The sequence below is a fragment of the Stegostoma tigrinum genome, chromosome 44 (genome assembly GCF_030684315.1).
Source record: "Stegostoma tigrinum isolate sSteTig4 chromosome 44, sSteTig4.hap1, whole genome shotgun sequence".
Lineage (NCBI taxonomy): Eukaryota > Metazoa > Chordata > Chondrichthyes > Orectolobiformes > Stegostomatidae > Stegostoma > Stegostoma tigrinum.
Genome location: NC_081397.1, coordinates 15475374 through 15546182, shown reverse-complemented (window position 1 = coordinate 15546182; position 70809 = coordinate 15475374). Strand labels below are relative to the sequence as shown.

Here is a 70809-nt window from a genome sequence, read left to right as displayed (position 1 = left end):
TTTACAGGGAATCCCTAGGGAGCATGTTGATATTTACAGGGTGTCCCTAGGGAGCATGTTGATGTTGACTGGGAATCCCTAGGGAGCGCGTTAATATTTACAGGGTGTTCCTGGGGAGCGTGTTGATATTTTCAGGGTGTCCCTAGGGAGCGTGTTGATATTTACAGGGTGTCCATAGGGAGCGTGTTGATATTTACAGGGTGTCCCTAGTGAGCATGGTGATGTTTACTGGGAATCCCTAGGGAGCGTGTTGATATTTACAGGGTGTCCATAGGGATCGTGTTGATATTTACAGGGAATCCCGAGGGAGCGTGTTGATATTTACAGGGTGACCCTAAGGAGCGTGTTGATATTTACAGGGAATTCCTAGGGAGCGTGTTGATATTTACAGGGAATCCCTAGGCAGCGTGTTGGTATTTACAGGGTGTCCCTAGGGAGCGTGTTAATATTTACAGGGAATCCCTAGGGAGCGTGTTGATATTTTCAGGGTGTCCCTGGGGAGCGTGTTGATATTTACAGGGTGTCCCCAGGGAGCGTGTTGATATTTGCAGGGTGTCCCTCGGGAGCATGTTGATATTTACAGGGAGTCTCGAGGGAGCGTGTTGATATTTACAGGGTGTCCCTAGGGAGCGTGTTGATGTTTACAGGGAATCCCTAGGGAGCGTGTTGATATTTACAGGGTGTCCCTAGGGAGCGTGTTGATATTTACAGTGAATCCCTAGGGAGCGTGTTGATATTTACAGGGTGTCCCTAGGGAGCGTGTTGATATTTACAGGGTGTCCCTAGGGAGCGTGCTGATATTTACAGTGAATCCCTAGGGAGTGTGTTGATATTTACAGGGTGTCCCGAGGGAGCGTGTTGATATTTACAGGGAATCCCTAGGGAGCGTGTTGATATTTACAGGGAGACCCTAGGGAGCGCATTAATATTTACAGGGTGTCCCTGGGGAATGTGTTGATATTTACAGTGAATCCCTAGGGAGCGTTTTGATATTTACATGGAATCCCTAGGGAGCGTGTTGATATTTACAGGGAATCCCGAGGGAGTTTGTTGATATTTACAGTGAATCCCTAGGGAGCGTGTTCATATTTACAGGGTGTCCCTAGGGAGCGCGTTGAATTTTACAGGGAATCCCTAGGGAGCGTGTTGATATTTACAGGGAATCCCTAGGGAGCGTGTTGATATGTACAGGGAATCCCCAGGCAGCGTGTTAATATTTACAGGGTGTCCCTGGGGAGCGTGTTGATATTTACTGGGAATCCCTCAGGAGCGTGTTGACATTTACCGGGAATCCCGAGGGAGCGTTTTGATATTTACAGTGAATCCCTAGGGAGCGTGTTGATATTTACAGGGTGTCCGTATGGAGCGTGATAATATTTACAGGGTGTCCATAGGGAGCGTGTTGATATTTACAGGGTGTCCCTAGGGAGCGTGTTGATGTTTACAGGGAATCCCTCGGGACCGTGTTAATATTTACAGGGTGTCCATAGGGAGCGTGTTGATATTAGCAGGGTGTCCCTGGGGAGCGTATCAATATTTACAGGGTGTCCCCAGGGAGCGTGTTACTACTTCTTGGGAATCCCTAGGGAGCGTGTTGATATTTACCGGGAATCCCGAGGGACCGTGTTGATGTTTACAGGGAATTCCTAGGGAGCGTGTTGATATTTATAGTGTGTCCCTAGGGAGCGTGTTGATATTTACAGGGTGTCCGTAGGGAGCGTGTTGATATTTACAGGGAAACCCTAGGGAGCGTGTTGATATTTCCACGGAAACCCTAGGGAGCGTGTTGATATTTACAGTGAATCCCTAGGGAGCGTGTTGATATTTACAGGGTGTCCCTAGGGAGCGTGTTGATATTTACAGGGAATCCCTAGGGTGCGTGTTGATATTTACAGGGTGTCCCTCAGCAGCGTGTTGATATTTACAGTGAATCCCTAGGGAGCGTGTTGATATTTACAGGGTGTCCCTGGGGAGCGTGTTGATATTGACAGGGAATCCCTGGGGAGCGTGTTGATATTTACAGTGAATCCCTAGGGAGCGTGTTGATATTTACAGGGTGTCCCTAGGGAGCGTGTTGATATTTACAGTGAATCCCTAGGGAGCGTGTTGATATTTACAGGGTGTCCCTAGGGAGCGTGTTGATATTTACAGGGAATCTCTAGGGAGCGTGTTGATATTTACAGGGTGTCCCTAGGGACCGTGTTGATATTTACAGGGTGTCCCTTGGGAGCGTGTTGATATTTACAGGGTGTCCCTCGGCAGCGTGTTGATATTTACAGTGAATCCCTAGGGAGCGTGTTGATATTTACAGGGTGTCCCTGGGGAGCGTGTTGATATTGACAGGGAATCCCTGGGGAGCGTGTTGATATTTACAGGGAATCCCTCAGCAGCGTGTTGATATTTACAGGGTGTCCCTAGGGAGCGTGTTGATATTTACAGGGAATCCCTAGGGAGCGTGTTGATATTTACAGGGTGTCCCTCGGCAGCGTGTTGATATTTACAGGGAATCCCTAGGGAGCGTGTTGATATTTACAGTGAATCCCCAGGGAGCGTGTTGATATTTACAGGGTGTCCCTGGGGAGCGTGTTGATATTTACAGTGTGTCCCTATGGAGCGTGTTGATATTGACAGGGAATCCCTGGGGAGCGTGTTGATATTTACAGGGAATCCCTAGGGAGCGTGTTGATATTTACAGGGAATCCCTAGGGAGCGTTTTGATATTTACAGGGTGTCCCTCGGGATCCTGTTGATGTCTACAGTGAATCCCTAGGGAGCGTGTTGATATTTACAGGGAATCCCTAGGGAGCGTGTTGATATTTACAAGGAATCCCTAGGGAGCGTGTTGATATTTACAGTGAATCCCCAGGGAGCGTGTTGATATTTACAGGGTGTCCCTGGGGAGCGTGTTGATATTTACAGTGTGTCCCTATGGAGCGTGTTGATATTGACAGGGAATCCCTGGGGAGCGTGTTGATATTTGCAGGGAATCCCTAGGGAGCGTGTTGATATTTACAGGGAATCCCTAGGGAGCGTTTTGATATTTACAGGGTGTCCCTCGGGATCGTGTTGATGTCTACAGTGAATCCCTAGTGAGCGTGTTGATATTTACAGGGAATCCCTAGGGAGCGTGTTGATATTTACAAGGAATCCCTAGGGAGCGTGTTGATATTTACAGTGTGTCCCTATGGAGCGTGTTGATATTTACAGGGAATCTCTAGGGAGCGTGTTGATATTTACAGGGTGTCCCTAGGGAGCGTGTTGATATTTACAGGGTGTCCCTTGTGAGCATGGTGATGTTTATTGGGAATCCCTAGGGAGCGTGTTGATATTTACAGGGTGTCCCTATTGAGCGTGTTGATATTTACAGGGAAACCCTAGGGAGCGTGTTGATATTTACAGGGTGTCCCTAGGGAGCGTGTTGATATTTACAGGGAATCCCTGGGGAGCGTGTTGATATTTACAGGGTGTCCCGAGGGAGCGTATTAATATTTACAGTGTCTCCCTGGGGAATGTATTCATGTTTACAGGGAGTCCATAGGGAGCGTGTTGATATTTACAGGGTGTCCCTGGGGTGCGTCTTAATATTTGCAGGGAATCCCTAGGGAGCGTGTTGATATTTTCAGGGTGTCCCTGGGGAGCGTGTTGATATTTACAGGGTGTCCCCAGGGAGCGTGTTGATATTTACAGGGAGTCTCGAGGGAGCGTGTTGATATTTACAGGGTGTCCCTAGGGAGCGTGTTGATATGTACAGGGAATCCCCAGGCAGCGTGTTAATATTTACAGGGTGTCCCTCGGGAGCGTGTTAATATTTACAGAGAATCCCTAGGGAGCGTGTTAATATTTACAGAGTGTCCCTGGGGAGCGTGTTGATATTTACTGGGAATCCCTCAGGAGCGTGTTGACATTTACCGGGAATCCCGAGGGAGCTTTTTGATATTTACAGGGAATCCCTAAGGAGCGTGTTGATAATTACGGTGTCCCGAGGGAGCGTGTTGATATTTACAGTGAATCCCTAGGGAGCGTGCTGATTTTTACAGGGTGTCCCTAGGGAGCGTGTTGATATTTATAGGGAATCCCGAGGGAGCGTGTTGATATTTACAGGGTGTCCCTAGGGACCGTGTTGATATTTACAGGGAATTCATAGGGAGCGTGTTGATATTTACAGGGTGTCCGTAGAGAATTTGTTAATGTTTACAGGAAATCCCTGGGGAGCGTGTTGATATTTACAGGGTGTCCCTAGGGAGCGTGTTGATATTTACAGGGTGTCTCTGGGGAGCGTGTTGATATTTACAGTGAATCCCTGGGGAGCGTGTTGATATTTACAGGGTGTCTCTGGGGAGCGTGTTGATATTTACAGTGAATCCCTGGGGAGCGTGTTGATATTTACAGGGAATCCCTAGGGAATGTGTTAATATTTACAGTGTGTCCCTGGGGAATGTGTTCATGTTTACAGGGAGTCCATAGGGAGCGTGTTGATATTTACAGGGTGTCCCTGGGGTGCGTCTTAATATTTGCAGGGAATCCCTAGGGAGCGTGTTGATATTTTCAGGGTGTCCCTGGGGAGCGTGTTGATATTTACAGGGTGTCCCCAGGGAGCGTGTTGATATTTACAGGGAGTCTCGAGGGAGCGTGTTGATATTTACAGGGTGTCCCTAGGGAGCGTGTTGATATGTACAGGGAATCCCCAGGCAGCGTGTTAATATTTACAGGGTGTCCCTGGGGAGCGTGTTGATATTTACTGGGAATCCCGAGGGAGCTTTTTGATATTTACAGGGAATCCCTAAGGAGCGTGTTGATAATTACGGTGTCCCGAGGGAGTGTGTTGATATTTACAGTGAATCCCTAGGGAGCGTGTTGATATTTACAGTGAATCCCCAGGGAGCGTGTTGATATTTACAGGGTGTCCCTGGGGAGCGTGTTGATATTTACAGTGTGTCCCTATGGAGCGTGTTGATATTGACAGGGAATCCCTGGGGAGCGTGTTGATATTTACAGGGAATCCCTAGGGAGCGTGTTGATATTTACAGGGAATCCCTAGGGAGCGTTTTGATATTTACAGGGTGTCCCTCGGGATCGTGTTGATGTCTACAGTGAATCCCTAGTGAGCGTGTTGATATTTACAGGGAATCCCTAGGGAGCGTGTTGATATTTACAAGGAATCCCTAGGGAGCGTGTTGATATTTACAGTGTGTCCCTATGGAGCGTGTTGATATTTACAGGGAATCTCTAGGGAGCGTGTTGATATTTACAGGGTGTCCCTAGGGAGCGTGTTGATATTTACAGGGTGTCCCTTGTGAGCATGGTGATGTTTATTGGGAATCCCTAGGGAGCGTGTTGATATTTACAGGGTGTCCCTATTGAGCGTGTTGATATTTACAGGGAAACCCTAGGGAGCGTGTTGATATTTACAGGGTGTCCCTAGGGAGCGTGTTGATATTTACAGGGAATCCCTGGGGAGCGTGTTGATATTTACAGGGTGTCCCGAGGGAGCGTATTAATATTTACAGTGTGTCCCTGGGGAATGTGTTCATGTTTACAGGGAGTCCATAGGGAGCGTGTTGATATTTACAGGGTGTCCCTGGGGTGCGTCTTAATATTTGCAGGGAATCCCTAGGGAGCGTGTTGATATTTTCAGGGTGTCCCTGGGGAGCGTGTTGATATTTACAGGGTGTCCCCAGGGAGCGTGGTGATATTTACAGGGAGTCTCGAGGGAGCGTGTTGATATTTACAGGGTGTCCCTAGGGAGCGTGTTGATATGTACAGGGAATCCCCAGGCAGCGTGTTAATATTTACAGGGTGTCCCTCGGGAGCGTGTTAATATTTACAGAGAATCCCTAGGGAGCGTGTTAATATTTACAGGGTGTCCCTGGGGAGCGTGTTGATATTTACTGGGAATCCCTCAGGAGCGTGTTGACATTTACCGGGAATCCCTCAGGAGCGTGTTGACATTTACCGGGAATCCCGAGGGAGCTTTTTGATATTTACAGGGAATCCCTAAGGAGCGTGTTGATAATTACGGTGTCCCGAGGGAGCGTGTTGATATTTACAGTGAATCCCTAGGGAGCGTGCTGATTTTTACAGGGTGTCCCTAGGGAGCGTGTTGATATTTATAGGGAATCCCGAGGGAGCGTGTTGATATTTACAGGGTGTCCCTAGGGACCGTGTTGATATTTACAGGGAATTCATAGGGAGCGTGTTGATATTTACAGGGTGTCCGTAGAGAATTTGTTAATGTTTACAGGAAATCCCTGGGGAGCGTGTTGATATTTACAGGGTGTCCCTAGGGAGCGTGTTGATATTTACAGGGTGTCTCTGGGGAGCGTGTTGATATTTACAGTGAATCCCTGGGGAGCGTGTTGATATTTACAGGGTGTCTCTGGGGAGCGTGTTGATATTTACAGTGAATCCCTGGGGAGCGTGTTGATATTTACAGGGAATCCCTAGGGAATGTGTTAATATTTACAGTGTGTCCCTGGGGAATGTGTTCATGTTTACAGGGAGTCCATAGGGAGCGTGTTGATATTTACAGGGTGTCCCTGGGGTGCGTCTTAATATTTGCAGGGAATCCCTAGGGAGCGTGTTGATATTTTCAGGGTGTCCCTGGGGAGCGTGTTGATATTTACAGGGTGTCCCCAGGGAGCGTGTTGATATTTACAGGGAGTCTCGAGGGAGCGTGTTGATATTTACAGGGTGTCCCTAGGGAGCGTGTTGATATGTACAGGGAATCCCCAGGCAGCGTGTTAATATTTACAGGGTGTCCCTGGGGAGCGTGTTGATATTTACTGGGAATCCCTCAGGAGCGTGTTGACATTTACCGGGAATCCCGAGGGAGCTTTTTGATATTTACAGGGAATCCCTAAGGAGCGTGTTGATAATTACGGTGTCCCGAGGGAGTGTGTTGATATTTACAGTGAATCCCTAGGGAGCGTGCTGATTTTTACAGGGTGTCCCTAGGGAGCGTGTTGATATTTATAGGGAATCCCGAGGGAGCGTGTTGATATTTACAGGGTGTCCCTAGGGACCGTGTTGATATTTACAGGGAATTCATAGGGAGCGTGTTGATATTTACAGGGTGTCCGTAGAGAATTTGTTAATGTTTACAGGAAATCCCTGGGGAGCGTGTTGATATTTACAGGGTGTCCCTAGGGAGCGTGTTGATATTTACAGTGAATCCCTATGAAGCGTGTTGATATTTACAGGGAATCCCTAGGGAGCGTGTTGACATTTACATGGAGTCCCTAGGGAGCCTGTTAATGTTTTCAGAGAATCCCTAGGGAGCGTGTTGATATTTACAGGGTGTCTCTGGGGAGCGTGTTGATATTTACAGGGTGTCTCTGGGGAGCGTGTTGATCTTTACAGTGAATCCCTATGAAGCGTGTTGATATTTACAGGGAATCCCTAGGGAATGTGTTAATGTTTACAGGGAATCCCTGAGGAGCGTGTTGATATTTACAGGGTGTCCCTAGGGAGCGTGTTGATATTTACAGTGAATCCCTAGGGAGCGTGTTGGTATTTACAGGGAGTCCCTGGGGAGCGTGTTGATATTTACCGGGTGTCCCTAGGGAGCGTGTTGACATTTACATGGAGTCCCTAGGGAGCCTGTTATTGTTTTCAGAGAATCCCTAGGGAGCGTGTTGATATTTACAGGGTGTCTCTGGGGAGCGTGTTGATATTTACAGGGTGTCTCTGGGGAGTGTGTTGATATTTACAGGGAATCCCGAGGGAGCGTGTTGATATTTACCGGGTGTCCCTAGGGAGCGTGTTGATATTTACATGGAGTCCCTAGGGAGCCTGTTAATGTTTTCAGACAATCCCTAGGGAGCGTGGTGATATTTACAGGGTGTCCCTGGGGAGCGTGTTGATATTTACAGGGTGTCCCTAGGGAGCGTGTTGGTATTTGCCGGGTGTCCCTGGGGAGTGTGTTGACATTTACAGGCTGTCCCTAGGGAGCGTGTTGATATTTACATGGAATTCCTAGGGAGCGTGTTGATATTTACACGGTGTCCCTCGGGAGCGTGTTAATATTTACAGAGAATCCCTAGGGAGCGTGTTGATATTTTCAGGGTGTCCCTGGGGAGCGTGTTGATATTTACAGGGTGTCCCCAGGGAGCGTGTTGATATTTGCAGGGTGTCCCTCGGGAGCATGTTGATAATTACAGGGAGTCTCGAGGGAGCGTGTTGATATTTACAGGGTGTCCCTAGGGAGCGTGTTGATGTTTACAGGGAATCCCTAGGGACCGTGTTGATATTTACAGGGTGTCCCTAGGGAGCGTGTTGCTATTTACAGTGAATCCCTAGGGAGCGTGTTGATATTTACAGGGTGTCCCTAGGGAGCGTGTTGATATTTACAGTGAATCCCTAGGGAGCGTGTTGATATTTACAGGGTGTCCCTGGGGAGCGTGCTGATATTTACAGGGAACCCTTGGGGAGCGTGTTGATATTTACAGTGAATCCCTAGGGAGCGTGTTGATATTTACAGGGAATCCCTAGGGAGCGTGTTGATATTTACAGGGAGACCCTAGGGAGCGTATTAATATTTACAGGGTGTCCCTGGGGAATGTGTTCATGTTTACAGGGAATCCCTAGGGAGCGTGTTGATATTTACAGGGAATCCCTAGGGAGCGTTTTGATATTTACATGGAATCCCTAGGGAGCGTGTTGATATTTACAGGGAATCCCTAGGGAGCGTGTTGATATTTACAGTGAATCCCTAGGGAGCGTGTTCATATTTACCGGGTGTCCCTAGGGAGCGCGTTGAATCTTATAGGGAATCCCTAGGGAGCGTGTTGATATTTACAGGGAATCCCTAGGGAGCGTGTTGATATGTACAGGGAATCCCCAGGCAGCGTGTTAATATTTACAGGGTGTCCCTGGGGAGCGTGTTGATATTTACTGGGAATCCCTCAGGAGCGTGTTGTCATTTACCGGGAATCCCGAGGGAGCGTTTTGATATTTACAGGGAATCCCTAAGGAGCGTGTTGATAATTACGGTGTCCCGAGGGAGTGTGTTGATATTTACAGGGAGTCCCTAGGGAGCGTGTTGATATTTACAGTGAATCCCTAGGGAGCGTGTTGATATTTACAGGGTGTCCGTATGGAGCGTGATAATATTTACAGGGTGTCCATAGGGAGCGTGTTGATATTTACACTGTGTCCCTAGGGAGCGTGTTGATATTTACAGGGAGTCCCTAGGGAGCGTATCAATATTAACAGGGTGTCCCCAGGGAGCGTGCTCCTACTTCTTGTGAATCCCTCGGGAGCGTGTTGATATTTACCGGGAATCCCGAGGGACCGTGTTGATGTTTACAGGGAATTCCTAGGGTGCGTGTTGATATTTATAGGGTGTCCCTAGGGAGCGTGTTGATATTTACAGGGAATCCCTAGGGAGCGTCTTGATATTTATAGGGTGTCCCTAGGGAGCGTGTTGATATTTACAGGGAAACCCTAGGGAGCGTGTTGATATTTACAGGGTGTCCCTAGGGAGCGTGTTGATATTTACAGGGAATCCCTAGGGAGCGTGTTGATATTTACAGGGTGTCCCTGGGGAGCGTGTTGATATTGACAGGGAATCCCTGGGGAGTGTGTTGATATTTACAGTGAATCCCTAGGGAGCGTGTTGATATTTACAGGGAATTCATAGGGAGCGTGTTGATATTTACAGGGTGTCCCTAGGGACCATGTTGATATTTACAGGGAATCCCTAGGGAGCGTTTTGATATTTACAGGGTGTCCCTCGGGATCGTGTTGATGTCTACAGTGAATCCCTAGGGAGCGTGTTGATATTTACAGGGAATCCCTAGGGAGCGTGTTGATATTTACAGGGTGTCCCTATGGAGCGTGTTGATATTTACAGGGAATCTCTAGGGAGTGTGTTGATATTTACAGGGTGTCCCTAGGGAGCGTGTTGATATTTACAGGGTGTCCCTAGGGAGCATGTTGATATTTACAGGGAAACCCGAGGGAGCGTGTTGGTATTTACAGGGTGTCCCTTGGGAGCGTGTTGATATTTACAGGGAATCCCTGGGGAGCGTGTTGATATTTACAGTGAATCCCTAGGGAGCGTGTTGATATTTACAGGGTGTCCCGAGGGAGCGTTTTGATATTTACAGGGAATCCCTAGGGAGCGTGTTGATATTTACAGGGTGTCCCTGGGGAGCGTGTTAATATTTACAGGGAATCCCTAGGGAGCGTGTTGATATTTTCAGGGTGTCCCTGGGGAGCGTGTTGATATTTACAGGGTGTCCCTGGGGAGCGTGTTAATATTTACAGGCAATCCCTAGGGAGCGTGTTGATATTTTCAGGGTGTCCCTGGGGAGCGTGTTGATATTTACAGGGAGTCTCGAGGGAGCGTGTGGATATTTACAGGGTGTCCCTAGGGAGCGTGTTGATATGTACAGGGAATCCCCAGGGAGCGTGTTAATATTTACAGGGTGTCCCTGGGGAGCGTGTTGATATTTACTGGGAATCCCTCAGGAGCGTGTTGACATTTACCGGGAATCCCGAGGGAGCGTTTTGATATTTACAGGGAATCCCTAAGGAGCGTGTTGATAATTACAGTGAGTCCCTAGGGAGCGTGTTGATATTTACCGGGAATGCCTAGGGACCGTGTTAATGTTTACTGGGAATTCCTAGGGAGCGTGTTGATATTTATAGGGTGTCCCTAGGGAGCGTGTTGATATTTACAGGGAATCCCTAGGGAGCGTCTTGATATTTATAGGGTGTCCCTCGGGAGCGTGTTGATATTTACAGGGAGTCTCTAGGGAGCGTGTTGATATTTACAGTGAATCCCTAGGGACCGTGTTGATATTTACAGGGTGTCCGTATGGAGCGTGATAATATTTACAGGGTGTCCATAGGGAGCGTGTTGATATTTACAGTGAATCCCTAGGGAGCGTGTTGATATTTACAGGGAATCCCTTGGGAGCGTGTTGATATTTACATGGTGTCCCGAGGGAGCGTGTTGTTATTTACAGGGAGTCCCTAGGGAGCATATCAATATTAACAGGGTGTCCGCAGTGAGCGTGCTACTACTTCTTGGGAATCCCTAGGGAGTGTGTTGATATTTACCGGTAATCCCTAGGGACCGTGTTAATATTTACAGGGTGTCCATAGGGAGCGTGTTGATATTTGCAGGGTGTCCCTAGGGAGCGTATCAATATTTACAGGGTGTCCCCCGGGAGCGTGTTACTACTTCTTGGGAATCCCAAGGGAGCGTGTTGATATTTACCGGGAATCCCGAGGGACCGTGTTGATGTTTACAGGGAGTCCCTAGGGAGCGTGTTGATATTTACAGGATGTCCCTAGGGAGCGTGTTGATATTTACAGGGTGTCTCTAGGGAGCATGTTGATATTTACAGGGAATCCCTGGGGTGCGTGTTGATATTTGCAGCAAATCTCTAGGGAGCGTGTTGATATTTGCAGGGTGTCCCATGGAGCGTGTTGATATATACAGGGAATCCCTAGGGATCGTGTTAATATTTACAGGGAATCACTCAGGAGCGTGTTGATATTTACAGGGAATCCCCAGGGAGCGTGTTGATATTTTCAGGGAATCTCCAGGGAGTGTGTTGATATATACAGGGAATCCCTAGGGAGCGTGTTGATATTTACAGGGAATCCCTAGGGAGTGTGTTGATATATACAGGGAATCCCTAGGGAGCGTGTTGATATATACAGGGAATCCCTAGGGAGCGTGTTGATATTTACAGGGAATCCCTGGGGAGTGTGTTAATATTTACAGGGTGTCTCTAGGGAGCGTGTTGATATTTACAGTGTTTCCCAAGGGAGCGTGTCGATATTTACAGGGAATCCCTCGGGAGCGTGTTGATATTTACAGTGAATCCCTAGGGAGCGTGTTGATATTTACAGGGAATCCCTAGGGAGCGTGTTGATATTAACAGGGTGTCCCTAGGGAACGTGTTGATATTAACAGGGTGTCCCTAGGGAGCGCGTTGATATTTACAGGGAATCCCTAGGGAGCGTGTTGATATTTACAGGGAATCCCTAGGGAGCGTGTTAACATTTACAGGGAATCCCTAGGGAACGCGTTGATATTTACAGGGAATCCCTAGGGAGCGTGTTGATATTTACAAGGAATCCCTAGGGAGCGTGTTGATATTTACAGGGAATCCCTAGGGAGCGCGTTGATATTTACAGGGAATCCCTAGGGAGCGTGTTGATATTTACAGGGCTTTGATGTCACACGTCTATTACAGTCTAATACGGCGGCAGTAGCGGGAGCTTGGAGCAGGGGCCTGTCGGGAAGCCGGTGAAGCCACACAAATGCATTACCTCCCTCCCGGCACCTGGCCCGCGTTGGCTCCTGCGCGGTGGCCGCTCCGGCTATTCCCGAGGGAAGCGTTTTAACGGCACGAACACTGCGACTCACCGGCTTCCCAACAGGCCCCTGCTCCAAGCTCCCGCTACTGCAGCAACCACATTTGACAGTACTCGACATGTCACATCAAAGCCCTGTAAATATCAACACGCTCCCTTGGGATTCCCTGTAAATATCAACGCACTCCCGAGGGATTCCCTGTAAATATCAACACACTCCCTAGGGACTCCCTGTAAATAACAACACACTCCCTAGGGACTCCCTGTAAATAACAACACGCTCCCTAGGGACTCCCTGTAAATAACAACACGCTCCCTAGGGACTCCCTGTAAATAACAACACGCTCCCTAGGGACTCCCTGTAAATAACAACACACTCCCTAGGGACTGCCTGTAAATAACAACACACTCCCTAGGGACTCCCTGTAAATAACAACACGCTCCCTAGGCATTCCCTGTAAATATCAACACGCTCCCTAGGGACACCCTGTAAATATCAACACGCTCCATAGGGACACCCTGTAAATATCAACACGCTCCCTAGGGACACCCTGTAAATATCAACACACTCCCTAGGGACTCCCTGTAAATAACAACACACTCCCTAGGGACTCCCTGTAAATAACAACACGCTCCCTAGGGATTCCCTGTAAATATCAACACGATCCCTAGGGACACCCTGTAAATATCAACACGCTCCCTAGGGATTCCGTGTAAATATCAACACGCTCCCCAGGGACACACTGTAAATATCAACACGCTCCCGAGGGATTCCCTGTAAATATCAACACGCTCCTCAGGGACACCCTGTAAATATTAACACGCTCCTCAGGGACACCCTGTAAATATCAACACGCTCCCTAGGGATTCCGTGTAAATATCAACACGCTCCCTAGGGATTCCCTGTAAATATCAACACGCTCCTCAGGGACACCCTGTAAATATTAACACGCTCCCTAGGGACACCCTGTAAATATTAACACGCTCGCTAGGGACTCCCTGTAAATATCAACACGCTCCCTAGGGACACCCTGTAAATATCAACACGCTCCTCAGGGATTCCCTGTAAATATCAACTCGATCCCTAGGGACACCCTGTAAATATCAACACGCTCCCTAGGGATTCGCTGTAAATATGAACACGCTCCCTCGGGACACCCTGTAAATATCAACACGCTCCCCAGGGACACCTTGTACATATTAACATTAAATATTAACACCTGGTGCTGGAGCTGGATGAACTTCGGATCATTCGGGAGGCAGAGGGGGTTATTGAGAGGATTTCCAGGAAGGTAGTCTCTCCTCAGGTACAAGAAAAAGGCAGATGGGTTACGGTCAGGGGCTGGAAAGGGAACCGGCAGGCAGAGCAGGGATCCCCTGTGGCCATTCCCCTCAACAATAAGTATACCGTTTTGGATACTGTTGGGGGGGACGACTTACCAGGGGAAAGCAGTGGGGCACAGGTCTCTGGCACAGAGTCTGTCCCTGCTGCTCAGAAGGGAAGGGGGAAGAGGAGCAGAGCAGTAGTCATTGGGGACTCCATAGTTAGGGGGACAGATTGGAGGTTCTGTGGGGACGAGAGAGACTCACGGTTGGTGTGTTGCCTCCCAGGTGCCAGGGTGCGTGATGTCTCTGATCGTGTTTCTGGGATCCTTAAGGGGGAGGGGGAGCAGCCCCAAGTCGTGGCCCACATTGGCACCAACGACATAGGTAGGAAGAGAGACGGGGATTTAAGGCAGAAATTCAGGGAGCGAGGATGGAAGCTGAGAGCTAGGACGAACAGAGCTGTTGTCTCTGGTTTGTTGCCCGTGCCACGTGCTAGTGAGGCGAGGAATAGGGAGAGAGAGGAGTTGAACATGTGGCTACAGGGATGGTGCAGGAGGGAGGGTTTTGGATTCTTGGATAATTGGGGCTCTTTCTGGGGTAGGTGGGACCTCTACAAGCAAGATGGACTTCACCTGAACCAGAAGGGTACTGATATCCTGGGGGGGGAAATTCACTAAGGCTATTCGGGCAGGTTTAGACTAATTCAGCAGGGGGATGTGCACCAAAATTGCAGTTCGAGTATAGAAAAGGTTGAGAGTAGGGTGGTCCAAAATAAAGTTTCAGAGACGCAAGATGGCACCGACAAGCAAGAAGTTGGTTTGAAGTGTGTCTACTTCAATGCCAGGAGTGTCTGGAATAAGGTGGGTGAACTTGCAACATGGGTTAGTACCTGGGACTTCGATGTTGTGGCCATTTCGGAGACATGGATAGAGCAGGGACAGGAATGGTTGTTGCAGGTTCCGGGATTTAGATGTTTCAGTAAGAACAGAGAAGATGGTAAAAGGGGTGGAGGTGTGGCATTGTTGGTCAAGGACAGTATTACAGTTGCAGAAAGGATGTTTGGGGACTCGTCAACTGAGGTAGTATGGGCTGAGGTTAGAAACAGGAAAGGAGAGGTCACCCTGTTGGGGGTTTTCTATAGGCCTCCGAATAGTTCCAGAGATATAGAGGAAAGGATAGCAAAGATGATTCTCGATTAGGAGTGAGAGAGACAGGGTAGTTGTCATGGGGGACTTCAACTTTCCAAATATTGACTGGGAACACTATAGTTCGAGTACTATAGATGGGTCAGTTTTTGTCCAGAGTGTGCAGGAGGGCTTCCTGACACAGTATGTAGACAGGCCAACAAGGGGCGAAGCCACATTAGATTTGGTACTGGGTAATGAGCCCGGCCAGGTGTTAGATTTGGAAGTAGGTGAGCATTTTGGTGAGAGCGATCACAATTCTGTTAATGTTTACTTTAGTGATGGAAAGGGATAGGTGTTTACCACTGGGCAAGAGTTATAGCTGGTGGAAAGGCAATTACGATGAGATTATGCAAGATTTAGGGAGCATAGGATGGGGAAGGAAACTGCAGGGGATGGGCACATTAGAAATGTGGAGCTTATTCAAGGAAAAGCTCCTGTGTGTCCTCGATAAGTATGTACCTGTCAGGCAGGAAGGAAGCTGTAGAGTGCGGGAGCCATGGTTTACGAAGGAGGTGGAATCTCTGGTCAAGAGGAAGAAGAAGGCTTATGTTAGGATGAGATGTGAAGGCTCAGTTAGGGCGCTTGAGGGCTACGAGGTAGCCAGGAAAGACCTAAAGAGAGAGCTCAGAAGAGCCAGGAGGAGACATGAGAAGTTGTTGGCGGATAGGATCAGGGTAAACCCTAAGGCTTTCTATAGGTATTTAAGGAATAAAAGAATGACGAAAGTAAGATTAGGCCCAATCAAGGATAGTGGTGGGAAGTTGTGTGTGGAGTCAGATGAGATAGGGGAAGCGCTAAATGAATATTTTTCAACAGTATTCACTCTAGAAAATGACAATGTTGTCGAGGTGAATACTGAGACACAGGCTACTAGACTCGGTGGGGTTGAGGTTCACAAGGAAGAGATATTAGAAATCCTACAGAAGGTGAAGATAGATAAGTCCCCTGGGCAGGATGGGATTTATCCTCGGATCCTCTGGGAAGCCAGGGAGGAGATTGCTGAGCCTTTGGCATTGATCTTTAACTCGTCATTGTCTACAGGAATAGTGCCAGATGACTGGAGGATAGCAAATGTGGTTCCCCTGTTCAAGAAGGGGAGTAGAGTCAACCCTGGTAATTATAGACCAGTGAGCCTTACCTCAGTTGTTGGTAAAGTGTTGGAAAAGGTTATAAGGGATAGGATTTATAATCATCTAGAAAAGAATAAATTGATCAGGGATAGTCAGCATGGTTTTGTGAAGAGAAGGTCGTGCCTCACAAACCTTATTGAGTTCTTTGAGCAGGTGACCAAACAGGTAGATGAGAGTAAACCGGTTGATGTGGTGTATGTGGATTTGAGCAAGGCGTTCGATAAGGTTCCCCACAGTAGGCTATTGTACAAAGTGCGGAGGAATGGGATTGTGGGAAATATAGCAGTTTGGATCAGAAATTGGCTTGCTGAAAGAAGACAGAGGGTGGTAGTTGATGGGAAATGTTCATCCTGGAGACCAGTTACTAATGGTGTACCGCAAGGGTCGATGTTGGGTCCACTGCTGTTTGTCATTTTTATAAATGACCTGGATGAGGGTGTAGAAGGATGGGTTAGTAAATTTGCAGACGACACTAACGTCGGTGGAGTTGTGGATAGTGACGAAGGATGCTGTAGGTTGCAGAGCTGGTCTGAGAGGTGGCAAATGGAGTTTAATGCAGACAAGTGTGAGGTGATGAGTAACCGGAAGGCAAAGTACTGGGCTAATGGTAAGATTTTAAGCAGTGTAGATGAGCGGAGAGATCTCTGTGTCCATGTACACAGATCCTTGAAAGTTGCCACCCAGGGTGACAGGGCTGTTAAGAAGGCATACAGTGTTTTAGCTTTTATTAATAGAGGGATCGTGTTCCGGAACCAAGAGGTTATGGTGAAGCTGTACAAAACTCTGGTGCGGCCGCACTTGGAGTATTGTGTACAGTTCTGGTCACCGCATTATAAGAAGGATGTGGAAGCTTTGGAAAGGGTGCAGAGGAGATTTACTAGGATGTTGCCTGGTATGGAGGGAAGGTCTTACGAGGAAAGGCTGAGGGACTTGAGGCTGTTTTCATTAGAGAGAAGAAGGTTGAGAGGTGACTTAATTGAAACATATAAAATAATCAGAGGGTTGGATAGGGTGGATAGGGAGAGCCTTTTTCCTAGGATGGTGACTGCGAGCATGAGGGGGCATAGCTTTAAATTGAGGGGTGAAAGATACAGGACAGATTTCTGAGGTAGTTACTTTACTCAGAGAGTAGTAAGGGAATGGAACGCTTTGCCTGCAACGGTAGTAGATTCGCCAACTTTAGGTACATTTAAGTCGTCATTGGACAAGCATATGGACGCACATGGAATAGTGTAGGTTAGATGGGCTTGAGATTGGTATGACAGGTCGGCACAAGATCGAGGGCCGAAGGGCCTGTACTGTGCTGTAATGTTCTATGTACAGCGGAAAGCTATGTCCTGTACAGGCTGGCCTTAACAACAGAGTGCATTAGGGCAACAGAACAGACCGAAGAACACAATGCTACAGCTGCAGAGCAGTTGCACAGAGAGCAAGACACACGTTAAATTTAACATTTGGGAGGATCATTAGGTAGTCTGATAACAGCAGGCGAAATGTGTCTCTTGAATCTCTTAACGCTTCTGTATCTTCTGGCTGGTGGAAGAGATTATTCCTGGGGCATGAGGGGTCTTTGCTGATGTAGGTCAGCGAGAAGGAGCCGCAGAGACCATGAATGGAAGGATCATTTGCCTGACGGACCCAACCCTCTGCGGTTCCTCACAGCCCTGGGAACAGCAGTTGCCGTGCCCAGCTGCAGTGCATCCGGATAGAATGCTTTATGTGACATCTGTATTAAAAACTGGTGAGGGTCCTCGCGGACCTGCCGAATTTCCTCAGCTCTCTGCGGAAGTAGAGGCATTGCTGGGCCTCCTTGACTGTCGCATCAACGCAGAAGGACCAGGGCGGTTCATTGGTGATCCTCACTCCCAGGAACTTGACGCTCCCGACCATCTCCACCACAGGTCCATTGATTCCAGCCAGGTGTGACCCTTCTTCCTGGCCTCCTGAGCTCGATGACTGAGCTCTTTTGTCTTGGTGACACTGTAGAGGGAGCACAACATGTTGTTGCTTACACAGCCTTGGCATGGGTGGGTTGGGAGCATGGAGCACTGGCATTGAGGGTTATCGTGAAGGAAGTCATGTTACCTATTCTCACTGTTTGCGCTCTGTGGGTCATGAAGTGGAGGGTCTAGCTATCAGATGGCAGAGCAGAGACCCCTATGTTTTCAAGTCAAGGTCTACCCCCTCCCCCTCTCATAACTAACACCGAAACACCCAGGGAGGTGTGCCTTGCCCGGTAATCTGTTAAAAAGATTCCCCAATCTGTTGTAAAGGAGGAGTTAAATAAAAATAAATCCCTGACATTTGCTTTACAATCAACAAGTAACCATTTAAATATTCCCGTCTAAAATGAGCTTCTAAAGGTATGCTATTCCAATGAATACAAGTCCTACTTATAGAAAGAGAAATCATTTTTAAAAATTGGAATTTAGTCCCTCAAAATTAGAGTCTTCTGGAATGTTCAGTGCCTTCTCCATTGAATTTTTCTGCCAGGAATGCCTTCTCTGGTGAATTTGTTTGTCAGGAACATTAACTAGTTGTGACCTAATTCAGATGGAGCTTGCTCTCAGTCTTTGAGAATTCTGTCAGAGCCTGTGATTCTTTCTTTTTGAGCCGAGAGCTGTTTTCTTGGCAGACGGCAGTTGGCTCTCTCTCCCCATTTTCCAATTGCCCCCTTCTTTTATACCCATTATGACCTACCAATTTCTTACAATAGGATTGGTCCTATGTTGTCAAAACCATCAGACATAAATCTAATTGGTTTTCAGCATCTAAGTGCCTGATTCAAATTGTCTCTTTGGCCTGGCTAAAGCTGGTTCAGTGCTTTTAAATTCTCAAATGCCTCCTGGCATTCTTCTGTCCGCATGAAATTTTGTGTGTTTATTTTAACCAAATCTGGCAACTGTGCCACCACACTACTAACGTTTGGTACAAATTTCCTGCAGAGTCTGCTCAGACTTAAAAATCGTGGCAGTTCCTTCTTCGAGGGTGGTCTTGGGAAATTCTCACTGGCCTTGGTCATCACCTTTCTTGGTGCCCGTCCTTCAGTGTCTGAAGTCGTGCTCTAAGACTGTCACTTCTGCCTTCATGAATTCTGTTTTTGCCAAGTTTATGACCGGCTTTGCCTTCCATAGTCTCTCGGAGAGCTCTGCCAAAGGCGCCGTGTGATCTTTCCCATCAATGAGCCATTTCTGCCACAACTCTATTCATGAGTCTTTGAAAAGCGGCCGGTGTGTTTTTCACCCCAAAAGGCGTGACTTAAAATTGATAACAGCCCATTTGGGATCACCAAAGAAGAAACTCTATTGCTCTCTCCAACAAAGGTATGACTTGCCAGTAACTGCAAAGAAGTCTAACTTTGTGATGTTAAGTGGCTCATCCAATTTTTTCCACACAGTCCTCCAGCCTTGGAGTTGGGTACGAGTCTGATTTTGTCACAGCGTTGACCTTGTGATAATCTGTACAGAATCGTTGAATACCATCAGGTCTGAGAGCCAACATGATCGGTGCACTCCACCAGCTTTGACTCGAATCTTAGATATCTTCTAGGAGCATCGCTTCCACTTCCTTTTAAGCCTGTGCTGCTTTGAGAGGATTAAGCCTGTGGGGGTGTTGTTTTATTGGAACAGCATCAACCTCATGTGCGAAGGTATTAGTCATCCCCATTCTATTTCTACATATATCCTTATAGCACTGTAAGAAGTCTTTCACTTCAGTTCTCTGTTCCTGGGACAGATAGCTCACTACCCTATCCCATTCTTTAATGATTTCCTCATTGTTCAGCTTAGGGTGAGGCACATTAAAATCCACAGCGATTCCTCACTCTGAGTAGCAGTAACTAATGTCCATTTCTTCAGTTCCCTTTCCGTGCAATATTAGGTTTCAGCATGTTCACATGACATACCCAATTTTGTTTTCCTATCTGGCATCTTCACCTGACTTAATTTTCCAATTTGACAGAAGACGTGAAACCTTGCTTTGAAGGGATCTCCTACCGCTGTTAAAAACACCAAACTTTAACCCCATGGGCATATGTACAAATTTCAGATTTCTTAGACCATAAGACATAGGATTGGAAGTAAGGCCATACGGCCCATCGAGTCCACTCCGCCATTTAATCATGGCTGATGGGCATTTCAACACCACTTCCCCGCACTCTCCCCGTGGCCCTTAATTCCTTGCGAGATCAAGAATTTGTCGATCTCTGCCTTGAAGGCATCCAGCGTCCCGGCCTCCACTGCGCTCTGCGGCAATCCCACCACTCTCTGGCTGAAGAAATGTCTCCTGATTTCCGTTTTAAATTAACCCTTTCAAATTTTAAGGCTGTGCCCACGGGTCCTAGTCTCCCTGCCTAATGGAAACAACTTCCCAGCGTCCACCCTTCCTAAGCCATGCTTTATCTTGTAAGTTTCTATTAGATCACCCCTCAACCTTCTAAACTCTAATGAGTACAATCTCAGGATCCTTAGCCGTTCATCGTACGCTAAACCTACCATTCCAGGGATCATCTGTGTGAATGTCCGCTGGACACGCTCCAGGGCCAGTATGTCCTTCCTGAGGTGTGGGGCCCAAAATTGGACACCGTATTCTAAATGGGGCCTAACTAGAGCCTTATAAAGCCTCAGAAGCACATCGCTGCTTTTATATTCCAACCCTCTTGAGATAAACGACAACATTACGTTCACTTTCTTAATTACGGACTCTACCTGCAAGTTAACCTTTAGAGAATCCTGGACTAGCACTCCGGGATCCCTTTGCACTTCTTGCTTCATTAGATGCTGTGCCACCTTCGAATGTTGTCGAGCCAACTCAGCTCCCCTGTTTAACACTTCTTTCACCTCAATACGATTTACAACTGTGAGATCTCTGATTTTGGACCAGTCAACTTGTCTTTAATTAATTTTAATGGCCCTCTTACTCTGTGTCCGAATATGAACTCAAATTGGAGCACCTCTGACAGGAAATACTGTAAATGGGATACCTTTACCCCAATCATTTGGGTAATCCTGGTAATAAGCCCCCTCAACATTGTATTTAGAGTCTGATACCACCTTTCCGATTCCTCCTGGGATTCAGGATGGTACACACTTGATTTTAAGTGTTGGATGCCTCAACGTCCCATGGCAATTTGGCAGTAAAATTGGGCCCTTAGTCCGAATGAGTCTCCCCAGGTAGTCCGTAACAGGTAAGAATAGCAAGCAACTCCTCCCTCAACCCTTTCTTGCTGTAGCGTTCCTCAATGGGGTTGCGTCCGGAAACCCGGTAGACGTGCCCGTTGTGGTCAGCGAGCGCTGGTTTTAGGGAGGGGACCTACACAATCAATCATAACACACGTTCGATCGCCGGAGTTGGCCTCAAAGTTGCTGGTTGCATTACTGCTTCTGGCTTTTCTACCAGCTGACGCGTGAGACAGGTGCGGCAAACTTCAGCCACATCCTTATGCAATCCAGGCCAATAGAAATGCCTCGGCGACTGAGCCTGAGTCTTCCTTGCCCCTGGGTGACCTCCTACAGGTCATGTGTGAGCTACCCCCCCCCACGCAATGCGTCCTGTCTGTATTCCACTGGTGACATAATCGGGTGAACTTCCACCCATTTTTCATCTGCACCAACCTGCCATGTTCTCCATTTCTACCTTAAGATCTAATCCTGAAGGTAATGACATTCTGCAATCCATTCTGATTCCTTTTCCGAGCAAGATTTATGATACAAATCCTTTGTTGTCTTGTCTTTTGTATCTCCGTTTAGTCTTTCAGAACTAAACACCTCTGCCTGATCCTCTACCTGTTCAGGTTCGTCCTTTACCATCTCATCAGGCTGTCAGCTAACTGGTCCTTGACTCCATCTTTCTCTTTTGTTTTATTCTCCTTCTTGTTTTAACTCACGACTCTGGGATCTTGTCACCACACAGTCTGAGAAAAATACCAGGGTATTTTCCTATTAACTCCTCAGTTCCCTTCTTTTCTTCTGGCTTCTCTGCTCCAATGGACATTCATCCCACCTTTGATCTGGCTGTATCATTTCCAAGAACAAACTGTATTCCTGGAATAGCTGATCTCTCAGTCACTCCCACTGTCACTTCCCTGGTCTTGATTGGATTTTTACAGCCTTATCTTACACAGGGGAACATTACAGTAGATTCCCTACAGTGTGGAAACAGGCCCTTCGGCCCAGCAAGTCCGCACCACCCCTTGGAGCATCCCACCCAGGGCCATCCCCCTATAACCCACACACCCCTGAACACTACGGGCAATTTAGCATGGCCGATCCACCTAGCGTGCACATCTTTGGACTGTGGGAGGAAACCGGAGCACCCGGAGGAAACCCACGCAGACACGGGGAGAACGTGCAAACTCCACACACACGGTCGCCCGCGGAGGGGATCGAACCCGGGTCCCTGGTGCTGTGAGGCCGCAGTGCGAACCACTGAGCCACCGTGCCACTCCAATGAATTCTCTCTCCGTTCATTCCACAGATTATCTGTCTCTTGGGCAATATTTCAGAAGGAGTACAAATATTGTCATCTCTTCCTATTAGAGACTGACCAGCTCCCGTATCTCTGAATGTGTTAGCTTCTTTACCGACTCTTCTGTTCTACCTGAATAAACCTTACCCACACAGCTGAAGGCTTTGAAAAGATCAGGCGTGATCCTGCTCTCCTGAAGCTCCTTGATTTCTCTTGGGATTTCCATCATTACCTCAACTAATCTTTAACACACGCTATTGCCCACTTCCTTTCTGAAACCACCCGCAGCATGACTTTGCAGTGGAAACACAAGAGCTCTTTCAACTATTTTCCACCCTCTAGGGCATCATTTCTCACCCGTGGTAAGCTGTTCCCGGCATGACCTCCTTCTTGTTTTTCATCGAAGGATCCCCCTCTTCCCCAGTTTCTATCCCTCGTGGAATGAAACTGCTGTCAGAATCCAGATTTCAATTTGCACACGAATGCATATTCATCTGCCAGCTCTGCAGCTCTCCTCGCTGTTTTAACTTTCTGTTCCTCAACACGAGTTCTGGTCACTTCCCGGGGGTGAGTTTTTAAACTCCTCCACCAGAATAATCTCTCCTAAGCTCCTCATGCATCTTTTCTATCCTGCATGCCACCATCCATCTATCGAAGTTGCTCTGTTGAATTCTTTCAAACTCGATGTAAGTCTGACCTGGTTTTCTCCTTATATTTCTGAACCGTGGCCCATATCCTTCCGGTACCAATTTGTCGGCACTCAAAATAGCCTCCTTCATTCCTGACACCTTGCTGACTGCTCTACAAACAGTTCACCAGCCTTGCTGAATCAACATGACCTACACAGACTGTGACCAGTTCTCGAAGGAAACGGGAAAGGCCCCTAGATCTTTTCCATCATTGGTAATGTTTTGACATATTTGTACATATCCCTACCAGGCCTTTGGCTATGAGGTATTGGCAAATCGTCACTCTTCTCCTCACTCAGCCTACTTTCTCCCTTCATCTCCGACCTTTTAAACTCACTTTACTATCTAATTGTAAATTTCTAACTTTATTTTTAGCTTAGCAAAGATCCTTCTTTCTCTTCCTTTACATGGCTGTTTCTTTCTCTTCATTTCTCCTCGTCCTCTAACTCCTGCCTTATACGTTAAGCTTTCTCACTTCAGTTGACTTATTTGCAACTTTATCTCTTCTAACTTCACTGCACTTCACAGCTTCTCTGGTCTACCTAAATCCTTCAAGAACTCTTGTTACGATTTCAGCTTTCCTCATATTCCCAGTAAAACCCCAATCCCGGCCTGTTGGCTGATTCTAAAATTGGCTCCTTTCTCTACCTGTCTTGGCAAATTTGGAAAGCATCGCTGAGCCCCAAAATCCTGGACGGGCATGTTATTAGCTGTTTCCCACTTGGGATTTAACCAGCAAGCAACAAGCAAATGAAACAGACTTTCCACTTTTCACCTAAGTTTTATTGAAAGGTCTCGGACACAAATCCCCAAGTCTGTTTAAACCTGCTGGGATCTTCCTTCCGTAAATCTGTTGGAACCTGCCCAAATGCCGGACCTGATCAGCGTGAACCTGTCCAAATCCCGGACCTGATCCGTGAGAACCTGTACAAATCCCGGACGTGATCCGTGTGAACCTGCCCAAATCCCGGACCTGATCCGTATGAACATGTACAAATCCCGGACCTGATCTGTGTGAACCTGTCCAAATCCCGGACCTGATCTGTGTGAACCCGTACAGATCCCGGACCTAATCTGTATGAACCTGTCGAAATCCGGGACCTGATCTGTATGAACCTGTACAAATCCCGGACCTGATCCGTGTGAACCTGTACAAATCCCGGACCTGATCTGTGTGAACCTGACCAAATCCCGGCCCTGACCCGTGTCAACCTGTCCAAATCCCGGACCTGATCTGTGTGAACCCGTACAGATCCCGGACCTAATCTGTATGAACCTGTCGAAATCCGGGACCTGATCTGTATGAACCTGTACAAATCCCGGACCTGATCCGTGTGAACCTGTACAAATCCCGGACCTGATCTGTGTGAACCTGACCAAATCCCGGACCTGATCTGCGTGAACCTGTACAAATCCCGGACCTGATCCGTGTGAACCTGTACAAATCCCGGACCTGATCTGTGTGAACCTGACCAAATCCCGGACATCATCTGTATGAACCTGTACAAATCCCGGAACTGATCCGTGTGAACCTGTCCAAATCCCGGACCTGATCTGCGTGAACCCGTACAGATCCCGGACCTAATCTGTATGAACCTGTCGAAATCCGGGACCTGATCTGTATGAACCTGTACAAATCCCGGACCTGATCCGTATGAACCTGTACAAATCCCGGACCTGATCCGTGTGAACCTGTACAAATCCCGGACCTGATCTGCGTGAACCTGTACAGATCCCGGAACAGATCTGTGTGAACCTGTCCAAATCCCAGACCTGATCTGTATGAATCTGTCCAATTCCTGGACCTGATCCGTGTGAACCTGTACAAAACCCGGACTTGATCCATATGAACCTGTCCAAATCCCGGACCTGATCCGTGTGAACCTGTCCAAATCCCGGACCTGATCCACGTGATCCTGTACATATCCTGGACCTGATCCGTGTGAACCTGCCCAAATCCCGGACCTGATCCGTATGAACATGTACAAATCCCGGACCTGATCCGTGTGAACCTGTCCAAATCCCGGACCTGATCTGTGTGAACCCGTACAGATCCCGGACCTAATCTGTATGAACCTGTCGAAATCCGGGACCTGATCTGTATGAACCTGTACAAATCCCGGACCTGATCCGTGTGAACCTGTACAAATCCCGGACCTGATCTGTGTGAACCTGACCAAATCCCGGACATCATCTGTATGAACCTGTACAAATCCCGGACCTGATCCGTGTGAAGCTGTACAAATCCCGGAACTGATCCGTGTGAACCTGTCCAAATCCCGGACCTGATCTGTGTGAACCCGTACAGATCCCGGACCTAATCTGTATGAACCTGTCGAAATCCGGGACCTGATCTGTATGAACCTGTACAAATCCCGGACCTGATCCGTATGAACCTGTACAAATCCCGGACCTGATCCGTGTGAACCTGTACAAATCCCGGACCTGATCTGCGTGAACCTGTACAGATCCCGGAACAGATCTGTGTGAACCTGTCCAAATCCCAGACCTGATCTGTATGAATCTGTCCAATTCCTGGACCTGATCCGTGTGAACCTGTACAAAACCCGGACTTGATCCATATGAACCTGTCCAAATCCCGGACCTGATCCGTGTGAACCTGTCCAAATCCCGGACCTGATCCACGTGATCCTGTACATATCCTGGACCTGATCCGTGTGAACCTGTACAGGTCCCGGACCTGATCCGCGTGAACCCGTACAGGTCCTGGACCTGATCTGTATGAACCTGTCGAAATCCGGGACCTGATCTGTATGAACCTGTACAAATCCCGGACCTGATCCGTGTGAACCCGTACAGGTCCTGGACCTGATCTGTATGAACCTGTCGAAATCTGGGACCTAATCTGTATGAACCTGTACAAATCCCGGTCCTGATCCGTGTGAAGCTGTACAAATCCCGGACCTGATCCATGTGAACCCGTACAGATCCCGGACCTAATCTATATGAACCTGTCGAAATCCGGGACCTGATCTGTATGAACCTGTACAAATCCCGGACCTGATCTGTGCGAAGCTGTACAAATCCCGGACCTGATCCGTGTGAACCTGACCAAATCCCGGACCTCATCTGTATGAACCTGTCCAAATCCCGGACCTGATCCGTGTGAACCTGTACAAATCCCGGTCCTGATCCGTGTAAACCTGTCCAAATCCCGGACCTGATCTGTGTGAACCTGTACACATCCCGGACCTGATCTGTGTGAACCTGTACAAATCCCGGAGCTGATCTGTGTGAACCTGTTCAAATCCCGGACCTGATCTGCGTGAACCTGTACAGATCCCGGAACAGATCTGTGTGAACCTGTCCAAATCCCGGACCTGATCTGTGTGAGCCTGTACAAATCCCGGAGCTGATCCGTGTGAACATGTACAAATCCCGGATCTGATCTGTGTGAACCTGTGCTAATCCCGGACCTGATCTGCGTGAACCTGTCCAAATCCTGGACTGATTCATGTGAACCAGTATAGATCCCGGACCTGATCCGTGTGAACCTGTACAGATCCCATACCTGATCTGTGGGAACGTGTACAGATCCTGGACCTGATATGTGTGAACCTGTCCAAATGCCGGCCCTGACCCGTGTCAACGTGTACAGACCCTGGACCTGATCTGTGTGAACCTGTCCAAATCCTGGACCTGATCCTTGGGAACATGTACAGATCCCGGATCTGATCCATGTGAACCTGTACAAATCCCGGACCTGATCCGTGTGATCCTGTACAGATCGTGGACCTGATCCGTGTGATCCTGTACAGATCCGTGACCTGATCTGCATGAACCTGTCCAAGTCCCAGACCTGATCTGCGTGAACCTGTACAAATCTCGGACCGGATCCGTGTGAACCTGTACAAATCCCGGACCTGATCTGCGTGAACCTGTACAGATCCCGGAACAGATCTGTGTGAACCTGTCCAAATCCCAGACCTGATCTGTATGAATCTGTCCAATTCCTGGACCTGATCTGTGTGAACTTGTACAAATCCCGGACTTGATCCATATGAACCTGTCCAAATCCCGGACCTGATCCGTGTGAACCTGTCCAAATCCCGGACCTGATCCACGTGATCCTGTACAGATCCTGGACCTGATCCGTGTGAACCTGTACAGGTCCTGGACCTGATCCGCGTGAACCCGTACAGGTCCTGGACCTGATCTGTATGAACCTGTCGAAATCTGGCACCTAATCTGTATGAACCTGTACAAATCCCGGACCTGATCCGTGTGAAGCTGTACAAATCCCAGACCTGATCCATGTGAACCCGTACAGATCCCGGACCTAATCTGTATGAACCTGTCGAAATCCGGGACCTGATCTGTATGAACCTGTACAAATCCCGGACCTGATCTGTGTGAAGCTGTCCAAATCCCGGACCTGATCTGCGTGAACCTGACCAAATCCCGGACCTCATCTGTATGAACCTGTCCAAATCCCGGACCTGATCCGTGTGAACCTGTACAAATCCCGGTCCTGATCCGTGTAAACCTGTCCAAATCCCGGACCTGATCTGTGTGAACCTGTACACATCCCGGACCTGATCTGTGTGAACCTGTACAAATCCCGGAGCTGATCTGTGTGAACCTGTTCAAATCCCGGACCTGATCTGCGTGAACCTGTACAGATCCCGGAACAGATCTGTATGAACCTGTACAGATCCCAGACCTGATCTGTATGAATCTGTCCAATTCCTGGACCTGATCTGTGTGAACCTGTACAAATCCCGGACCTGATCTGCGTGAACCTGTCCAAATCCCGGCCCTGATCCGTGGGAACGTGTACGTATCCCTGACCTGATCTGTGTGAACCTGTCCAAATCCCGGACCTGATCAGCGTGAACCTGTCCAAATCCCAGACCTGATCTGTATGAACCTGTTGAAATCCCAGACCTGATCTGTATGTGCCTGTCCAAATCCCGGAGCTGATCCGTGTGAACATGTACAAATCCCGGACCTGATCTGTATGAACCTGTCCAAATACCGGACCTGATCTGTGTGAACCTGTACAGTTCCCGGACCTGATCCGTGTGAACCTGTACAAATCCCGGACCTGATCTGTATGAACCTGTACAAATCCCGGACCTGATCTGTGTGAGCCTGTACAAATCCCAGAGCTGATCCGTGTGAGCCTGTCCAAATCCAGGACCTGATCTGTATGAATCTGTCCAAATCCTGGACCAGATCTGTGTGAACCTGTACAAATCCCGGCCCTGACCCGTGTCAACCTGTACAGACCCTGGACCTGATCTGTGTGAACCTGTTCAAATCCTGGACCTGATCCTTGGGAACATGTGCAGATCCCGGACGTGATCCGTGTGAACCTGTACAAATCTCGGACCTGAGCTGTGTGAACCTGTCCAAATCCCACACCTGATCTGTGTGAACCTGTCCAAAACCCGGACCTGATCCGTGTGAACGTGTACAAATCCCGGACCTCATCTGTATGAACCTGTCCAAATCCCGGACCTGATCCGCGTGAACCTGTACAAATCCCGGACGTGATCCGTGTGAACCTGTACAAATCTCGGACCTGAGCTGTGTGAACCTGTCCAAATCCCGGACCTGATCCGTGTGAACCTGTACAAATCCCGGACGTGATCCGTGTGAACCTGTCCAAATCCCGGACCTGATCCGCGTGATCCTGTACAGATCTGTGACCTGATCTGCATGAACCTGTCCAAGTCCCAGACCTGATCTGCGTGAACCTGTACAAATCCCGGACCTGATCTGTGTGAACCTGTCCAAATCTTGGACCTAATCCGTGTGAACCTGTACAAATCCCGGACCATATCCGTGTGAACCTGTCCAAATCCCGGACCTGATCCGCGTGATCCTGTACAGATTCTGGACCTGATCCGCGTGAACCCGTACAGGTCCTGGACCTGATCTGTATGAACCTGTCGAAATCTGGGACCTAATCTGTATGAACCTGTACAAATCCCGGCCCTGATCCGTGTGAAGCTGTACAAATCCCGGACCTGATCCGTGTGAACCCGTACAGATCCCGGACCTAATTTGTATGAACCTGTCGAAATCCGGGACCTGATCTGTATGAACCTGTACAAATCCCAGACCTGATCTGTGTGAAGCTGTACAAATCCCGGACCTGATCCGTGTGAACCTGTACAAATCCCGGTCCTGATCCGTGTGAACCTGTCCAAATCACGGACCTGATCTGTGTGAACCTGTACACATCCCGGACCTGATCTGTGTGAACCTGTACAAATCCCGGAGCTGATCTGTGTGAACCTGTTCAAATCCCGGACCTGATCTGCGTGAAACTGTACAGATCCCGGAACAGATCTGTGTGAACCTGTACAGATCCCAGACCTGATCTGTATGAATCTGTCCAATTCCCGGACCTGATCTGCGTGAACCTGTCCAAATCCCGGCCCTGATCCGTGGGAACGTGTACAGATCCCTGACCTGATCTGTGTGAACCTGTCCAAATCCCAGACCTGATCTGCGTGAACCTGTCCAAATCCCAGACCTGATCCTTGGGAACATGTACAGATCCCGGACCAGATCTGTGTGAACCAGTCCAAATACCGGACCTGATCTGTGTGAACCTGTACAGATCCCGTACCTGATCTGTGGGAACGTGTACAGATCCTGGACCTGATATGTGTGAACCTGTCCAAATCCCGGACCAGATCTGTGTGAACCTGTACAAATCCCGGCCCTGACCCGTGTCAACGTGTACAGACCCTGGACCTGATCTGTGTGAACCTGTCCAAATCCTGGACCTGATCCTTGGGAACATGTACAGATCCCGGACCTGATCCGTGTGAACCTGTACAGATCCTGTACCTGATCTGTGTGAGCCTGTATAAATCCCGGAGCTGATCCGTGTGAACATGTACAAATCCCAGATCTGATCTGTGTGAACCTGTGCAAATCCCAGACCTGATCCGTGTGAACCTGTCCAAATCCTGGACCTCATCTGTATGAACCTGTACAAATCCCGGAGCTGATCCTTGGGAACATGTACAGATCCCGGACCAGATCTGTGTGAACCTGTTCAAATACCGGACCTGATCCGTGTGAACCTGTCCAAATCCCGGACTGATTCGTGTGAACCAGCATAGATCCCGGACCTGATCCGTGTGAACCTGTACAGATCCTGTACCTGATCTGTGTGAACCTGTACAGATCCTGGACCTGATATGTGTGAACCTGTCCAAATCCCGGACCAGATCTGTGTGAACCTGTACAAATCCCGGCCCTGACCCGTGTCAACGTGTACAGACCCTGGACCTGATCTGTGTGAACCTGTCCAAATCCTGGACCTGATCCTTGGGAACATGTACAGATCCCGGACCTGATCCGTGTGAACCTGTACAGATCCTGTACCTGATCTGTGGGAACGTGTACAGATCCTGGACCTGATATGTGTGAACCTGTCCAAATCCCGGACCAGATCTGTGTGAACCTGTACAAATCCCGGCCCTGACCCGTGTCAACGTGTACAGACCCTGGACCTGATCTGTGTGAACCTGTCCAAATCCTGGACCTGATCCTTGGGAACATGTACAGATTCCGGATCTGATCTGTGTGAACCTCTCCAAATCCCGGACCAGATCTGTGTGAACCTGTCCAAATCCCACACCTGATCAGTGTGAACCTGTCCAAATCCCGGATCTGATCTGTGTGAACCTCTCCAAATCCCGGACCAGATCTGTGTGAACCTGTCCAAATCCCACACCTGATCAGTGTGAACCTGTCCAAATCCCAGACCTGATCTGTGTGAACCTGTCCAAATCCCGGACCTGATCTGCGTTAACCTGTACAAATTACGGACCTGATCTGCGTCAACCTGTCCAAATCCCGGACCTGATCTGTGTGAACCTGTCCAAATCCCGGACCTGATCTGTGTGAGCCTGTACAAATCCCGGAGCTGATCCGTGTGAACATGTACAAATCCCAGATCTGATCTGTGTGAACCTGTGCAAATCCCAGACCTGATCCGTGTGAACCTGTCCAAATCCTGGACCTCATCTGTATGAACCTGTCCAAATCCCGGACCTGATCTGTGTGAACCTGTCCAAATCCCGGACCTGATCCTTGGGAACATGTACAGATCCCGGACCAGATCTGTGTGAACCTGTTCAAATACCGGACCTGATCCGTGTGAACCTGTCCAAATCCCGGACTGATTCGTGTGAACCAGCATAGATCCCGGACCTGATCCGTGTGAACCTGTACAGATCCTGTACCTGATCTGTATGAACCTGTACAAATCCCAGACCTGATCTGTGTGAAGCTGTACAAATCCCGGACCTGATCCGTGTGAACCTGTACAAATCCCGGTCCTGATCCGTGTGAACCTGTCCAAATCACGGACCTGATCTGTGTGAACCTGTACACATCCCGGACCTGATCTGTGTGAACCTGTACAAATCCCGGAGCTGATCTGTGTGAACCTGTTCAAATCCCGGACCTGATCTGCGTGAAACTGTACAGATCCCGGAACAGATCTGTGTGAACCTGTACAGATCCCAGACCTGATCTGTATGAATCTGTCCAATTCCCGGACCTGATCTGCGTGAACCTGTCCAAATCCCGGCCCTGATCCGTGGGAACGTGTACAGATCCCTGACCTGATCTGTGTGAACCTGTCCAAATCCCAGACCTGATCTGCGTGAACCTGTCCAAATCCCAGACCTGATCCTTGGGAACATGTACAGATCCCGGACCAGATCTGTGTGAACCAGTCCAAATACCGGACCTGATCTGTGTGAACCTGTACAGATCCCGTACCTGATCTGTGGGAACGTGTACAGATCCTGGACCTGATATGTGTGAACCTGTCCAAATCCCGGACCAGATCTGTGTGAACCTGTACAAATCCTGGCCCTGACCCGTGTCAACGTGTACAGACCCTGGACCTGATCTGTGTGAACCTGTCCAAATCCTGGACCTGATCCTTGGGAACATGTACAGATCCCGGATCTGATCTGTGTGAACCTCTCCAAATCCCGGACCAGATCTGTGTGAACCTGTCCAAATCCCACACCTGATCAGTGTGAACCTGTCCAAATCCCAGACCTGATCTGTGTGAACCTGTCCAAATGCCGGACCTGATCTGCGTTAACCTGTACAAATTACGGACCTGATCTGCGTCAACCTGTCCAAATCCCGGACCTGATCTGTGTGAACCTGTCCAAATCCCGGACCTGATCTGTGTGAGCCTGTACAAATCCCGGAGCTGATCCGTGTGAACATGTACAAATCCCAGATCTGATCTGTGTGAACCTGTGCAAATCCCAGACCTGATCCGTGTGAACCTGTCCAAATCCTGGACCTCATCTGTATGAACCTGTCCAAATCCCGGACCTGATCTGTGTGAACCTGTCCAAATCCCGGACCTGATCCTTGGGAACATGTACAGATCCCGGACCAGATCTGTGTGAACCTGTTCAAATACCGGACCTGATCCGTGTGAACCTGTCCAAATCCCGGACTGATTCGTGTGAACCAGCATAGATCCCGGACCTGATCCGTGTGAACCTGTACAGATCCTGTACCTGATCTGTGGGAACGTGTACAGATCCTGGACCTGATATGTGTGAACCTGTCCAAATCCCGGACCAGATCTGTGTGAACCTGTACAAATCCCGGCCCTGACCCGTGTCAACGTGTACAGACCCTGGACCTGATCTGTGTGAACCTGTCCAAATCCTGGACCTGATCCTTGGGAACATGTACAGATCCCGGATCTGATCTGTGTGAACCTCTCCAAATCCCGGACCAGATCTGTGTGAACCTGTCCAAATCCCACACCTGATCAGTGTGAACCTGTCCAAATCCCAGACCTGATCTGTGTGAACCTGTCCAAATCCCGGACCTGATCTGCGTTAACCTGTACAAATTACGGACCTGATCTGCGTCAACCTGTCCAAATCCCGGACCTGATCTGTGTGAACCTGTCCAAATCCCGGACCTGATCTGTGTGAGCCTGTACAAATCCCGGAGCTGATCCGTGTGAACATGTACAAATCCCAGATCTGATCTGTGTGAACCTGTGCAAATCCCAGACCTGATCCGTGTGAACCTGTCCAAATCCTGGACCTCATCTGTATGAACCTGTCCAAATCCCGGACCTGATCTGTGTGAACCTGTCCAAATCCCGGACCTGATCCTTGGGAACATGTACAGATCCCGGACCAGATCTGTGTGAACCTGTTCAAATACCGGACCTGATCCGTGTGAACCTGTCCAAATCCCGGACTGATTCGTGTGAACCAGCATAGATCCCGGACCTGATCCGTGTGAACCTGTACAGATCCTGTACCTGATCTGTGGGAACGTGTACAGATCCTGGACCTGATATGTGTGAACCTGTCCAAATCCCGGACCAGATCTGTGTGAACCTGTACAAATCCCGGCCCTGACCCGTGTCAACGTGTACAGACCCTGGACCTGATCCTTGGGAACATGTACAGATCCCGGATCTGATCTGTGTGAACCTCTCCAAATCCCGGACCAGATCTGTGTGAACCTGTCCAAATCCCACACCTGATCAGTGTGAACCTGTCCAAATCCCAGACCTGATCTGTGTGAACCTGTCCAAATCCCGGACCTGATCTGCGTTAACCTGTACAAATTACGGACCTGATCTGCGTCAACCTGTCCAAATCCCGGACCTGATCTGTGTGAACCTGTCCAAATCCCGGACCTGATCTGTGTGAGCCTGTACAAATCCCGGAGCTGATCCGTGTGAACATGTACAAATCCCAGATCTGATCTGTGTGAACCTGTGCAAATCCCAGACCTGATCCGTGTGAACCTGTCCAAATCCTGGACCTCATCTGTATGAACCTGTCCAAATCCCGGACCTGATCTGTGTGAACCTGTCCAAATCCCGGACCTGATCCTTGGGAACATGTACAGATCCCGGACCAGATCTGTGTGAACCTGTTCAAATACCGGACCTGATCCGTGTGAACCTGTCCAAATCCCGGACTGATTCGTGTGAACCAGCATAGATCCCGGACCTGATCCGTGTGAACCTGTACAGATCCTGTACCTGATCTGTATGAACCTGTACAAATCCCAGACCTGATCTGTGTGAAGCTGTACAAATCCCGGACCAGATCTGTGTGAACCTGTACAAATCCCGGCCCCGACCCGTGTCAACGTGTACAGACCCTGGACCTGATCTGTGTGAACCTGTCCAAATCCTGGACCTGATCCTTGGGAACATGTACAGATCCCGGATCTGATCTGTGTGAACCTCTCCAAATCCCGGACCAGATCTGTGTGAACCTGTCCAAATCCCACACCTGATCAGTGTGAACCTGTCCAAATCCCAGACCTGATCTGTGTGAACCTGTCCAAATCCCGGACCTGATCTGCGTTAACCTGTACAAATTACGGACCTGATCTGCGTCAACCTGTCCAAATCCCGGACCTGATCTGTGTGAACCTGTCCAAATCCCGGACCTGATCTGTGTGAGCCTGTACAAATCCCGGAGCTGATCCGTGTGAACATGTACAAATCCCAGATCTGATCTGTGTGAACCTGTGCAAATCCCAGACCTGATCCGTGTGAACCTGTCCAAATCCTGGACCTCATCTGTATGAACCTGTCCAAATCCCGGACCTGATCTGTGTGAACCTGTCCAAATCCCGGACCTGATCCTTGGGAACATGTACAGATCCCGGACCAGATCTGTGTGAACCTGTTCAAATACCGGACCTGATCCGTGTGAACCTGTCCAAATCCCGGACTGATTCGTGTGAACCAGCATAGATCCCGGACCTGATCCGTGTGAACCTGTACAGATCCTGTACCTGATCTGTGGGAACGTGTACAGATCCTGGACCTGATATGTGTGAACCTGTCCAAATCCCGGACCAGATCTGTGTGAACCTGTACAAATCCCGGCCCTGACCCGTGTCAACGTGTACAGACCCTGGACCTGATCTGTGTGAACCTGTCCAAATCCTGGACCTGATCCTTGGGAACATGTACAGATCCCGGATCTGATCTGTGTGAACCTCTCCAAATCCCGGACCAGATCTGTGTGAACCTGTCCAAATCCCACACCTGATCAGTGTGAACCTGTCCAAATCCCAGACCTGATCTGTGTGAACCTGTCCAAATCCCGGACCTGATCTGCGTTAACCTGTACAAATTACGGACCTGATCTGCGTCAACCTGTCCAAATCCCGGACCTGATCTGTGTGAACCTGTCCAAATCCCGGACCTGATCTGTGTGAGCCTGTACAAATCCCGGAGCTGATCCGTGTGAACATGTACAAATCCCAGATCTGATCTGTGTGAACCTGTGCAAATCCCAGACCTGATCCGTGTGAACCTGTCCAAATCCTGGACCTCATCTGTATGAACCTGTCCAAATCCCGGACCTGATCTGTGTGAACCTGTCCAAATCCCGGACCTGATCCTTGGGAACATGTACAGATCCCGGACCAGATCTGTGTGAACCTGTTCAAATACCGGACCTGATCCGTGTGAACCTGTCCAAATCCCGGACTGATTCGTGTGAACCAGCATAGATCCCGGACCTGATCCGTGTGAACCTGTACAGATCCTGTACCTGATCTGTGTGAACCTGTACAAATCCCGGCCCTGACCCGTGTCAACGTGTACAGACCCTGGACCTGATCTGTGTGAACCTGTCCAAATCCTGGACCTGATCCTTGGGAACATGTACAGATCCCGGACCTGATCCGTGTGAACCTGTACAGATCCTGTACCTGATCTGTGGGAACGTGTACAGATCCTGGACCTGATATGTGTGAACCTGTCCAAATCCCGGACCAGATCTGTGTGAACCTGTACAAATCCCGGCCCTGACCCGTGTCAACGTGTACAGACCCTGGACCTGATCTGTGTGAACCTGTCCAAATCCTGGACCTGATCCTTGGGAACATGTACAGATCCCGGATCTGATCTGTGTGAACCTCTCCAAATCCCGGACCAGATCTGTGTGAACCTGTCCAAATCCCACACCTGATCAGTGTGAACCTGTCCAAATCCCAGACCTGATCTGTGTGAACCTGTCCAAATCCCGGACCTGATCTGCGTTAACCTGTACAAATTACGGACCTGATCTGCGTCAACCTGTCCAAATCCCGGACCTGATCTGTGTGAACCTGTCCAAATCCCGGACCTGATCTGTGTGAGCCTGTACAAATCCCGGAGCTGATCCGTGTGAACATGTACAAATCCCAGATCTGATCTGTGTGAACCTGTGCAAATCCCAGACCTGATCCGTGTGAACCTGTCCAAATCCTGGACCTCATCTGTATGAACCTGTCCAAATCCCGGACCTGATCTGTGTGAACCTGTCCAAATCCCGGACCTGATCCTTGGGAACATGTACAGATCCCGGACCAGATCTGTGTGAACCTGTTCAAATACCGGACCTGATCCGTGTGAACCTGTCCAAATCCCGGACTGATTCGTGTGAACCAGCATAGATCCCGGACCTGATCCGTGTGAACCTGTACAGATCCTGTACCTGATCTGTGGGAACGTGTACAGATCCTGGACCTGATATGTGTGAACCTGTCCAAATCCCGGACCAGATCTGTGTGAACCTGTACAAATCCCGGCCCTGACCCGTGTCAACGTGTACAGACCCTGGACCTGATCTGTGTGAACCTGTCCAAATCCTGGACCTGATCCTTGGGAACATGTACAGATCCCGGATCTGATCTGTGTGAACCTCTCCAAATCCCGGACCAGATCTGTGTGAACCTGTCCAAATCCCACACCTGATCAGTGTGAACCTGTCCAAATCCCAGACCTGATCTGTGTGAACCTGTCCAAATCCCGGACCTGATCTGCGTTAACCTGTACAAATTACGGACCTGATCTGCGTCAACCTGTCCAAATCCCGGACCTGATCTGTGTGAACCTGTCCAAATCCCGGACCTGATCTGTGTGAGCCTGTACAAATCCCGGAGCTGATCCGTGTGAACATGTACAAATCCCAGATCTGATCTGTGTGAACCTGTGCAAATCCCAGACCTGATCCGTGTGAACCTGTCCAAATCCTGGACCTCATCTGTATGAACCTGTCCAAATCCCGGACCTGATCTGTGTGAACCTGTCCAAATCCCGGACCTGATCCTTGGGAACATGTACAGATCCCGGACCAGATCTGTGTGAACCTGTTCAAATACCGGACCTGATCCGTGTGAACCTGTCCAAATCCCGGACTGATTCGTGTGAACCAGCATAGATCCCGGACCTGATCCGTGTGAACCTGTACAGATCCTGTACCTGATCTGTGGGAACGTGTACAGATCCTGGACCTGATCCGTGTGAACCTGTCCAAATCCCGGACCAGATCTGTGTGAACCTGTACAAATCCCGGCCCTGACCCGTGTCAACCTGTACAGATCCTGGACCTGATCTGTGTGAACTTGTCCAAATCCTGGACCTGATCCTTGGGAACGTGTACAGATCCCGGACCTGATCTGTGTGAACCTGTCCAAATCCCGGACCAGATCTGTGTGAACCTGTCCAAATCCCAGACCTAGATAATAAAATGTGAGGCTGGATGAACACAGCAGGCCAAGCAGCATCTCAGGAGCACAAAAGCTGACGTTTCGGGCCTAGACCCTTCATCAGAGAGGGGGATGGGGGGAGGGAACTGGAATAAATAGGGAGAGAGGGGGAGGGGGACCGAAGATCGAGAGTAAAGAAGATAGGTGGAGAGGGTGTAGGTGGGGAGGTAGGGAGGGGATAGGTCAGTCCAGGGAGGTGGGATGAGGTTAGTAGGCAGCTGGGGGTGCGGCTTGGGGTGGGAGGAAGGGATGGGTGAGAGGAAGAACAGGTTAGGGAGGCAGAGACAGGTTGGACTGGTTTTGGGATGCAGTGGGTGGGGGGGAAGAGCTGGGCTGGTTGTGTGGTGCAGTGGGGGGAGGGGGCGAACTGGGCTGGTTTAGGGATGCAGTAGGGGAAGGGGAGATTTTGAAGCTGGTGAAGTCCACATTGATACCATTGGGCTGCAGGGTTCCCAGGCGGAATATGAGTTGCTGTTCCTGCAACCTTCGGGTGGCATCATTGTGGCACTGCAGGAGGCCCAGGATGGACATGTCATCAAGAGAATGGGAGGGGGAGTGGAAATGGTTTGCGACTGGGAGGTGCCGTTGTTTATTGCGAACTGAGCGGAGGTGTTCTGCCAAGCGGTCCCCAAGCCTCCGCTTGGTTTCCCCAATGTAGAGGAAGCCGCACCGGGTACAGTGGATGCAGTAGCTGCTTGATACGCTGTTAATGACACCTTCCCATCATTTTCTTGATGATCGAGAGTGGACTGATGGGGCAGCAATCGGCGAAGTTGGATTTTGCTAGCTTTTTGATCAATTTTCCACATTGTCAGGTGGATGCCAGTGTTGGAACTGTACTGGAACAGTTTGGCGAGGTGGGAGGACATTCTGGGACACGAGCCTTCAGTACTATTGCCAGGATGTTGTCAGGGCCTGCAGCCTTTGCAGTATCCAGTGTCTCCAACCGTTTCTTAATATCACGTGGAGTGAATCGAATTGGCTGAAGGCTGGTATCTGCGACGCCGGGGATGTATCATCCACTCAGCACTTCTGGCTGGAGATTGGCGCAAAAGCTTCAGCCTTATCCTTTGCACTGATGTGCTGGGCTCTTCCATCATTGAGGATGGGGCTATCTGTGGAGCCTCCTCCTCTAGTGAGTTGTTTAATTGCCCACCACCATTCACAACTGGTTGTGGCAGGACTGCAGAGCTCAGATCTGATCCGTTGGTTGTGGGATCGCTCAGCTCTGTCTATCACTTGCTGCTTTCGCCATTTGGTGTGCAAGTAGTCCTGTTCGGGGGCTTCACCAGGTCGACACCTCACCTTCAGGTATGCCGGGTGCTGCTCCTGGCATGCCCACTTGCCGCTCTCCATGGAACCAGGGTTGATCCCCTGCCCTGGCTTGATGGCAGTGGTTGAGTGGGAGATAATCCACGACATGGTGTTACAGATTGTGCTGGAGGACAATTCTGCTGCTGTTGATGGCCCACAGCGCCTCATAGCTGCCCGAACGTATAGAAGACAGAAGGCATAATGACTATCAAGTGTTCTTTTGTTTAAAATGATTTTTTTAATGATATTGTTTTCACAAGGAAGGAATCAGACAAACAAAATGCCACATACAGGTTGTGGGAAAGACAGTCAAACATTTTCCAATTACTAACTAACAGGGAACGCAACGTGAGGATATAGACTTTTATTAAATAGAGATTGCAAGTGAACCAGCTCTCTCACTGTTAGGATCCAACATCTAGGGCCGCATATAACAGGGACCCCTCTATCTCTCCATCTCTCGCCCACCTTCACCGCCGCTTGATCTGATGCACCGCACTGTTGGAGGGCCAGTGCTGAGCTGTTGCAAGGTCAGTGTTGAGCTGTTGGTGAGTCAGGGCTGAAGGAGTGCCGCACTGTCAGAGGGTCAGTGCTGAGGGAGTGCTGCACTGTTGGAGGGTTAGTATTGAGGGATTGCCACACTGTTGGAGGTTGGGTGCAGAGGGAGTGGGCACTGTCAGGAGGACAGTACTGAGGGAGTGATGCCCTATTAGAGGGTCAATATTGAGGGAGTGCACACTGTCAGAGGGTCCATACTGAGGGAGTGGGCACTGTTGGAGGGTCAGCCTTGAGGGAGCGCCGTAGTGTCAGGGTGTCAGCAATGAGGGAGTGGGCACTGTCGGACGGTCAGTGCTGTTGGAGGGTCAATGCTGAGTGGTGCCACACTGTCGGAGGGTCATTACTGAAGAAGTGGGGCACAGTCGGAGGGTCAGTACTGCGGGAGCGGGCACTGTCGGAGGGTCAGTACTGAGGGAGCGCGCACTGTCGGAGGGTCAGTACTGAGGGAGCGCGCACTGTGGGAGGGTCAGCGCTGAGGGAGCGGGCACAGTCGGAGGGTCAGTGCTGAGGGAGCGGGCACTGTCGGAGGGTCAGTGCTGAGGGAGTGGGCACTGTGGGAGGGTCAGCACTGAGGGAGCGGGCACTGTCGGAGGGTCAGTGCTGAGGGAGCAGGCACTGTCGGAGGGTCAGTGCTGAGGGAGTGGGCACTGTCGGGGGGGGTCAGTGCTGAGGCAGTGGGCACTGTCGGAGGGTCAGTGCTGAGGGAGCTGGGCACAGAGGGAGGGTCGTTGCTGAAGGAGTGCCAGACTGTCAGAAGGTTGGTACTGAGGGAGCGCCGCACCCATCAAACACTCCCGGGAACAGGGATGGCGCGGGAGTTAGACGCAGACTAAAGCCTCCACAACAGCTGTCCCCCCTCCCCCCCCCACCCCCCACTCCCCGATCTGTTGCTCCTTTACCTGACACGGGAACAAAACTCTCCCGCTGTGGCACCCAGCCGTTGCCGTCATTTGGATGGGGAAGGGGTGGGGGGGGGGTGCGGCGAGGAAGTGGTGGTGGGTGGGTGGGAGAAAGAGAGAGCAGCCTGGGAAGGAGAGGGCACTGCTCGTGCCGTGCTCCCGTCAGCGAGGGGCCTTGAGGTGGGAGGACTGGTGCCTGCGGAGATTGTCTAATCGGTTGTAGGTTCGGGAGCAGACCTCGCAGCGGTAGGGCTTGTTGCCAGTATGGATGGTCTGGTGTGCCCGCAGCGCCGGGCCAGCGGCGAAAGATTTCTGGCACACCGGGCAGGAGAAGGGCCTCTCCCGCTGGGCGCCGGCGGACGGAGATGGCTGCGGGGGCGGCGCTGGGGGGCAATGAGGGGGGGCGCCGCTCTTACCAGGTGGGGAGCTGGGTGCCGGGGGGCTGCCGGGGCTCCGCGCGCCGTGTGCCATCTGGTGGTCAGTCAGGGCGCACGAGTCCGCGAAGCTCTCTTCGCACAGGTCGCAGCGAAAGGGGCGCTCCCAGGCGTGCATCAGGCGGTGCTCCTCCAGGGCCGAGGGGCTGCCGAAGGTGGCGCGGCACTGCGGGCACGGGTGGGCGGAGCCCCCCCCCTCTCCTACCCCCTCCTCCGCGCCGCCGCGGCCCGGCTGCGGCTCGTCCAGTGCGAAGGGGCGCCCCCAGGTGTGCAGGAGGCGGTGGGTCTGCAGTGAGAGGGCATCGGCGCAGTCCTCGCCACAAGCCTCGCACCCCAGGGGGAGGTGAGGTGCCGTGTCCGGGCTCTGGAGGACGAGGACTGGAGAGGGAGAGCGGGCCGCGGAGCGGGCAGGGGAGGCGGCGGGCGGGGCGGGGGACGCGGAGGCGGGGGGCGAGGAGGAAGGGAGCGGGGGCTGGGCGCCTGCCCCCCCATCCCCATCCCCACGCCAGCGGAACGGCCAGCTGCACCTGTGCTCGCTGAGCTGTGCGGATCCCGCGAAAGTCTCGCCACACGCCCCACAGCCGTAGCCCTTTCGCCGAGCGGCGTCCGGGTGCTGGGATGCCCGGTGGGCTCGCAGCGAGGCCGACGACGGGAAGCCCTCGCCACACAGGGTGCAGCGGAAGGGGCGCTCCCCCAGGTGCACCCTCTGGTGGCGCCGCAGGTTGTCCAGCCGGTTGTAGCTCTTGGGACACGCATCGCAGCGGAAGCACCGCTCCCCTGGGCGAGAGGAGAGCCGGGCCCCCCGGGGCGCTGGAGGGGGTCCCGGGGAAGCCCAACCGTGCCCGGCGCCGCCCACTCCAGCCGGCGCGGCACACCGGTGCTTCCTCAGCGAGATGGCCTGGCTGAAGCCCTTGCCGCACAGGAGGCAGCGGAAGGGCTTATCGGCCCCTGCAGCGGGGCACCGGTGGGCAGAGAGGGCCAGGGCGCCCTCCAGGCTCTGGCCGCAGCCGGCACACTGGTAACCGGCTTCCGCGTGGATGAGCTGGTGAGCCGCGAGGGAGGCGGAGTCATCGAAGATCTCCCTGCACTCAGGACACTGGTAGGAGGTCTCTATGTGGGTCAGGCGGTGAGTTTGGAGCGAGGATGAGACGTCAAAGATCTCTCTACACTCAGGACATTGGTAGGAGGTGTCTATGTGCGTCAGGCAATGTGCTTGAAGCGAGGATGAGTCATCGAAGATCTCTCTACACTCAGGGCATTGGTAGGAGGTCTCTATGTGGGTCAGACGGTGAGTTTGGAGCAAGGATGAGTCGTCGAAGATCTCTCTACACTCAGGACATTGGTAGGAGGTCTCCATGTGGGTCAGGCGGTGAGTTTGGAGCGAGGATGAGTCGTCGAAGATCTCTCTGCAATCAGGACATTGGTAGGAGGTGTCTATGTGGGTCAGGCGGTGAGTTTGGAGCAAGGATGAGTCGTCGAAGATCTCTCTACACTCAGGACATTGGTAGGAGGTGTCTATGTGGGTCAGGCGGTGAGTTTGGAGCGAGGATGAGTCGTCGAAGATCTCTCTACACTCAGGACATTGGTAGGAGGTCTCTATGTGGGTCAGGCGGTGAGTTTGGAGCGAGGATGAGTCACCAAAGATCTCTCTACACTCAGGACATTGGTAGGAGGTGTCTATATGGGTCAGGCAATGTGCTTGGAGCGAGGATGAGTCATCAAAGATCTCTCTGCACTCAGGACATTGGTAGGAGGTGTCTATGTGGGTCAGGCGGTGAGTTTGGAGTGAGGATGAGTCATCGAAGATCTCCCTGCACTCAGGACACTGGTAGGAGGTGTCTTCATGGATTGATCGATGTGTTTGGAGTGAAGAAGAGTCGCTGAAGATCTCCCCACACTCAGGGCACTGGTAGGAGCTGTCTTCGTGGGTGAACCGGTGAGCATGAAGTGAGGACGGGTCGCTGAATGCCTGGTCGCACTCGGTGCACCGGTAGGAGCGTCCCCGGTGGATGGCCCGGTGAGCCTGGAGTGAGGGCGGGTCTTCGAGGATCTCACCGCACTCGGGGCACTGGCACGACGGCTCAAGATGGAGTGAGCGGTGTGCACGCAGCCCTAGAGAGTCGGCGAAGACCTCGCCGCACACCCTGCACTCGAAGCGCGTCGCCACATGGATCACTGGGTCGGGGGACGTGGGGCGCTCAGCGGCCGGAGCGGGAGGAGGAGGAGGAGGTGGCTGAGGCGATGAGGAGGAGGAGGAGGAGGGTCGGGCGTAGCCGGGGTGCTGGGCAGCTCGGTGGGCGCGCAGGAGAGCCGAGGAGATGAAGCCTTCGCCGCAGAGGGTACAGCGGAAGGGGCGCTCCCCGAGGTGGACTCTTTGGTGGCGCCGCAGGTTGTCCAGCCGGTTGTAGCTTTTGGGACACGCATCGCAGCGGTAGGACTTCTGGCCAGTGTGGACAGCCTGGTGAGCACACAGGGAGGCCGCCTTGCTGAAGCTGCGGCCACAGATGGCGCAGGCGAAGGGACGCTGCCCTGTGTGCACATAGCTGTGTGCCAGCAGCTCGGCCGGCTCGGCGAACGTCTCCCCGCAGGTTTCGCAGCGGTGACAGCCCTGCCTTTCCTCGTGGCCCAGCCGGTGCGCCTGGAGGGCCGCGGGCTCGGAGAAGGACTCTCCGCACACGTCGCAGCCAAAGGAGGGCTCCTCGTGGCTCATCCGGTGCACCCGGAGGGCCGCGGGCTCGGCGAAGGACTCTCCGCACACGTCGCAGCCGAAAGAGGGCTCCTCGTGGCCCAGGCGGTGCGCCCGGAGGGCCGCGGGCTCGGCGAAGGACTCTCCGCACACGTCGCAGCCGAAAGAGGGCTCCTCGTGGCCCAGGCGGTGCGCCCGGAGGGCCGCGGGCTCGGCGAACGACTCTCCGCACACGTCGCAGCCGAAGGAGGGCTCCTCATGGCTCATCCGGTGCGCCCGGAGAGCTGCGGGCTCGGTGAAGGACTCTCCGCACACGTCACAGCTGAAGGAGGGCTCCTCGTGGCTCATCTGGTGCGCCCGGAGGGCCGCGGGCTCAGCGAAGGACTCTCCGCACACGTCACAGCCAAAGGAGGGCTCCTCGTGGCCCAGGCGGTGCGCCCGGAGGGCTGCGGGCTCCGCGAACGACTCTCCACACATGTCACAGCCAAAGGAGGGCTCCTCGTGGCTCATCCGGTGCGCCCGGAGGGCCGCGGGCTCAGCGAAGGACTCTCCGCACACGTCACAGCCAAAGGAGGGCTCCTCGTGGCTCATCCGGTGCGCCCGGAGGGCCGCGGGCTCGGCGAAGGACTCTCCGCACACGTCGCAGCCGAAGGAGGGCTCCTCGTGGCTCATCCGGTGCGCCCGGAGGGCCGCGGGCTCGGCGAAGGACTCTCCGCACACGTCGCAGCCGAAGGAGGGCTCCTCGTGGCTCATCCGGTGCGCCCGGAGGGCCGCGGGCTCGGCGAACGACTCTCCGCACACGTCGCACTGGAAGGCGGGCTGGAGTTGGGTGGCCGGCTCCTCTGGGGTAGCCTTAGCCGCCATGGTGACGGTCACCCTCCTCCTCCTCCGCCTCCTGCCCCCTCCATCCTGGGGCAGCTGGAGGCTGCTCTGGTGTGATCGCTGGTGTCGCCGGAGGTTGTCTAACCTGTTGTAGCTGCTTCCGCATACTTGGCACCGGTAGGGCTTCTGCCCGGTGTGTATGGACTGGTGAGCAAGCAGGGAGTGCGATGCGCCGAACCCCTTGTGGCAGACGGCACAGCGGAAGGGTTTCTCGCCAGTGTGCAGGGCCTGGTGTGCCAGGAAGGTGGAGAACAGGTTGAATGACTTCTGGCACAGAGGGCAGTGCAGCCCCTTGCGGGGCCGGCCGTGGCTCCGCCGGTGCCTCCTGAGGTTCTCTGGCTGGCTATAGCTTTTGCCACAGTCCCCGCAGCGGTGTGGCCGCTCCCCGCCGGAGGCCGGCGCCGCACGCGGGCACCGGTGCAGGGCCAGCTTGGCCGACCGGGCGTAGCCCCGCGCGCACACCGGGCAACGGAAGGGTTTGTCAGCAGAGTGGGTGCGCTGGTGGGCCAGCAGGCGGTCGGGGTCGGTGAACGCCCGCCCGCACACCGGGCAGACGTGCGGGCGCTCCACCAGGTGCGAGCGCTGGTGCCGCCTCAGGTTGTCCAGGCGGTTGTAGGACCTGCCACACGCTGGGCACCGGAACGGCTTCTCTCCGGTGTGGATGCACTGGTGAGCCAGGAGCTTGCACGACTGGGAGAACACTTTGCCACAGACGTCACACCTACCCAGGTATGGAGGGTGGGGAGAGAGGGAGGGGGTGAGAGAGAGAGCAGGAGGGAGGGAGAAGGAGAGAAGGAGGGAGGGAGGGAGAGAGAGAGACAGCGGGGACGGAGAGGGAGAGGGAGAGGCAGGGAGAGGGAAGGGGGAGAGAGAGAGAGGGAGAGAGAGGGGGAGAGATAGAGGGGGACGGAGGGAGAGAGACGGAGAGAGAGGGAGAGAGGGAGAGAGAGGGGACAGAGAGCGAGAGAGAGAGAGGCAGGGAGGGAGAGAGAAGGAGCGAGACGGAGAGAGACAGAGAGCAGGGAGGGAGAGGGAGTGACCAGGAGAGGGAAGGGGAGGGAGGGAGGGAGAGAGAGAGGGAGGGGGAGAGATAGAGGTGGGGAGGGAGAGAGTGGGAGAGAGACGGAGAGAGGGATAGAGGAAGGGAGAGGGAGAGAGGGAGGGAGGGCAAGAGAGGAGGAGAGAAGGAGAGGGAGGGAAAGACAGAGGGAGAGAAAGAGAGAGGGGTAGAGAGAAGCAGGGGGGAGAGAGAAGGAGACGGAGGGAGAGCGAGAAGAAGAGAAAAAGAGATGGGGGAGAAGGAGAGGGGGGGGAGAGAGAGCGAGGGAGGGAGGGTGGGTCAGAGAGAGAGACAGAGATAAGTGAATAATCCCATCAACAGCCAGTTCAGAAACACAATAAACCGAAACACAAAGACAGATTCAATCCCCTTCGCAGAGCTCAGAAACGGACCCTTCGCACCCCCACACCCCCCCATTCCCAAACCAAACTGGTCCTATTTTCCAGCATTTGGCCCATATCCCGCTTAAACCCCTTCCTATCCATGTCCCCATCCAGATTCCTCTTAAGTGTTGTAACTGTACCAGCCTTCCCCCACCCACTTCCTCTGGCAGCTCGTGCCACACACGCACCACCCTCTGTGTGGGACAAGTTGCCCCTTTGGTCCACCTTTTAAATCTTTCCTTTTACGCTTTAGACCCATGACCCTCTCGTTTGGGACTCCCTCCCTTACCCCCGGGTGAAAAATGCCCAGGAGGCTGAGCGGTGACGTTATAGCAGTCTATAAAATCGCGAGATGTAGAGGTACAGTAGATAGCGGACAGCCTTTCCCCATGGTCAGAAAGTCTAAAACTAGACGGAGTAGGTTTAAGGCGAGAGGGGAAGAGATCCGAAAGGGTCTGGAGCTCGGCAGTTTCTCTCGCCCAGAGGGTGGTGAGTGTCCGGACGGGGTCTGCCAGAGGGACTGGGGGCGCAGAGGTTACACATTTGTCACTTCAGAGGCATTTTAACATGAATGACCAGAACTGTACATGGAATGGAAACCGAAAGAACTGCAGATGCCATAAATCAGGAACAAAAACAGAAGTTGCTGGAGAAGCCCAGCAGGTCTAGCAGCATCTGTTTGGGGTTGTGGGCGGTGTTGGGGGGAAACAGGGTTAACGTTTCAGGTCCAGTGACCCTCCCACAGAACCAGAGTTGAATTTTTCCTGCCAACTTTATGTCTCCAGAAGTGGGTGGCTCAGTGGTTAACACAGCTGCCTCACGTCGCCAGGGGCCGGGGTTCGATTCCCGCCCTCGGGCAACTGTCTAACCGCGCGGTTTGCACATTCCACACCCCCCACCCCACGTCTGCTGGGTTTTCTCCGGTTCCCTCTCAGGCTGCAAGGTTAGGTGGATTGGCCGTGCTAAATCGCCCTGCCCTGTGCACACCAGGTGGGTTAGCCTTGGGAGAATCAGCGTTACGGCGTGAGTCTGGCTGGGATGCTCTTCGGAGGGTCAGTGTGCTCTCGATGGGCCAAGTGGCCTGCTCCCACACTGTTTGATTTGATTATTCTATTTGATTTATTACTGCCCCATGTGCCTGGGTAGAGTGGAAAGTTTTGTTTGACGTCTGGTACAGGCAGCTTGTAGCGTACAGAGTGCATCAAGGAGACAGAGCAGAGCGATGAACTGCAGAGAAGGTGAGCGGGCAGCGGGATCCACATTTAATGTAAACACTTTGAAGGGTTCGTTGGGAAGTCTGACGAAGCGGGGAAGAAGCTGTCCTTAAATCTGTTGGTGCGTGCCTTTCAGCGCTTGTACCTTCTGGCTGGTGGAAGAGATTATTACTGGGGCGTGAGGGGTCTTTGCTGCTGTAGGACAGCGAGAAGGAGCGGCAGAGGCCGTGGACGGGAAGGATCGTCTGCCTGACGGCCCCAACCCCCTGCGGTTCCTCACAGCCCTGGGCACAGCAGTTGCCGTGCCCAGCCGCGGTGCGTCCGGATAGAACGCTTGATGTGACGCCTGTATTAAAAACGGGTGAATGTCCTCAGCTTTCTGCGGAAGTAGAGGCGTCGCTGTGCTCTCTTGACCGTTGCGATCTGTCCTGCTCCACGTCGACGCTCGGTGATCGCCCGCTCCCAGGGATCAGCTGGGAAACAGGCTGTTTCGCTCGTCGGGGCTGTGCCAATTCCCGCCCAGAACCAGCGCCTGTTCCCGCGACCCCACCTCGAGTCCACCCCTGACCTGCATGCCACCGGGCACTATGGGGCGCCTAAGCACGGCCAAACCCCACCCTCACCTTGGCAACTTCGTGAACTTCGGGGGTTGGGGGGGGGGGGGGGGTGGTGAAGGCGTACAGAAACCCAGAGGAAGGCCACGCAGGCTTGGGCAGAACTCCACGCAGGTGGGCTGGAATTGAACCTGGCTCCCTGGTGCTGTGAATCAGCAGTGCTAGCCACCCAGCCTCTGACACAAAACAAGCGCGCAGCAAACTAACTTTGAAAACAGGAACGCGAAGGCAGATCACTGTCGGGAACAGCCGGAGATTGAGAGAGAGGGAATGTGCAAAGGGATCTGGGTGCAGGCAGGGAAGAACACAGCAAACAGTGTGTTGGCTGTCACCGAGAGAGGATTCGAGTACAGGACCCAGGGTGTCCCTCTGGAATCGTAGAGTGTGCGCACATCCTGGTCTTTTTATCTGAGGAGGGATGTCCTGGCTACGGAGAGAGGGCAGCGGAGGTTCACCGGATGGATTCCTGGGATGGCAGGAAACGGCACGCGACGGGAGGCTGGTTCGGTTAGGATTATATTCAGTTTTATGCTTGGGGTTATTTTGCAGTTTCAGACTCCAGTGCATCGCTGTCAAACTCAAACGAAATTCTCGCGCATTATGATCAGTCTTCCCCATGAGCTCCCTTCCTAGCACACTGAACGCTGTCTCAATGGCACCCCCCCCACCCAACAGCTTGCTTCCGTAAAGTCAACAATGCATTGGACACACCCCTCAGACTGCGACGAGCAGTCGAGGTACGAGCAGAAGCCGGCCACTCAGCCCATCTGCCCTGCTGTCCAATCACCCTCAGCTCCACTTTCCTGCCCGTCTTTCCCCGTCCCCATCACTCTCGATTCCCCAAAGAGACCTCTCCACCTTAGCCTGGACTGGACCAGCCCCCTGAATTCCACACATTCACTCCCCACACAGGGAAGAAATTCCTCCCCTTCTCTGTCTTCAATGGGCAACCCCTTCCCCCTAAGGTGATGCACCTCTGGTCGTCTCTTTCTATCTCTCTGTGCACCTACCCTGTCAGGACCCTCCTAGGAATCTTTCGACAAAGTTGCCTCTCGTTCTTCCAAACTCCAATGACATCAGGCTAAGCCTACTCAACTTCTCCTCCTTAAGACGGTCCCTCCAGCAAACCTCCCTTGGGCTGCCTCTTTTGGCGGTCTGTTTTTACTCGGACACAAGTGCGGCCTGTTTCTCTGGCTGCGGTCTGGCTAATGCCTTGCACCGTTTCGACGAAAGCCCCTCATCTTCCTTACCCCATTCCCTTCGAAAAGAAAAAGAAACTGCCCTCGCCCTCCCACCGGATTGGGACGCTCAGCCATTGGAGCATCACGCACAAAAGTGCAGCAGCTTTCCCCCAGCCGAGAGCTGCAGCTCTGCAATTTCATCCCCGATCTTTGCCACTTCTGATTAACTGACCATGGTTATAACTGTGATTTTGTGCTTCAGCTCCTCCTTTCTGGGAGCAGAGCAGCAGCGTCACGGAGTCACGCAGCATGTAAGCAACCCTTCGGTCCAACTTGATCATGCTGACTGGATATTCTAAATTAAATCCAGCCCCAGCATTTGGTCCATACATACCTCTCTTAAACCAATCCTATTCACGTACCCATCCAGATTTCTTTCAGGTGTTCTCACTGTACCAGCCTTCCAGCTCATTTCAGACACGCACCACCCTCTGCTTGAGGAAGTTGCCCCTCAGGTCCCTTTTAAATATTTCCCCTCTCAACTTAAACCTACGCCCCTCTAGTTTTGGACTCCCGCCACCCCCCCCCCCCCACCCCAGGGAACAAACTATTCACCTATCCTTGCCCTGCGTGATTTTATAAGCCTCTATAAGGCCACCCCCCTCAGCCTCCGATGCTCCAGGGGAAAATAGCCCCCCAGCTTCTCCCTGTCACTGAAACCCTCCAACATCCTCCTAAGTCTTTTCTGACTACTTTTAAGTTTCCCAATGTCCTTCCTGTAGCAGGGAGACCAGAATTGAACACAGTATTCCAGAAGCGGCCCTAACCAACGTCCTGGACAGTTCCCGACACCCGTGCCCAGCGCACTGACCAAAAAAGGCAAGCGTCCCAGACGCCACCTTCACCGCCCCATCTACCTGCAATTTGACTTTCGAGGAACGATGAACCTGCTCCCCAGGTCTCTCTGTTCAGAAAACACCCCAGGACCTTACCGTTAAGTGTACAAGCCCTGCCCTGATGTGTTTTTTCAAAATGCAGTGCCTCACATTTATCTAAACTAAACTCCATCCGCCCCTCCTCGGCCCATCTGATCGAGGTCCCGCTGTACTCTGAGGGAACCCCCTTCGCCGTCCACTACACCTCCACATTTTGGTGTCACCTGAAAACTTACTAGCCATACCAAACCGGTTCTATAAATGACGAAACGCAGTGGACCCAGCGCCGATCCCTGTGTGGCACACCGCTGGTCACAGGCCTCCTGAAAAGTAACCCTCCACCACCCACCTCCTGGTCTCCCACCTTTGAGCCAGGTCCGTATCCAAATAGCTAGCTCTCCCTGGGTTCCGCGTGGTCTAGCCTCGCTGACCAGCCTACCGTGGGGAACCTTGGTGAACACCTGACTGAACCTGCTCCCACCAGCTATCTAAAAAACTCTTTCTTGACCACATGTCCTTATCTTCTGAGATTAATGCCCCTTGACGATCGAGTGTACCCAATCTCACCACTGAGGCTCACAGAGCCATCCCTTCTCATTCACAGCATGAGGGCTGTTGCTGTTGCCCATTCCTCATTGCCCAGAGGGCAGTCTAAGAGACGACCGCATTGGCTGTGGGAATGCAGTCACGTGTGGGGTGGACCGGGTAAGGATGGCAGCTTCCTTCCCCAGACAGCATTCGCGAACCAGATGGGTTTTTTTTTTAAATAATCGACAACACACTCTTAATTCCAGATTTTTATTGAATTCGAATTCCACCATGTGCTGTGGCAGGATTGGAACCCATGTTTCCCAGGGCGTTAGCTAACAAGGTGTGAAGCTGGATGAACACAGCAGGCCAAGCAGCATCTTAGGAGCACAAAAGCTGACGTTTTGGGCCCAGACCCTTCATCACCCGAAACGTCAGCTTTTGTGCTCCTGAGATGCTGCTCAGCCTGCTGTGTTCATCCAGCTTCACACTTTGTTATCTTGGATTCTCCAGCATCTGCAGTTCCCATTATCCCCAGGACTTTACCTGGGATTCTGGATTAGTCTGGAGTGATGCTCCCAAGCCTCCGCCAGTGTATGTATCATATCTCTCCCTCGGTCTCCCACTCTGCCTAACATTGGGTGGCACAAAATATTTAGCTCAGCACGCTGACTAGAAGCGACAGATATTCGGATAGGGGACCCTACTCTCAGCAGGCAGCAAAGACAGGGTCATCAGGGTAAGGGAGGGTGACCTCGACAGATTCACCAGACTTCACCCTTGTCCTCACGCGACATGTTATACCCCATGTGGAGCCCTGGGCCACCCCGCCCTCCGCCTCATTTAAAGAAACGCAGACATTTCAAATCATTCACTCCCTGAGTTGAGAGGTGTTCCCAGTGGAATATGTTGGATTCTAACAATGGTTGGGGGTGGCTTGGCGATGGTCTGGTGGTCAGAGTATCGCCATGCTGCTTCTCCAGAGACCCAGGGAATGTTCTGGGGTCCCCGGTCTGAATCTCGCCATGGGCAGACGGTGGAATTCGAAACAAAAAAAGACAAAATCTGGAAATAAAGAGCTGAATAACAAAGCCATGGTGCAAAAAAACCCCACATCCTAACGCTCTTCAGGGAGGGGAAGTCTCACCTGGCCTGTCCCACAGCAGTGTCGTTGACTCTTATCTGCCTGCTGGTCTAGCCACCTTTGTGCTTGTCCCGCGAATGAGTTTAAACACAAAAAAAAACAAAAACTCTTCAGGGACTTGCCAGGGTCAATGCTCAGTGGGTGTATTTCCTTGTGTAAGAGTCAGGGACTGGAGGGGTACTCGCGGAATAAATTTAAGACTGAAACGAGGAGGAATTTCCACTCTCGCAGGGCTCTGAGTCTTTGGAACCCCAAGCCGCAAACAGCAGTGTTGTGTCGTGTCGGTGTGTGTGTGTGTAGGGGAGTGGGGGGGTGTGGTGTGTGCGCTGTGTAGGGGGTGGGGGCCAACTACCTCGTGGGTACGGAGGGCAGAGGCAGATTCTCGATCTGATGAGGGGGGGGGGGGGTTAGAGGGTGGGAGGGGAGGTTACGGGAGGGGAAGTTGAGTACCCGGAGGGTTTCCGATCAGCCGCGACGCCCCCAAGCGAAGGGGAAAGCAGAGGCGGCGGCATCCGGTTTCCGCGGCGTTCTCGTGACAGTGTCCTGAAGTGGGGGGTTTGGGTACGGGTCGCCGGCCCCGCGCCTCCCTCTCACCTGAACGGCCGCTCGCTGGTGTGGGTCCGCCGGTGGTCGGCGAGCCTGGAAGACTGGGTGAACCCCTTGCCGCAGATGTCGCACTGTTGGGCCTTGGCCGTCGGCCGGGGGGCGCAGCGGTGCACCAGGAAGGATGAGAGGCGGCGGAAGACCTTGCCACACGCGCTGCACTGGCACGGCTTCTCCTGGGCGGTGGGGCACCGGGGACACGGCTGGCTGCTGCCCGGGGAGCACTGGCAGCGGGGCCCAGCCTCCCCCGACGGGCACCGGTGGTCAAAGAAGTCGGACGCCCTGCGGAAGGAGCCATGGCAGACCGAGCACTGGAAGAGGCGGTCCCCGGCCTGGCACCGCCGCTGCCCCTCCGGCTCCGGTTTCGTAGGGGGGCTCGGCAGCCACTGGGGGGCGTCATCGTCGCCGGCGTCCTGGCGCTCCTCGGGATCCCGGGCTCCGGGCTTCTGGTCGGGACCGGCCCAGGGCGGTTCGGAGGGCGACGCGGGGCCCTCGTCCCCCGGCAAAGGAGAGGGTGGGGAGCCCGGCGCCACGCCGTCATCCTTCGCCTCCTCCTGGCTGGCCGTCCGAGTCGGTGACTCCCTCTCGATCTGCTCCACCTTCCTGAGGGGGCCAAGAAATAAAGAACGACGTTTAGACAAGGGACCGTTCGCCAACCGGTGCTAACCCCTACCAGCCTTCCCAAATTGGAGCCATGCTGCGACAGGAGGCCATTCAGCGCAGCCCTCCAGGCGGTTACACAGGGAGGCCTTCCATCTAACGCAGCTGGATGGAGACAATAGGTCTTGCCCTAGGTATATTTCCCTACTATGGTGGAGATTTACCACACGCACACTGGGAAGGGTCAGATTCTCCTTCCCACACACCACCCCCCCAACCAGACCTGGAAAGGGGTAATTGTTTTACACACCCTCAAACCCTTTTTACCACCCGCGGGGCTCGTCTTACAACTGGAAGGGTATATTTAGCTCAATGATGCTTTTGTATGCCCTTCACCTTATCCCAAAGTTTTGCACCTGAAGGAGGTATTTACCATTTACACTCAGGACACTTTAATCCAATGAGTCCCCCTTGCCCCAGAAGTCGGGGGGGGGGGGGTGCTTTTTATCTCACACACACACACTCAGACCTACTGAAATCCACCCCCCCAACCGCTGGAGTCACTCGCTTGTCCCCGAAGGTGGCATTTATCTCAATCGCACCCTCCACTCCATCCCAGAGTGGGAACCCTTTGCCCCGTTAGCGGGAATTTATCACTCGCGCTCAGGCACCTCTAACCCAGTGGGTCCCCTTGCCCCTGAAGGGGTCGCTATCTCACACAGCCAGACCCTACTAACAACCCCACCCCTGCGATCACCCCCTTTTGCCCCAAAGGGGGCATATGCCTCACTGACAATCAAGACCCTCCTAACCCACAACCCTGGCCTTGAAGTAGGGTGGGGAGGGCAGGGGAAGGAGTTATTGATCTCTCACAGACCATAGTAACCCACCCCCACAACGGCGGTGGGGGGGGGGGCCGGGGGTCACATCCTTTGCCCCCGATGGGGGCATTTGTCTCACTCACCAAGACCCTCCTAACCCGCAACTTATTGGCTCACTCTGCCCCTCACGGTGGGGGGGGGGGGGGGGGGGGAGAAGGGTGGACCGTACCAGCCCACTCCTGGGGTCAAGGCCCCACTTTGCTCCCCACCCCACCCCCAAAAGGGGCATTTACCCCACTTGCAACCCAGGCCCTGCTAACCCACAGACCTGGCCGGCCCGTCCTTGCCCCCGAAGGTTGGGGGGGGGGGGGGTGCATCTCTCTCTCTCTCTCTCTCTCGCACACCCACCCCACCCCGCTGCACCCCCCCCCTTGCCCCCGAAGAGGGTATTTATATCACTCACACCCTGGGCAAGGCCTCCCAGGCCCAGGCCTCGGCCTCCACTCGATGCATCCGCCCTGGCTTTCTGCAATGGTGAGGTTGCACGCTGTTTGGCTTTGCAACGGGGAGCCGGGGTTTAGTTTTGCGCTCAGGACCCTGACGCTGCAGGACCCGGTCTCCCCCTTTTTTTTTGCTCAAACAGCGGCTCCCGGGCCCTGCGGCCGCGAGGCTCCAGCAGGGGGAGGAGGTGGGGGAGGGGGGGGGGGTGGGATGCGTCCCGCGCACGCGCCGCACCGCCCCCCGCTGCCCGAGATAGGCCACTTGCGCCGCCGCGGGGCAGCCTGGGAAAGCGGGCCCGCCATCGGCGCCCCGCCCCGCGCCCCGCCCACCGCGGCGGGCGGCTGCCGCTTTCCCGCTGGTATGGGCGGGGCGGCTCCCCCGACGTCGTGACCCTTGGTCTCCTGTGGGGAGAGGGCGGGGGAAACACACGCCGTGAATTTACGCCACCTCCCGCCCCCAAACTTATTCGTTCACCGGATGAGGGCGCAGCTGACGGGTGTAGCTTTTATTGCCCCATCCCTAATCGCCCATTGGGCAGTTAAGAGTCAACCACACTGCAGTGGGTCTGGAGTCACCTGTAGGCCAGGTAAGGAGAGCAGTTTCCTTCCGTAAAGGGACATTAGTGAACCAGTTGTGCTTTGCCGCTTCGATGGGTTCATGCTCATCACTGGATTCTTAATTCCAGGTTTTTTTTATTGAATCCAAATCCCACCATCTGCCATAGTGGGAATCGAATCCAGGTCCCCAGGACGTTTCCTGGGTCACTGGATTAACAGTGCAGGGATAATGCCACTGGGCCTTCACCTACCCCCGCTCTTGTCAGTGGTGGATGAGGCCAGAGTGACACGGCCTCTCCTTTCTTTCTTTCACGTGAAGGGAGAGGAACCCACACACTAGAGACTGCTCCCTCCCTTTCAGGGAGGGGACGCCCAATTTATGACCCAGACACTGTCTCTCACGTACCGCCCTCCCACTCCGTCACCATGTGGACATGTTGAGGATAGGGAGATACCCTGTTAGGGGAGTGGCAGGGATGAAACAGGCATGCCTTTGGGTTGCGTACACACCCATTCTGAGGGGGATATAAACACCTTGCGAGCGGGTTACCCACCATTTTTAAAGGAGACACCTCTAATGGGGTGGAAAACCCCCATGATGATGTAGAGGTGCCCATTCTGGGGAGGGGAGACCTCAGTAGAGTTACTGTAACTCCCATCGAGGCACCTCCAGTAGTGACGTGAGCATCCTCTTCGAGGGGGACCATCATATCGGAACTAAGGCAGCCCACGCCCACCCCCAGGAGACTGGACCTGCCTTCTGGGGGACAAAGACCTGACCAATGAACGACTGAAATGATATGGCATAAAAGGAGGCCATTCTGCTCTTCAAATGAGCATCACCGCCTTCAAAAGACTCCAGGATGTGAGTTTGACACAATTTCTCCTTTGGAAGTCCGTGCTGATTCTTCCTAATCAACAGTTCATCTGCAATCTTCTAAGTGACTGCCATTTCTGTCCCAAATAATTGCCTCTGGAAGCTTCCCCACCATTAAAGTTATACTGACTGGCATGTAATTGCTGAGATTATCCATAAAATCCTTCTTATTAAGGTTGTAATGTTTGCAATTCTCCAGTCTTTTGGCACATCTCCCGAATCCAGGAAAGACTGAAAAACAATTTGTGTGTGTCCCCACAATTTCTACCCTCATCTCTCTCAAAATCCATGGATGCATCTCATTCGGTCTGGTCCCTTAAGTACCAGCAGTCCATCAAGTAGTTCTGACCTGCCGATTTTGAACCTTTCAATTGACTGAGTTCCTCCCTCTGTACCACAGCCTGTGAGGCTGCTGCCTCTTTTGTAAAAACAATTGCTAAAAGTATTCAATAAAAACTGGAAGAATTATGGATGCTCGGAATCAGAAACAAAAACAGAAAAGCTCAGCGGATTTGGCAGCATCTGTGGAGGGAAACCAGAGTTAATGTTTCGGGTCCAGGGATCCTTCCTCTGAATTTCTGTTTTTTCTGCCCTTAGCTCCGGGTGTAAATCCTCGTTTTGGTTTTTGTTATTAGACTTTTAAAAAGACCTCTCAAACATTAATTCTGATCTCTCTCTCTTGCACATTCTCTGTGGCTGTAACACTGCATTCTGCAGACTGCTCTGCCACCCTGATGCATTTTGTGTGGTACAATCTGCCTGTACAGCACACATAACAACACTTTTCACTGTGTCTCGGTACATGCAATAACAATAAATCAAATTCAAGACTCATCTGTCCTACTCCTCTTTATATCGCCCTTTTTATTATTTCTGTGCCCATAGAAGACTTTAAGACACCCGTTTATGTTGGCTGTTAATCTTTTCTCATAATTTATTTTAACTTTTCTTATTTTCTTTCTCTCCTCCCTTCTTTGAACCTCCCGAATTTTTCTTCATTCTCAATTGTATTGCCTGTTGGACACCAGTCAAAAGCATACTTTTTAAAAATTCTGTATCTTAATGTCAATCTTACCTATCATCCAGGCAGCTCAAAATTTGTTTGTCCTTTCACCCCCGCCCCTTTTGCAGGAACCACCTCCTCTTTGTAGGTAGCCCATCGACTCTCCTGCCCAGCCCTGTGGAAATCAATTTCTTTCTCTCACTCTGCATTTTCAGATGATCTGATCTCTGTCTCTTATAAGTACACATCTCCTCCACCCCCGAACTCTCCCACTATCACTTGATCCACTTGGTCCATTTCGTGGGCCAGGTCTAGCAGCGCCTCTTTTCCTGATAAACTGAAAATTCTCCTGAACATTACCTCTGAACGCTTGCCCCTCAAAGTCCTTCACAATACGGGTATCTGAAATCCCTCATTCTAACTGCTCTGTCATGCTAACATTTCTCTATAATTCCCTGCTCACCAATCTCCTTCTGAGAAGGTCGTTCTGGTGATAGTGGGAATGCAGTGAAGGTTTGCCAGACTGATACCTGAGTGGGCAGGACTGACGTATGAAGAGAGGCTTGACTGGATTATATTAACTGCAGTTTAGAAGAAATGGGGGATGGCTGATCTCAGAGAGACTTGTAAAATTCTAACAGGATTAGACAAGGTGTGTTAGATAGTGCGACAGTTGAGAACCACGAGGTTGTAGTAGAGGATACAGAGTTGGCCATTTAGTACTGAGACGACGAGAAATGTTTTCTCTCAGAAAGACAGAAAGCTGTCAAGTCCAAAACATTTGACGTTTTCAAATGAGTTAGGAGTTACAGTCCTTGGTGCTAAAGGGAGAAATCGGGGAACGGAGGACTGAGTTGAATGATCAGCCATGGACGGAGCAGAAACTTAGTCTGAACCTCCTCCTTCTGCTCCGACTTTCAATGTTTCTGCAGTTCTACATCCTGCTGAACCTGTTTCGCAGCATTCTTATACCACATAAAAGGTTGTGTCAGGTAACGAGCGGGTGCCTACACCAGAACAGGACGAGCAGGAGGGGTGACTTCCCTCGGGGGATAAAGCAGGCCATTATCCATGGTTTGAAAACGTGGATTAGGAGCGGGCTTTGGGGGGAGGGGGAGGAGACATTCAGACCCTTTGGGCATGTTCTGCCATTCAAAATGATTGTGACAGCGCCACCACTGGCCCGGAGAACTCCTGGGAGGACTTCATTCGTCTCTGCAGCGCCACCACTGTCATGGAGGTCAAACTGGATGACTTCAACCGCGCTCTGCAGCGCCTCCACAGGCTTGGAAGACTCTCTGGGAGGACTCCACCTGAACTCTGCAGCGCCACACCGCTTGGAGGACTCCTTGGGAGGACTCCGCCACTGCTCCGTCGCACAACCACGCGTCTGGAGGACTATTGGAGGACCTCTGCAGGGCCACCCAACTGCTTTTGGAGGTCTGAGATACTAAGGTGGAGAGCTGGATGAACGCAGCAGGCCAAAATCTTTCTGAAGAAGGGTCTAGGCCCGAAACGTCAGCCTTCCTGATCCTGTGATGCTGCCTGGCCTGCCGTGTTCATCCAACTCTACACCTTGTTATTCTCAGATTCTCCAGTATCTGCAGTTCCTACTGTCCCTGCTTTGGAGGTCTCCTTGGACGGCTCCACCTGAGCAGTGCAGCGTCACTGTTGGACTGGAGGACTCCTACTGAGCTATGCAGGATGATCAAATTTGATGGGAAGTGGAGGAGAGATAGTGTCTTGAAAGAGACAGCAAGGGAGAAAGAAAAGAGCAGAGAGAAACAAGCATCAGAACTCCTCTCTCTGACTTCGCTAAATTCTTTAATTGTCTGACAGATCTCTTCCCGAAAGTATTCATTTAGAACCTGACTGACATCCACTGACTTAATGGGCAAATTACCGCTGAGATCAAACGACATGGAAATGACCCTTCAGTCCAACCAGTCCATGCCGAACATCATTCCAAACTGAACTAGTCCCACTTGCCTGCTCCTGGACTATATCGCTCCAAACCTCTTCCATTCATGTAATTATACAAAATGTCTTTTAAACATTGTAATTGCGCCCACATTCACCACTTCTTCGGGCTTCTTTCTACCTGGCAACCACCCTCTATGTTAAATAAAAAAGCTCCTCATGCACTTTTTAAAAAAAAAACTTTCTCCTCACACATTAAATATAAAGAAGCCTACTATTAACTCTATCTATACCACCCAAAAATTTAGAAACGTCTATAAGGTCACCTCTCAACCTCCTAAGCTCCAGCGAAAAATGACCCAGCCAATTTTACAACTCAAACGTTCCATACTTGACAACGTCCTGTAAATGTCTTCTGAACACCCCCTAGCTGAATAATATCCTTCCTATAAAAACCAAAAGAACTGCGGATGCTGTAAATCAGGAACAAAAACAAAGCTGCTGGAAAAGCTCAGCAGGTCTGGCAGCATCTGTGGAGGAGAAAACAGAGTTAACATTTTGGGTCCAGTGACCCTCAGAATATCCTTCCTATAACAGGGAGACCAGAACTAGTCACAACACTCCAAAAGAGGTATTACTAATATCCTGTACAACCTGAACATGATATCCCAGCTATTATACCCATTGGTCTTTCATGGGTCCTGCTCTTTCTCTTATTATCCTTTTACTCTTAATGTAATTGCGACATAACTTGGGAATTTCCCTTTATTTTAACTGCTTTTCAGGCTCCGTTTTGGTTCTCCTTGTTTTAAGTTTCTGTCTTGAACATTCTTTATTCTTCATGGCTGTTTTGAGCAATCAGCATCTGCAAAAATACTCTTTTTTTTCTCTCTTACCAATCCTGTATGTGCCTCGATATACAGAGAAGTCAAAGCCTCTCAGCCTGTCTGTGAGTGAGAGAGAGAGAGAGAGAGAGAGAGAGAGCGAGAGAGAAACAGAGACTGAGAGAGACAAAGAGAGAGAGAGAGAGCGAGAAAGAGAGAGAGAGAGAGAGCCCCGTCTGCTGGTGGGACAATCTGACAGCACAAGCCCACAGCATCCTTCCAAACTACCAAAATTCCAGAGGACCATACAGCTGCTCTCTCATGAGAGAGGGAGTGAGAATGACAGCCAGTGATGAATTTAACTGCAGGCTGCCACATGTTTGCAAAGGCAAAGTCAAAACAAGCTATAAGTCCTGAAGGCAGTGTTTGACATTCAGCCTCCCTCCTTGAGCATGTTACACAGAAACATAGGATGATACAACATTGAAACAGGCCCTTCGGTCCAACTTGTCCATACCAACCAGACACTCCAATCCCTCCTAGTCCCATTTGTCAATATTTGGCCCATATCCCGCTAAACCCTTTCTATTCCTGTACCCATCCAGATGCCAAAATCCTTTCACCCTCCTAACTCTGTCCAAGATGACCGAACAGGAATGTATTAATTTTATTTCTGTTTGCTGCCCCCAATCTCGATTTTTTTTGAATAAAGGTGAGGTTCCCGTTAAAAAACAAATACAGGGACAAAGAAATACTGATGAGTTTTAGCTCTTCATTGCTTGGAATCTCAGGTAACTGAAGGTCGACCACCAATGGAGATCATGAAATCACTTAAAAAATTCGAAGTCAACCATTTGGTCCATCAAGACTGCTTCCCCTTTTGTTAAAACGATGCCTGTATTGTGGCTACTGCAATTAAAATCGAGGGATTCTAAAGAGATCAGATTTGGACACAGAACACAGGCATCCAGCAGGTTGTAGGGACTGGAGGATGTAACAGAGACGGTGAGGGAGGGATTTGAACGGGAGGATGAGAATTGCAGGGGCTGGAGGAGGTGACAGAGATAGAGAGGGAGAGATTTGAAAAAGAGGATGAGAATTGGAGGGGTTGGAAGAGGTGACAGAGATAGGGAAGGAGAGGGTGAAATAGTGATTTGAAGGGGATGAAGTAAATTTTAAATGTGAGACTTAATTGGTGCCTGGAAGAGCAGACAGCTGCTATTTCTGTGCTCTCCGTCCAGTTCTCTTTCACAAACCTCAAATTCTAGTGTTAATCTGTTGTTCTGGGAGGCATCAGACCTTCATTCCATATTTATCTCTCCCCCACCCCCCGCCCTCTATCTCTTCGCCTACAATACCCCTGTATTTCTCTCCCTCCCTATCCCTCTCTCTATCTCTCTCCTCTACTCTTATTCTCCTACCCAGCTATCTCTCCCTCGCTCTCTCACAATCTATACATCGCTCTCTTACACACTCTCCCCGTCCTTCTGTCTTTTCCCTCTCTCCCTCCTCCTTTTTGTCTCTCCCCATTCGTCTCTTTCTCCCCGTCTCTCTATCACTCCCTTTTCTCTTTCTCTCCCCCTCCACTTCTCTCTTGCTTTGTACTGTCTCTACTTTTTCTTCCTCTCTCTCCATTCTCCCTCTTTCTCCCTTCGCCCCAACTTCCCCCATCCCTCTGCCTCCTTCCCCCTACCCCTGCCAGACAATAGGGGCAATGGCGGCCTTGTTTACCCGGCGGTCCCCGCGCGGCTGAGACCGCTCTATCCGGCCCGCGGCGAGGCCGGCGCGGTGCACGCCGGGCCGGTTCCCCGGTCCTCCCGGAGCCCGGTGGAGGAGTCAGAGGGTGCAGGAGGGAGAGAGGCAGAGAGGAGGAGAGAGGGAGAGAGAGAGAGAGAGAGGGAGAAAAGAGGCTGAGGTGGGACTGAGGGGGAGGGAGAGGGCGAGAGGGAGGAGGGAGATGACCCTGGGGTTAGAGAGAGAGTGAGAGAGAGATTAAAAGATGCAGAAAGAAAGAGAGAGAGACTAGGCCTGGAGGAATGGAGGGGAACTGAATATTATGGTCTGTCTCTGTTTTTAAGGTGGAGTGGGTTGGTGCATCACCTGGGGTTTGCTATGTCTGTATTTTTTTGGAAGGGGGTGGTTGGCGTGGGTGGAGGCTTTGGTGACATTTGCTTACAACCTGAATTTTTTGCAGTGTGTTGTCTAATCTGGGCATTACGGTCCGTTTTATATTGAGGCGGATGTCTCATCGGTATATTATGGTCTTTTTTGGAGGGGTGCCTGTAATGTAGGCGTTACAGTGTTTTTTTTGATATTGGGGAGGTGTCTGATCTGGATGTTACGGGCTCTTTTCTGAGGAGTGCCTGCAATTTAGGAATTACGGTTCTTTCTTTATTGCAGGAGGTGCTTGATCTGTATATTACGGTCTGTGTTTTTTTCAGGATGTCTAATCTGGGCATTATTTTTCATTGAGGGAGGTGTCTGACCTGAATATTATGGGGTTTTTTTTTAAGGGATGCCTGTAATCTGGGCATTACAATTTTTATTTTACTGGGGAGGTGGCTGATCTGAATATTTCGGTCTGTTTTTCAAGAGCTTCTGTAATCTGAACATCATGGTATTTTTTTAATTGAGGGGGGTGTCCACTCTGGACATTATGGCCTAACTTTTGAGGGGCCCCTGTAATATGAGCATTACAGTTGATTGAAGTTGTGGGGGTGGGGGGCGTGTGGGTGGCTGGTCTAGATATTTCAGTCTCTTTTCTTTGAGGGACGCCTGACATCCAGATGTTACAGCCTGTTTTTTTTTCCAAGAGGTGTCTGTATTCTGGATGTTACTGTCTGTTTTTGAAGGGGCAGATCTCATATGGCTATTACTTTTTGAGTTGGGGGTGTCTGATCTAGAGGTTATGGTCTGTTTTTGAGGGATGCCTATAAATATTATGATTTTTCCTCGAGAAAGGTGCATGATCTGCATATTATCCTCTTTTGAGGGTTTTGTGTAATCTGGACATCACTGTCTTTTTCTCAAGGAGGATTTTGGTATTGGGGTTACGGTTTGGTTTGAGTAAGGGGTCTTTGTCTAGCCATTACAGTCTGTTTTTGAGCGGTGTGCCTGATCTAGACATGATGGATTTGTATTTTGTGGCGGTGTAAGTAATCTGAAAATTCCTGTATCTTTACTCAGGGGCAGTGCATCCTCTGGAGATTTCGGTGTCTTTTTTTTCGGACCTGAGGTGGGTACTTGTAATCTGGATTCTTACAGTCTGTTTCTGAGTTATTCGTGTATTCTGAATATTGTGACATGCGTTTCAAGAGAGAGGGTACAGAATCTGGGTATCGTGGTTTGTCCTTTGTTGGAGAAATTGTGTAATCTGGATAGTACTAGATTTTTTTTCAAGATGTGTAATCTGGCTGCTAGGGTCTTTTTTGGGAGTGACTGTGTGTAATTAGGATTTCACTATCAGTTTTTCAAGGGTGCAACTAATCTGCATATTACAGCCCTTTTTTAGGAGGGGTGTGTTTATAATTTGGATAGTGAACATAGAACACAGAACAACACAGCGCAGAACAGGCCCTTCGGCCCTCGATGTTGTGCCGACCTGTGAACTAATCTAAGCCCCTCCCCCTACACTATCCCATCATCATCCATATGCTTATCCAAGGACTGTTTAAATGCGGCTGAGTTGACTACATTGGCAGGCAGGGCGTTCCACGTCCTTACCACTCTCTGAGTAAAGAACCTGCCTCTGGCATCTGTCTTAAAACTATCACCCCTCAATGTGTAGCTGTGCCCCCTCGTACAAGCTGACATCATCATCCTCAGAAAAAGATTCTCACTGTCCACCCTATCTAATCTTTCTCTGATCATCTTGAATGTCTCTATTAAATCTGCTCTTAGCCTCCTTCTCTCCAATGGGAACAGACCCGAGTCCCTCAGCCTTTCTTCATAGGGCCTGCGCTCCAGACCAGGCAACATCCTGGTAAATCTCCTCTGCACCTTTTCCAATGCTTCCAGATCCTTCCTGTAATGGGGCGACCAGAACTGCACGCAATATTCCAAGTGAGGCCGTGCTAGCATTTTGTACAGTTGCAGCATAGTGCTGTATTTTTTTTTCTCAAGGTTTGTCTAATCTGACTGTTAATGGCAATTTAGTGAGAAGGAATGCATGTAATCTGGATAGTACGGCCGTTTTATTTGGGAAGGGTGCGCCTAATCTAGATATTACCGTCATTCTCAGGAGTGGGGTGGGTGTGTGTAATCTGCATATTACCATCTCTTTCTCACGGGGGTGTCTAATCTGAACAGTACAGTCTTTTTTGGTGGGAGTTTGTGTAATCTGGATGTTACTGTCCCTTTCTCAAGGGGGTATCTTAATTTGGACTTTATGGCCTGTTTTCCAGGGCCCTGTGGAGTATGAATGTCACAGTTTGTTTTCAGTAGGTGTGTGTGTAATCTGGATGCCACAGTATGATTCTTGAGAGTGGCATTATCGTCTTATTTTGGACGGGGATGGATTTAATCCGGATATCATTGTCTTGTTTTTCAGTGGTACTACGGTGTCTACTCTTGATATTACGGTCTGTTTTGGAGGCAGTTATACAATTCAGAGATTAGGGTCTGTTTGTGAGGGAGGTGTAATAATCTGGATGTCACAGTCTGTTTTTAATGGGCGAGTCTTATCCATGTGTTGTGAAATTTGAGAGGATGCAGAAAAGATTTACAAGGATGTTTGCTGGGAATGGAGGGTTTGACCCATAGGAAGAGGTTGGAGAGGCCGCGGGGCTTGGACTGTCGGAGGCTGAGGGGGTGACCTTTATAGAGGTTTATAAAATCATGAGGGACACGGGAGGGTGACTAGCCAAGGTCTTCCCCCCCCCCCCCCCCCCCCCCCAGGGTGGGTGAGTCCAAAACTAGATGGGCACAGGTTTAAGGTGAGAGGGAGTAACGGACCCAAGGGGGCAACTTTTTCCACACAGAGGGTGGTGCCTGTGTGGAGTGAGCTGCCAGAGGAAGAGGTGGGGGGGCGGGTACAGTTACAACATTTAAAAGGCATCTGGTTGGGGACATGGATAGGAAGGGCTTAGAGGGATATGGGGCCAAATGCTGGCAAATGGGACTAGATTTATTTAGGATATCTGGCCAGCATGGAAGAGTTAGATCGATGGGGCTGTTTTGCGCTGTGCAACTCTGTGACTCTACGAGTATGTAATCTGGATACCACAGTCTGTTTTTGAAGCGGGTGTATATTCTGCGTATAATGGCTTGTTTTTTTGAGAGGGTTCTGTAATTCAGAGAGTAGGGTCGATTTTCAGTGAGGTGTATAATCTAGATATTATGGTCTGTTTCATGGCAAGTATCTTATCTCAACTTCAGGGTTTGCTTTTGAGGAGTGTGTAGTCAGCATATTATGGTCTTTTTCTCAGGTGGGAGTGTAATCTGGAGATTATGGTATCCTTGGAATGGGTGGCTGGGTGTTTATCATCGAGAATTTTCTGGTCTGATTTCCCAAGGGTGCATGTAATTTGGATGTCCATGTATTTTTTTGAGGTGTGTAATCTGGCTTTTTACTGTCTCTGTTAAGGGTGTGCATGTAATCTGGTTATTACTGTTTTGTTTAGTGACGTAGATGTAGTATGGATATTTTGGTACTCTTTGTGTGAATGCATAGTCTAGATATTATGGTTTGTTTTTGGGGGTGTGCGTAATCTGGATATTATGATCCCTTTTTCAAACTGGGGGCACTCCTGCGGAGAGTACTGTGCCGTCTTGCTGGGTAGATGCAATGGGCGCTTACAACCTGGACTTTTACAGTCTGCTTTTGAGGGGTGCCTGTAATCTGGACATTATGGTCTCGGTTTTGTGGGGCCGCGTGTAATCTGGATATTGCGGTCTGTTTTCCCTGGGGTGGGAGCGGGTGTGTGTTTGTGCGTGAAATATTATGGTCTGTTTATTTTTTTTCGGAGGGCGGTGTCTGCTCTAGATATTATGGCCTGTTTTCGAGGGGTGCAATAGGTTGGGTGTCACAGTCTGTATTTTAGAAAGAGTAGAAGTCAGATGGATGTTACTGCCTCTATTTCGAGGGGTATTTCTAATCTGTATATCATGGTCTGTTTTCTGGGGTGGTATAATATGAATATTACATTTTTGTTTTTGGTGGGATTTGTAATCTGTATAATGTGGTCCGTTTTTCTGGAATGATGAAATCTGGATATTACAGTCCATTTTTGATGAGGTATGTAATCCAGATATTACGGTTTCTTTCGAGGGGTGGGTGTATAAGATGGATACATTTGGTCTAATTTCAGGGATTCTCTATTCTGGATATTACAGTGTCTTTTTTTGGAAACGGTGTATAATCTCGACAATACGGTCTCTTTTCGTGAGGGAAGCATGTAATCTGGATATTACAGTTTGTTTTAAGGGGCCTGTATCATGTGGATATTATGGGTTTTTTTTGTCAGGGTTTGTCTGGTTTGGATGTTACAGCGTAATTTTGAGGGAGGTTTGTTAGTTTGGGTATCATGGTCCGTTTGCGAGGGGCGTGTGTAATCTGGAAAATGTGGTCTCTTTGATGGGGTGAGCATTATCTGGAAATTATGGTCTGTTTGTGAGGGGACTGTGTAATCGAGAAAATACGGTATGTTTTATGGGTTGCTCATTATCTGATAATTACAGCCTTTTTTTGAGTTGTGTGTATGTCGCAGATATTTAGGTTTGTTTCTGTGGAATGTGTATATAATACGGGTTTTATGGTTTGATTTTGAATGGTGCATAAATGCAGAAATTTATGGTCTGTTTCTGTGGGGGCTATACACTGTTTTTATGGGAGGTGTGTTTAATCTGGACATTACGGTCGGGTTTTTGGAGGGTTGTGCGATCTGGACGTTACAGTTTGTTTTGAGGGCTTGTTACAATCCAGAGACTATGACATTGTGTCAATTAAAATTTCCTGGTGGGAACATGGATAGTGTGTTCTCTATGTTAAGGGGCTACATGCGGAGATAACGGTATGTTCTTTATGTTGTGAACATGCTGTGGAGGCGCGGTGTGTAAATCAGCGCATGGCAGTTGTGTTGGCTGGATGTTACCAGGTGACAATACTGAGTTCTGCGGTCGGACGGTGATACATTCAGCGTGTGTGTTCTGCATCCTGAATACTGTGGCGGGAGGGGGCGGAGGGGTGTACCGGTGGGATATGGCAGCATGGAAACAGACCCTTGGGCCCAACCAACCCGTCCCCGATCACAATCCCAAACTAAGCCAGTCCCACCTGCTGGCTCCCGGCCCATATCCCTCCAAACCTTTCCTGTTCATGTACTCGTCCAAATGCCTGTCGAAACACGACTGTACCCTCAAACGGGGCCTTACTTCCACTCCTATGTCTTATGGTCTTATGAGTGCAGGGAAGTGGAGTTGAAATGCCCATCAGCCATTGTTTAAATGGTGGAGTGGACTTGATGGGCCGAATGGCCTTACTTCCACCCCTATGTCTTATGTCTTACGGCCTTAAGCCATCAAGTCCTCTGGAAGCTCATTCCGTGCCTCTGTTTTGCCCCTCGTATCTGTTTTAATCTCTCCCCTTAAAAATATGTGCCCGCTGCTCTTGAATCCCCCCACCCCAGGAAAACGACCATGACCATTAACTCTGTCTGTGCCCCTTCATTATTTTGTGAACTTCCGCAAGGTCACCTCTCACCCTCCTGTGATCTACTGAAGGAAATGCCCCAGCCTCTCGTTATAACTCAAACCCACTGTTACCAGCTACATCCTGGTAAATATCTTCTGATCCCCCGTCCTGCTTTAATAACGGTCTGTCCTGCAACTGGGTGGCCAGAACTGGAGATAGAAACCTCCCACCGCCCCCCCCCCCGACTCCAGGAATCAATTTGCTACAACTTGGCTGCACCCCCTCTCGCTGCGGGACGGGTACCCTGTGCGCTCCGCTCGCGAGACGGGGAGGCGGCGCTCCTGAAGCGCAGAGCGGGCGGTGTTTCACTCCCACCCGGTGACCGTGGCTCACTCTCTCTCTCTCTCTCTCTCCCCCTCTCCCTCGCAGTGCCCCGACACATGGAGGAAGAAGACGGGCAGAAAGGCGTCGCGGGACCCCGCCCCACCAGGAGGATGCTGCCTCCGGGCATCCGGGCGGTGCTGCGCCCGCCGTCAGGCAGGGGTGGAGCGCGGAGGCGGTGCCGGCCCGGGCAGAGGGGCTTCATCTGCTCGGACTGCGGCAAGACTTTTGAGCACTCGTGCCACTTCGAGCGTCACCTGCGGGTGCACACGGGTGAGCGGCCGTTCAAGTGCCCGACCTGCGAGAAGGACTTCAACCACAAGTCGAACCTGGTGCGGCACGAGCGCACCCACACGGGTGAGAAGCCCTTCCGGTGCCAGACCTGCGGCAAGGAGTTCAGCCAGCCGTCCAACCTGGTCAAGCACCAGCTGACCCACACGGGCGAGAAGCCCTTCCGGTGCCAGACCTGCGGCCGCGACTTCAGCCGGCTGTCCAACCTGGCCACCCACCAGCGCACGCACACCGGGGAGAAGCCCTTCCGCTGTGCCGTCTGTCTCAAGGACTTCAGTCAGTCGTCCATCCTGCGGCGACACCAGCGCACTCATACCCGGGAGAAGAAATACCGCCGCTGTATTGTGTACGGGACCGGACCTCGCGGTGGCTGCCACCTCTTGCTACACGACGCCAGGTGAGTTGGTGTGGGGAGGTGGTGGGGGGGGAAACTGCAGAGGGACGCATGCGACTGTATGGCTCTTAACTCTCTTCCCAACCCCCCCCGCCCCGCTCCCTGTTGTTCTCCTCCTTGTTGCAGTGCCTTGGAAGTAGAACACCTCCAGCTGCGCGGAGAGGTGCCGGAGGAAGAGGAGGAAGAGGAGGAGGAGGAGGAGGAGGCAGCGGCGGGGGAGCAACAGGCCCGAGACGGCGATCTGGAGCGAGCGGAGCTGTTCATCTGCTCCGACTGCGGGATGAGCTTCAAGACCATGCTGAAGCTGAAGTGCCACGAGCAGGAACATGAGGAGCGGCAGCCCCCACGCCAGGAGGAGGAGCAGGAGGAGGAGGGAGCCCCTCCCAGTACCGACCGTTAGACACCCACTCGACTCCCCATCCCCTCCATCTCCCAGTCACCTTCCCCGCCCGTGGTGCACGCACGCGTGTGTGCACACGGACACACACATGAACATGCATGCACACACAGACACACGCACATGCAAACACACACACACACACACACACACACACACACACACACACACACACACACACACACACACACACACACCCTGGTGGGGTGACTCACATCCGATTCCCCGAGCTTCCTCCCAACTCCGTCCCGCCACCTCCCCTCCCCCAGCCCAAATCCCGATCGATGCCGCCTCCAGGTTAAGACGGCAAGTTGGATTGATTTGCTGGCCGCGCGATTGCATGGAGCCGACGTGGCGAGAGGTTCGCCGTGACCCGGTGGTCAATCCCTGCAGGGCCCGTAGGGCGGTTCAGTGCTCCCCCCACCCCCACCCATCCCTCCCAGGCGACCCACAGAGCCGGCGTCCTCCCACCCTGTCTCCATCTCAGCTTTGTGCCAGCAGCCAGGGATTATGCCTGCCATGGGAATTGGGGGGGGGGGAGTGCGAAGTTGGTGGTGGAGGGGGGATGTGGGAGTGGGGTGGGAGTGTTGAGGTCTGGGAGGAGGCGGTAACCCCACCCTATTGCACTTCTTCCTCCTGCTCTCACTTCACTCCAACCATCCCACTACCCCTCCCGCCCCTCCGCCCCCCCCCCCCAACAAACAACCCCCTCTATCACTTGCACAGACCGATGTGGTTGGGGGGGTGGGGGCACTCCCTCACAAGGTTGAGGTGGTGGGGGGGGGGGGGGGTGGTGGCGGCGGGTTTTGGGGAAATGGAGGCCGCGAGAGAGCAGGGTGAGGGTAGGGGGTGGAAAATGTTTATTGCGGGCTTGGCGGTGGGGGAGAGGTTGGGAATGTGAGAGGATCGATGAATGAATGACCGCGTGGTGTAATCTCGCTCCCGTTGCGGTTAGGGGCATCGGGATGATTGCTTAATCCCCCCCCCCCCCCCCCCCCCCCCCCCCCCCCCCGGGCTCCCCCCACTCCTCCTCCTGCCTCCCTAGCTGTGACCACGATGCTCCAGAGGAAGAGCCAAGCCGCTCCTCCCCCTTACACCAACACACCACCCCACCCAATTCACCTCAGAGACCCACCGACCCCCACAAAGCCCCGGACACATGAGGACAGGGCGGGAGCTCTTGGGGATCATGCCCGGACCCTGAAGGTGGATGGAGTGGAAGATGGAGGGACGGCGGGGGCGGGGTGGGAGTGTGGGTTGGGGGAGGCGGGCTTTGCTGGCTGGAGGCCACTCCACCTATTCTCGCTCGCTGGCCACCATGGTGCTGCTGGTCAGCGAAGCGGGGGATCTGCAACTGGGGATGAGGGGCTTGGGGATTGCGGGGGGGTGGGGGTTGCTTGGGGGAACAGCTGACGGGAAAACGCAAGGTTTTAGAAACGCGGGGAGGACTCTGTGTTAGATTAGAATTCCCTGTAATTCTTGCTTCTCTGGTACCTTCACTTGTTCTTTGTAAAATAAACCCCACTGGATGGTTTACACGCACCAGGCATCTCTCGGGAGTTATCATTACAAGGCTGAGGGAGCGGGCACTGTCGGAGGGTCAGCGCTGAGGGAGTGGGCACTGTCGGAGGGTCAGCGCTGAGGGAGCGGGCACTGTCGGAGGGTCAGTGCTGAGGGAGCGGGCACTGTCGGAGGGTCAGCGCTGAGGGAGCGGGCACTGTCGGAGGGTCAGCGCTGAGGGAGCGGGCACTGCCGGAGGGTCAGCGCTGAGGGAGCGGGCACTGCCGGAGGGTCAGCGCTGAGGGAGCGGGCACTGTCGGAGGGTCAGTGCTGAGGGAGCGGGCACTGTCGGAGGGTCAGCGCTGAGGGAGCGGGCACTGTCGGAGGGTCAGTGCTGAGGGAGCGGGCAGTGTCGGAGGGTCAGTGCTTAGGGAGAGGGCAGTGTCGGAGGGTCAGTGCTTAGGGAGCGGGCGCTGTCGGAGGGTCAGCGCTGAGGGAGTGGGCACTGTCGGAGGGTCAGCGCTGAGGGAGCGGGCACTGTCGGAGGGTCAGCGCTGAGGGAGTGGGCAGTGTCGGAGGGTCAGCGCTGAGGGAGCGGGCACTGTCGGAGGGTCAGCGCTGAGGGAGCGGGCACTGTCGGAGGGTCAGTGCTGAGGGAGCGGGCAGTGTTGGAGGGTCAGTGCTTAGGGAGAGGGCAGTGTCGGAGGGTCAGTGCTTAGGGAGCGGGCGCTGTCGGAGGGTCAGTGCTGAGGGAGCGGGCAGTGTCGGAGGGTCAGTGCTTAGGGAGAGGGCAGTGTCGGAGGGTCAGTGCTTAGGGAGCGGGCGCTGTCGGAGGGTCCGTGCTGAGGGAGTGCAGCGCTGTTGGAGGGTCAGTGCTGAGGGAGCGGGCACTGTCGGAGGGTGAGTGCTGAGGGAGCGGGCGCCGCCGGGGGGAGCGGGCGCTGTCAGACGGTCCCCGGGCACCGTAGGTGGGTATAAGGGAA

At 51.9% G+C, this 70809-nt stretch overlaps 2 protein-coding genes across 7 annotated transcripts; one reads left to right on the top strand and one right to left on the bottom strand.

Moving 5' to 3' along the window:
* Positions 1-39257: 39257 nt before the first annotated feature.
* LOC125449957 (zinc finger protein 729-like) lies at positions 39258-58411 on the bottom strand. The gene is made up of 5 exons (XM_059642336.1): positions 58301-58411; positions 57621-57855; positions 54015-54453; positions 52122-52733; positions 39258-45189 (listed from the first exon to the last, which is right to left on the bottom strand). The coding sequence occupies exons 1-5, from the start codon at positions 58409-58411 to the stop codon at positions 40629-40631; spliced, it is 5958 nt and encodes a 1985-aa protein (XP_059498319.1). The 3' UTR covers positions 39258-40628.
* Positions 58412-61048: 2637 nt separating this feature from the next.
* LOC125449931 (zinc finger protein 436-like) lies at positions 61049-69068 on the top strand. 6 transcript variants are annotated; one of them, XM_048525834.2, is made up of 4 exons: positions 61049-61148; positions 62420-62468; positions 67293-67932; positions 68056-69066. In XM_048525834.2, exons 3-4 carry the CDS (start codon positions 67304-67306, stop codon positions 68327-68329), a joined length of 903 nt encoding a protein of 300 aa, XP_048381791.1. In that variant the 5' UTR covers positions 61049-61148; positions 62420-62468; positions 67293-67303; the 3' UTR covers positions 68330-69066. The 6 variants fall into 6 exon arrangements, with proteins under 6 accessions (XP_048381791.1, XP_048381792.1, XP_048381789.1 ...); XM_048525835.2 differs by lacking the exon at positions 61049-61148 and adding an exon at positions 61155-61292 and having other exon boundaries at positions 68056-69067; XM_048525832.2 differs by lacking the exon at positions 61049-61148 and adding an exon at positions 61155-61636 and having other exon boundaries at positions 68056-69067.
* The last annotated feature ends 1741 nt before the right edge of the window (positions 69069-70809 follow it).

What these genes read in the sequence shown, in the direction of transcription:
- LOC125449931 (XM_048525829.2), top strand. Translation starts at nt 67,304, where the DNA reads ATGGAGGAAGAAGACGGGCAGAAAGGCGTCGCGGGACCCCGCCCCACC. An exon ending in CTCTTGCTACACGACGCCAG is followed by an intron (nt 67,933 to 68,055) that starts GTGAGTTGGTGT and finishes TCCTTGTTGCAG; the next exon opens with TGCCTTGGAAGTAGAACACC.
- LOC125449957 (XM_059642336.1), bottom strand. Translation starts at nt 58,411, where the DNA reads ATGTCGTTTGATCTCAGCGGTAATTTGCCCATTAAGTCAGTGGATGTC. An exon ending in CAATTAAAGAATTTAGCGAA is followed by an intron (nt 57,856 to 58,300) that starts GTCAGAGAGAGG and finishes GCGACGGAGCAG; the next exon opens with TGGCGGAGTCCTCCCAAGGA. An exon ending in TGGCAGAACATGCCCAAAGG is followed by an intron (nt 54,454 to 57,620) that starts GTCTGAATGTCT and finishes CTCTCCCCACAG; the next exon opens with GAGACCAAGGGTCACGACGT.